General features: G+C 47.5%; 2 protein-coding genes across 3 annotated transcripts in view; one reads left to right on the top strand and one right to left on the bottom strand.

Moving 5' to 3' along the window:
- Positions 1-3,312: 3,312 nt before the first annotated feature.
- On the bottom strand, positions 3,313-9,265 carry LOC111159428 (ribosomal protein S3). Its single transcript, XM_022521884.1, has 7 exons — positions 9,207-9,265; positions 7,889-8,019; positions 7,349-7,442; positions 6,856-6,950; positions 4,526-4,713; positions 3,857-4,053; positions 3,313-3,387 (listed from the first exon to the last, which is right to left on the bottom strand). Exons 1-6 carry the CDS (start codon positions 9,234-9,236, stop codon positions 3,860-3,862), a joined length of 732 nt encoding a protein of 243 aa, XP_022377592.1. The 5' UTR covers positions 9,237-9,265; the 3' UTR covers positions 3,313-3,387; positions 3,857-3,859.
- A 36,731-nt stretch (positions 9,266-45,996) lies between these two features.
- Positions 45,997-60,948, top strand: part of LOC111159444 (arrestin beta 1) — a 71,591-nt gene continuing 56,639 nt past the window's right edge. For both annotated transcript variants that reach the window (XM_022521928.1, XM_022521927.1), the window contains exon 1: positions 45,997-46,092. In XM_022521928.1, coding sequence (XP_022377636.1) covers positions 46,073-46,092 — 20 coding nt within the window. In that variant the 5' untranslated portion in view covers positions 45,997-46,072. The remainder of the gene's footprint in view (positions 46,093-60,948) is intronic.

Genomic DNA, 60,948 nt, shown 5'->3' with positions numbered 1-60,948 from the left:
CAAGGTCATGTTGCTTATCAAGTTACACATGTAGGGGCACCTGGGTGGCTCAGTGGGTTAAGCCTCTGCCTTCAGCTCAGGTCATGATCTCAGGGTCCTGGGATCAAGTCCCACATGGGGCTCTCTGCTGGATGGGGAGACTGCTCCTCCTCTCTGCCTGCCTCTCTGCCTACTTGTGATCTGTCAAATACATAAATAAAATCTTAAAAAAAAAACATGTAGTTCCGATCAATAACAATAGGGAAATGGTTTGTTTCATAGATAAAATAACATCAAAATCTCATGTTCCTGAAGAAGAAAAAAAAAAATAGTAAGAAAAACTGTCTTTAGAGGTTGAAAATGTTGATCTTCAAAGATACCTGAATGCTTTCCTGCCCTGGTGTTGGCAAGCCCTAACATGAAGCAGCTACATTTATACATAGCCAACACTGGAGCTCAGAAACATTCACTAGGTGGAACATGGCATGGTAAAAGGCCAAATTCACCACCTGTAAAATGTGGCAGTGAGACCTGACCAGCAATGCCCACTTCACCCCAGAAGTAGAAAGCACAGTTTCTATGGTCAGAGCCCTTACAATTAGGATGGGTAGAACCCAATACCATGAAGTTAAGCTATTCATTCCCAAGAGGATATGCTTAAGTACTCAACAGTAACAACATCTCACATTTACTGAGGACCTCCGATGGGTCAGGCACTATGCTATGAAATCACAGGCAGATGAGCAGAGGCTCAGAGATGTTAACTCTCTGATGTCCCCATGCTCATACTGCTAAGTTGTGAACCTGGTTTTGAGCCCAGAGTCTGGCTGGAAGGCCTGGGCTCTTAAAACTGTCTCCAGAGATAACACACTCGATGATAAACACTACAGACAGGTATTGACGGTTAGGTCTTCTTCCAACAGCCCTGTGAGATACTGAGGACTGGAAAGATTCACCCTCAGTAGATCAGTGCTGCTGTCACATTTGAACCCAGGTCGGAATGCAAAGCCTCGCTTCTCCCCACCACCTCTGAAGTCTCCTTTTCAAAGCACTCTGTAGAGAAAGGCATCCTCCATCCTACCAAGCTTGAACATTCCCATAGCCTTTGGCTAATTTCCCAGCTAGACGGTTGGCTGACTGGAGGTGAGGAGCAGATCCCACATGATCACCCTACTGTGGGCTCCAGAAGGAAGATTCTGTCTAGAGGCAGACCCCCATGTCCAAGACACCCTCTGCCCCTTGTCCTCTGATGCCACCAGTTTCTGTACTTCTCCTGGTTCTCCATCTTAACAGTGCTAGCCATTGGCTCTGGACCCTTGCTTGCCCCGTGGGCCTATTTCCAAGTTCTCTCATTCCAGCAGCTATTCTTTGCCTGATGGACAAGTTAATCTACCAGTTTCTGCTTGAAGCCCCTGTCCTGGTGCCAGGAATCCTAATGACTAGACCTAACTCTTTAGAGCTTGACAGCAAACTTTTGGTGACAAGTCCATGAAAGGATGTCATTTGTTTCCATGTTGCCATCAGCCAGATTTCCACCAGTGGGTTCTGTGCACTGTGCAAGTCTGGGCCCCACCTCTTCTATGGAAACCAAAGGGGCTATCTTTCTCCCCACCTCAGGCAGCTGGACAGTACACAGGACTAGCCAGTCAGATATTCACACCTGGAATTTTGAACTTTAAAAGGACAGGAGGCAGTGGAAAAATTCACTTAAGTCCAAGGGGGGTGGTAACATCCTTTAAGGCAACCTGCATTTCTTCATGGGCTGTAGTTAGTGCTTACCTAAGTTATGCATTTATTTCACATGGTTTTTTGAAATGGTTAAAAAAAAAATACCCCAAAGCCTCTCCTTTCTTTACCTGAGTAATGGCTATCCGGGGGTGTTCATGTTGAAAACTCGAACTTTACATGTGTGCACTAACCAGCTTAGTATTCTGCAGGTCCATGCAATTCAGTAAGTTTTTACTTACCTTCCCCAAGCTCGTGCTTTGGAGCCTCCGTCGTGCTACAGCACCCCCTGGTGGGGACATTAACAGCACTTCTGAATCCCAACAGACCAACTTCCAGTTTTAAGTTGATTGAGTTAGGAATTTAAACAATCATATAACCTGATACACAAACACCTGTGCTAGTACCAGAAATTGAGGTCTTACATGACCAGAACTGCCTTCACCGGTTTCCAACACCCAGTATTCTGGATGCTTATACTAGCTGAACTACTTTCCCAACAGAAAATCCCCTCACAACTGAACTACAGAAGTCCAGAAATAAATTAAGCAGCCTAGTTCAAACACCTTTTCAGTAAAATTGCAAAACACCATTCATTTTACCCAGAAGGGATATATAAAACCTTATGGTAGCTGCCTGTATTGCATTAGGTTTGGGGTGGGCAGAGAATCATTTATTCAAGGCACTCGAATCTCACTTTACACATGTTCAATACTGAGGAACCAACACCAGCTTCTCTACTCAAAACCACCTCACCCTCAGCCCTTCCAAGAAAACTTTAATTAGCCTGAAACACTGTCACCTCAAGGTGAAGGGAAGCATGGGGAAATAAGGAACATTTACATTTTTGTGTACTTGGCTCTGCTTCCTAATACAGTAACTATAATACACATAGTCCACGCTTCCTAGAACACTGTAAATGGTTAACACATCAGCTATGCCAGAGGCTAGAGACTTCTAAAGGGAAGTGTCTCTACTAATGGTAGGTATGTGGTTTCAGTTCCATTACCATTGACAAAAACAGTTAAGAGGTTACGGTCCAGACAGTATAAACATCAAAGGTTCTGGTAGGAGTGGGGACACAGACACATCGGTCATTGTGCTCCCAATGGAACTTAATCCCCATATAGTCATGTAGGATTTCCATGCCACTTTGTTCCACACTAGTTTCACCTGAAGCTCAGGTCATGATCCCAGGGTCCTTGGATGGAGCCCCGCATCAGGCTCTCTGCTCAGCAGGGAGCCTGCTTCCCCCACTCTGTCTGCCTACTTGTGATCTGTCAAATAAATGGATAAGATCCTTAAAAAAAAAAAAATTATACACACACACACATCCCTCTTCTAAACCTATAATGCCAACTGAAGGTCAATTAATTGAGGTGCTGTCCTCTTAGCAATCAGCCTTCACTTTCACCAGATTTATAGGATGTTATTCTGGTTAGTCTGTTTGGGTCCTCCTGCTGCAGCTCCTGCCTCACAAGCACAGCTGAAACCAAGGATTGCAGGGAAAGTGAGCCAGACAGCCCTGAATAATCAATCAAGTAATGTTTCCTTGGGGCAAAAAAATTCTCAGACCAAAAAGAGGACATACAGTCTATTCACGCCATGTATCTTTCTCAAAGATTTTATTAAAGGTCTTCACGGATTGAAATCCAGTCTCCAGATCCAGCTGCCGGAGAGACCCTGAAACCAAATAAAGCACAACAGTAAGAACAGAATTTTCACCTGAATACTGGGTTCTTTCATTTCCCACTTAGGATGTGCGTGAAGAATACATACACACACACAGAACACCCAGAAACAAACAAAAGGTGCTAGGCTTAGAAGAGGCTTGGTGTTACTGTTTCAACTCCTTAAGGGGCTGCTGAAGAACAGGTAACTAACAAGAGTGCTTCATTTTAAGCAAATAAGAGGAAACATCTTGTTTCAAACTCAGTGGTAAACATAGGAACTTCTTAGGAGACCAGGGTATACCCCTCCCTACAGAATCCCTGGTTAAATGGACCCCTCGCTCCAGCCTGCATTGTGAAGCGTCAATAAAGTACAGTCCGACGTTTATGTATTAGTGCTTAGCGCAGTATGGGACACACTAGTAGCAGGAAGACAAGAGAAGAGGGTCCTGCTCCACCCCAAAAGGCCCCTAGAGACACACCTGTTACGCTGTGGGTACTGGCTGTGGCATAGCAGGAGGCTCTGGCTTCCCACCCTTCTGTTCGGAGATGGGGGTGGTGGGCAGTATCTCATCTTTGGGTTCCACAATGCTCACATGATCCGGCAGGGGCTTCTTAGGGCCAATCTTACCACTTGGGTCCCAGGGAAGCATGATCTTCACTTTGATGCCCAGCACACCTAGAAGATGCCATAATTAGCCTGTAGCTGTGGTTGCCCCAGTCCCACCATAGGATAGGGCAGAAGGAAGACAATAGTAGGGTCCTCAAGTACCCGAGTCTGGTCCCTTCTCAGACAAATGCCTCTAATCAATCAATGAACAGGACACTTTTGCAAAAGGAACACATGCACAGCACCACAGAACGTGGCACTGACAAGGACCAAGAGCAGGATGTGACCTTTCTGACTCGTCATCGTGTCATCACTGAAGGGTACACAGGTGGCTGAGACAAGAGCAAACCAACTCTCAGATCCGACCGATCTCAGCGATACAGTTCTGGATGTATGAGCTGTGTAAGCTCATCAATAAACCCAAGTGGAGTATAAACATGCTCCACTTCTCCAAAATGAATTTCCCAGCACTGAAGTATGCACAAAAAAACCACAAGCATATGCTGAAGGCTCTTTGCCTCCAGCACTCCCAGCTGCTCACCCTGTCTGAGCAGCACATGGCGCACAGCAGTGTCAACGTAGTAGTTAACAGGGTCCCCACTGTGAATCATCAGGCCATCCACAAACTTCATGGATTTAGCCCTCTGTCCTCGGAGTTTCCCAGATACCACGACCTCACAGCCTTTGGCCCCACTCTCCATGATGAACCGCAGCACACCATAGCAGGCCCTTTGGGAGAACAAGACAGATATCCACATGTTATCACAGAAGACAAGACTGCTCCATCCTATCCTACACCATGTTAAAAAGAGCATGAACACAAGACTCACTAGTATGCACTATTTTCCATGTTCCTTTAATATGGAATGAACTTGACCAGAGCCTGTCAATTCTCTTTCAGTCCTATCGCACCTCATCTTAAGCGGATTCCTTAGGGAATATAAGCCAGTTCCTTCTAACCAAGTGCTTCCCAGCCTTGGATCCACATTAGAGTCACCTCAACAAGATTAAAATAAAACAAAAACACCTGTGAAGTCGAGTCCTCACACCAGGCCAATTAAACGAGCAACTGTGGACTCAAGAAGTGACTTTTTTATTTGGGAGAGAAGGCAAGGATCTTAAGCAGGCCCCACACTTAGTACAGAACTGGACATGGATCTCAACCTCATTACCCTTAGATCATAACCTGAACCAAAACCAAAAGTTGGACACTTAACCGATCGAGCCACCTATGTGCCCCTAAACTGGCAATTAAATAGTGGGGGTGGTAAAACTCAGGTGTAGGATGTCCACTCCTTTGCAAGCACAACATTTCACAATCAGGATGGCAATCAGTAAGAACCCAGAAGTACTCCAGTCACTGAGTGGCTCCTTTATGGTTTACAATATATTCCTCAACCTCCAGAATTCACATTCATTAGGAACTCTACTACAGTAGGCTCCTAGCTCTCTTGACCGAGCACTGGAAAAAGATATTTCTAAGTCCTGTAAAATTGACAATAAGCCTTAAAATATCATTCCCGGGGCGCCTGGGTGGCCCAGTGGGTTAAGCCTCTGCCTTCAGCTCAGGTCATGATCCCAGAGGCCTGGGATCGAGCCCCGCATGGGGCTCTCTGCTCAGCAGGGAGCCTGCTTCCTCCTCTCTCTCTGCCTGCTTCTCTTCCTACTTGTGATCTCTGTCAAATAAATAAATAAAATCTTTAAAAAAAAAATATCATTCCCCACTCAACTCATTATTGTATACCCTAGGACATACTATACTAAGAGCTAGTGGCCACTTTCAACAGGGAAGGTAAAGGAGGACCCACCACTCTAGGCTCCAGCTCTTTTGCATCATCTTATTTAATCACCACAAAAAGAAATAGTAGATATAATGACCCCCATTTGCGAATAGGAGATCTAAGGGCCAGAAGTTCAGTAAGCGGCTCAGGTCTCAGAACTTCCAAGTTAAACTTCAATGCACACATAAATAAAACCTCAAAAAAAAAAAAAAAAAAAAGAAAAGAAAAGAAAAGAAAAAGAAAAAGGTGCCTGGGTGGCTCAGTAAGCTCAGGTCATAGGTCATGGTCCCGGGGTCCTGCAACTGAGCCCTGCTGAGCAGGGAGCCTGTTTCTCCCTCTCCTGGCCACTCTGCCTACTTGTGCTCTCTATCAAATAAATAAATAAAATCTTAAAATAAACTAAACTTCAGTGCATACAAAAACCACCTGGATCAAGTGGCTGGGCCGCACCTCCACTTTCCATTTTAGTGGGTGGAGACTGCAAATTTTTATTTCTAACAAGTCCTCTGATGATGGCAGTGATGCTGGCTCAGGAACCAAGCTTTTGAGGACCATCATTCTAAGTGGTGTAGCAGGCAATTCAAGGCAAACAGGCAGTCTTTCTTCTATGTCCCTACCTATAGCCTTTCCTGCCACCCACCTCCCCACCAGGTCAACCTTCCTAAAGCACTGCTCTCATGTCCTTCCCCTGCTGAAAAACCTCCCAGGGCTCTGCAGGAAATGCCAACTAAATTTCATACACCGAGACAAAGCATTCCAATTACTTCACAACAGTGAAATTGCACAAAGAACTCCTACTGAGATCTCAACAGTAGGCCCAGCTCCAGACCCCATCTAGCTACCTCATGCCCTTTCTAGTCCACCCCTGCTCACATCACTACCTACATACTGCTTGCAGATACTCTTCTCCTCAGGACTACGTCTTATTTCTTTATAATCCCCACACTTAAGGAAGCTAACTTCAACAGGAATTCTAACCTCCCCTCCCTGGAGTTGTTTTTGTTCTACTCCCAAAGCACCAAGGAAGTACTCCCTTTACGGCGCTGACCATTCTTTAAAACATAATCATTAAAAGTTTCAGGCCACTCACCTCCGCACAGCCAGGCCTCCTAGGAGTTTGTAACGCAGAGACTCTGCCTGGGCAATAGCACACAGGCCTCTTGTAGCCACCTTTTCAGCATAAAGCTGTAAGAAAGAAACAAGGCACACCCTTAAACCTGTTAATTTTCCCCCCAGTTTTCAATAAAAAAAACTTCATTCATCATACAAGCATATACCACTGTGGCATCCCTCAAGTACTAAAACACTTCCACTACCCACATGTAGCCTACACTTTGTGACATAGTCTGAATCTTTCCTTATTGTCCTTCCACCCCTAGCTCCTTCTACAGCAACACCAACTGATGAGGCAGCCAATGCACCATATGTACCATTACTATTCCCAAGTTGAAAGCAAAAAATCCCTTCACCACCAGAAATGTGCAGAAAAGGACTATAAAAGGAAGTCCACTGCTTATTAAGAGAACTTGAACAAAATACCAATCAATCCACAGTAATCTCTGGCACAAGGCACAATCATTCACCTCTACACTGCCCTCGGGGAAACCAAACCTCTTCTGAACCACAGCAGTTAATTCTCGGATCCGCCGGCCCTTCTCACCAAGAACATTCTGTGTCCTGAGGGAAAAAAAAAAAGACAATTTATAGCTCTTACAAAATTCCAAACATGGCTTTAAATTTTACATAAATGTAGTAAAGTGCCATTCACCTAACATACAAAATACAAATTTTGGATGACAAGAACTAGAGTTAAATTTAAAATAGTTAAGAAAATTTATATCTGCGGGCAGCCTGGTGGCTCAGGTCATGATCCCAGGGCCCTGGGATAGAGCCCAGCATCGGGCTCCCTGCTCCATGGGGCATCCGCTTCTCCCTCAGTCCCTCCACCCCCATCTGTCCCCTCACCCCCACTTATGCTCTCTCAAATAAACAAATAAAAATCTTAAAAAAGAAAACTTACATTTGCTAAGGCCAGTGCACTGATTGTCTCTGTAAGTTTACAGAATACACCATCCTAATATATACAGCAATTACAGGTGATAGCCAAGAAAATGAGTTTTCACCTGGTGGCCAAGATGATGATTTCTGTCCTGGTTGGTGTAACTCGGACCTCAACCCCGGAGTAGCCATCTTCAGCCAGCTCCCGAGTGAGGAACTCATTCAGTTCAGCTTTGAAGATGCCATCAGCGACAAACTAACCGAAAGGGAAAATTCACAATTAGAACTTGGACGCAGGGTCATTTTCCCGCCTAGTCTTTCTGCCAGTGCAACTCTCATCAACATTCAACACCTTGAAAAAACAAACCATCATCACCCTATTACCCCTGTTCCAACACTCATGTAGCAACCCTTCTCAGACAAATGCCTCTAGGTCGTCCTCTGGAAGTTACTTTAACCCACGGGCCCTTAAAACCGCCACAGAACGCAGCAAGGAGTAGGGGCCACCTGGCAAAGATAATACCTCCAGTCAGACTCGTCATCCTCTCTTCATTGAAGGGTTTTTAAGACTTGTTTGTACGTATGTACACATGCTAAACAAAAAAGCGGTCCTCAAATGGCACATCCACAACTCATTCATTCATTAAGGCAGAGATGCTGCCTTTGTAACTAACGAAAATAGACTGACTTAAGCAGTTTCAATCGTACACAACTTGGACCACCTGAAGACTGCCAGCCAGGTTATCTTGCCATGAAGTGCGCGTGTCTTACAAATCCGGCAAGTCCTAATTCGAGTAAAGGTGTGAATTTACACGTTATCACGTCCACACAAAATGACAAGTTAGTTGCCTATTTCTATAGCATATAGATTTTACCCCGTCCTCGCCCACGGAAAAGCGAAAAGTGGAAATCCGATGAAGTGCTCTTTCCAGGTCTCCTCCCTCCATTAGCCCATCAGTTTCCTTGGGGTACAGATGGAGCAAGAAACCGTCAGCAGCCTTCCCAAGCGAGCTCTCTGGGGTCAGAAAGCCGCACCCCAACTCGAAGCAAGCATGAGTACGCTGCTACCTCCCCTTCCCAAACTCAAAGTGAGACCTGAGGGGAAACGGCTCAACCTCTCAAAGGACCACATGTTTACTGAAGCCATTTGCTGACCAAGGAATGCTCACAAGCGCTTTGTCCCGGGCAGGAGGGACACCCGGTGTTCATCTCTGCTAATCGCCTAGAAGCCGCAGCAATCAATCACTCCCTTCCGCCGCCAAACTGAGCTCGCCAGGCTCGGGCCCCGCGTTCAATCCACCGCCATCCGCGGCCCGCGGGAATGCCACGCGGCCCAGGCCGCTTCTCGAAGCAGGGCGTGGAGCTGCGGGTCTCACGACGGCGTCTCCACAAACCCCGACCTGCGCGGCGCTAGTTCCCCGAACCAGGGCCCCAGGGTCTCACCTTCCTCTTCTTCGAAATCTGCACCGCCATCTTGCCGCCGCGCGCCCCGGGAAAAAAAAGGAAGTGGTTCGTGGGCGGAAGTAGGTATAAAGAGCGCGAGCGACGAGTAAGAACGGCGCGACGTCGACGCCTGTACGTGCTCCTGGGAATTGTAGTTTTTAGAAAGGCATTAAAGGGAAAAAGGAGGGTAATGGAGACACCTATAGGCAGAAACAGGAAAGGGAGACGCTCAATCGGAACTTCAGAACTGCAAGAGAGCCTAGAGTTCAGTTCTTATAAGCTTAAAAGTGAGAACGTGAGGCACAGAGATGGAAATTCCAGGTATAAGCTCACACAGTAACAGCATGGAACTCTGGTCCCTCTGCACTCAATGAAATTCGTTTAGGTCCAGCCCTTCTAATCTGTATCCATTTCCTCTGTTCCAAATGATGGCAATATTAATTATCTAATATTTATTAAATATTCTAGGGACTGTTCTATGCCTTTATATTATAAACTCATTTACCTCTACCTTTCATAAAGTAAAATATGTAACGAAAGTCACAAAGTAGTGGTTCATAGATTCGCAATTATTTTTCCATTAAAAAATTATTTTTCGGGGCGCCTGGGTGGCTCAATTGGTTAAAGCCTCTGCCTTCGGCTCAGGTCATGATCTCAGGCTCCTGGGATAGAGCCGGGCATCCGGCTCTCTGCTTAGCAGGGAGCCTGCTTCCTCCTCTCTCTTTGCCTGCCTCTCTGCCTACTTGTGATCTCTGTCAAATAAATAAATAAAATATTTTTTAAAAAATTATTTTTCCTAGGTCAATTGGAGAAAGACAACTATGACATGATCTCCCTGATATGAGGAAGTGGAGATGCAACGTGGGGGGTTTGGGGGTAGGAAAAGAATAAATGAAACAAGATGGGATCCAGAGGGAGACAAACCATAAGAGACTCTTAATCTCACAAAACAAACTGAGGGTTGCTAGGGGCTGGGGGGTCAGGAGAGGGTGGTGAGGTTAAGGACATTGGGGAAGGTTATGTGCTATGGTGAGTGCTGTGAAGTGTGTAAACCTGGTGATTCACAGACCTGTACCCCTGGGGCTAATAATACATTATATGTTTATAACAAAATTTGAAAAATTTTAAAAATTATTTTTCCTTACATTTTGAAAATTTCAAGCATACAGAAAAGTTGAAAGAGTTGTATATATGCATCACCAAGGTGCTCCAATTAACATTTTTGCCATAATTGCCTTATCATATATCTATCCATCCGTCTATTCACCCAAGGGTGAATCTTTTGATGCATTTCAAAGTAAGGTGCAGACATCAGCACACTTCACTCTGAAACATCTCAACAACAGTTTTATTGAGATATAATTGCCATACATCACTGTATAAGTTTAAGGCATACAGAATGATGGTTTGATTTACAAATATTGTGAAATGATGACCACAATAGTTTCAGCTAACACCCATCATGTCATATAGATACAATAAAAATTAAAAGAAGAAAAGAAAAAAAAAAGCTTTTCTGAACAGTTTTATTTTAAATTCGAATAGTTGGCTTACATTTAAAAATCAGGAATTTTTGTTATAAAACTATTTTAAGCTTCTCTTAAAAATGTAGAAAGACCTATCAAAATACCAAGCTCATGTTTCCTCATGGCAGCATTTTCCTTCCCTATTAGATGGCAAAGGACTTTCCAGTGTGCCAGAGTCCCTGGCGGTTTCACTCATTCATTGTCTGGCCCTAAAAGCTATTTGAGCTTTTCCCCAACAGTAAAAAGACTCTGATGCAAAGATCTGTCCTATAATCATGGAATTACCAGAGTTCTGGGGGGAGCAGAACAGAGGGACCAGGGAAGATGAAAAGACGTGGATGGACTGGGATGCCTGAGTGGTTCAGTCAGTTGAGCGTCTGCCTTTGGCTCAGGTCATGATCCCAGTCAGGCTCTCTGCTCAGCGGGGAGCATGCTTCTTCTTCTCCCTCTGCCCCTCTGCCTGCTTGTGCTTGTTCTCTCTCTCTCTCTCTCAAATAAATAAATAAAATCTTAATTAAAAAAAAGAAGTAGGTGGACCAAAGAGAGAGTAGGCTATGGACCTATGTATCTTGGTGATGGATTGAGGTTGAGGCAGAATTGACAAGGATACTCCAGTTTCTTTCTTTTTTAAAATTAATTAATTAATTAATTAATTAATTTGACACACAGAGGTGGTGCACAAAGAGGGAGAGCAGCAGAGGGAGAGGGAGAAGCAGGCTCTCCGCTGAGCAGAGAGCCTGATGCGGGGCTTGACCTGAACCAAAGGCAGATGCTTAACCGACTGAGCCACCCAGGTGCCTGAATACCCCAGTTCCTGACTCCAGCGGTGGGCACTTGGTAACAGCCCTCACTGAGATGAGGAACCCAGGATTGGGTTTTTCTTCCATGTGTTCTCTCCCTATGCTCTTCACTCCATTCCTCATCCAGCTCCATTGTCCATTAATTCAATGGTGCCAAGCTGATCAAGTATTCGCCCTAGTGAGTCTGACTTCTCTGTGCCCTCATTAGGGATGTGGGTGCTGTGGGAGAGCAGCAGCCTTGTGTGCTGGGGTCAGCATATTTCCTCATTCAGGTATGCCCCTCATTCTCCCACAGTTCCTGTTCTGATCTTTGCCAAATCAGAATCTCTTCCTCACTCTCAACAATGAACTTGCCTACTAATCTTTTGCCACCAGGTATATTTGTGTAATCTACCTAGGCACAGAACAAGGCAAGAACTGCCTCTCACCCATCCTATAATTCTGTGTGTCCTTGGCCACCCCTTCCTGCTCAGGAAAGAGACTCTCTTCTTGCCCAAGGTCAACCTCCCCCGTGCGTTTTGGTTCAAGTTCAGTTCTCTTCTTTGGAGACCTTGCTCTTGCAGTCATACCTTCTCTTTCCTGTGATACTGTTCTTTGGCTGGCTCTTTCCTTCCCAGTGCTAGATATGTCACTTCCTCTTAGTTGCTCCCATAACCATAACACCTCATCTCACTGGGTTGGAATGGCCTGCTTGTGTCCCACTAGACCACCAAGACCAAATCTGTCTCTGTTCTTTATATCTAGAGCCTAGGATATGGCCTGGCTCAAACTCAGCGTCAGTAAAAGTTTGATGAGTAAATAAATCAACACATGGATTCTGGTTTTAGATCATTTCCTAGTAGCATCGTTCATATGAATTTGCTTGCAAATGCCATTTCGGAAGCAAGCTCTGGAGACTCCAAGGTGAGCGTCAGACCATGGCAGGTAAATCCTGCTGGAGGCTCCGTGGTCGCCCATCTGCTGCCCTTCCCCAGTGACACTAGGAGGCTGCCCACCTGGGTATTGCCCTCTGGTTCCAGAAGGAAGCACACAAAGGAAGCCTTTGTCTTTATCCTGATGCCTTAAATTTTATCTAAGACTGTTGGAAGAAGATACTGTATTACTCAAAATGACATCATAAAAATAATAGTGGTCACAATACATTGAACTCTAATCGAAGCAGGGACTATGAGTGTGACTTCATCTCTCCCTAGGTATCTGAAGTGTAGACAAGGCTTACTGTGTTGAGCCCAGGGCGCCACAGAAGTGGCCTCAAAAGCAGGAAGAGCGGGGCGCCTGGGTGGCTCAGTGGGTTAAAGCCTCTGCCTTCAGCTCAGGTCATGGTCCCAGGGTCCTGGAATCGAGCCCCGCATCGGGCTCTCTGCTCAGCGGGGAGCCTGCTTCCTCCTCTCTCTCTCTGCCTTTGTAATCTCTGTCTGTCAAATAAATAAATAAAATCTTTAAAAAAAAAAAAAGGCGGGAAGAGGGAGCCGTGTGTGTGTGTGTGTGTGTGTGTGTGTGTGCACGCGCGCACGCGAAAGCAGACTCTTAATCTACTTAACCAGGCCATGCCTGGGCTCTGTGAGTGCCACACAGGTGCTGTCCTGAAATTCCTGAAAAAGGAAGGTGAGATTTGCCCTAGTTGCATGGTTTTGAAGACAGTTGAGTCACTTGAAGACCAGAACACTGAAATCTCACAGAAAGCTTTGAACTTACCTGGCTCCCACTGGAGGAGTTCGGCAAGAAAAAAGTGCAAGCGGGAGTACCTGGGTGGCTCAGCCGGTTGGGCGGCCAACTTTTGGTTTTGGCTCTGGTTGTGGGATCCAGCACGTCCTCGGGCTCCTGGCTGGGAGGCAGTCAGGACAATCGCTCTCTGCCCTGCCCGCTCACACGCATGCGCACTCTCCTCTCCCAAATGAATAAACAAAATCCTTTAAAAAACAAATAAATAAATAAAAGTGTGTGTGTGTGTGTGTGTGTGTGTGTGTGTGTGTGTGTGTGTGTAGGGGTGCCTACCCCCTGCTCCATTAGCACATCCTCCGAGTGAGATGGACTGAGGGAATCTCCACCTTCGCAGATGGTCTAGGTCTCACCCCTCAGGGGGCAAACAGCTAGGTGGGCTCCGTGTTCAAAGATTTATGGTTTTTTCTACAAGACCCCCAAATAAGCTTATAACTCCATCTAGTGTTTGACCAAAGAACTGGAGATCCGTGCAGGCCTGGAGGAAAAGCTGAATTCACAGAGAGAAGGTACACCGGTCTCCACCAGGGCACTTGCTGAGGGATCATGTAGGGGGAAGGGGGGGGGGGAGACAGTGACCATATTTAGTTATCACTCCCTTTAGATTCTAACGCCCCACAATAGGACGTGATGATGCTGTCACATTCTCGGTGATTTCATTAAAATTCAACAGTAACTCACTCTGGGCCTGGAATTGAGTCTCTGGTTATGAACAGAAGAATACTGTAGAAAAAAATCTCAGAATAGGGGCGCCTGGGTGGTTCAGTTGTTAAGCGTCGGCTCAGGTCATGATCACAGGGATCAAGCCCCATATGGGGCTCCTTGCTCCGCGGGAAGCCTGCTTTCCCTCTCCTCTCCGCTGCCCCACCCCCGACTTGTGTTCCTACTCTCACTGTCTTCCTCTGTCAAATAAATAAATAAAATCTAAAAAAAATTTTTTTAATCTCAAAAAAAATTTTTTTTGCTGCTTTGGTATGACTACTAAAATCTGATACCCCTCCTTACAATACAAATCAGATCTGGGGTATGATGGAAGGATGTAAGAAAACATCACACTGAGGGGGGGAGGGGGTATGAATTGAACTTCTTTGGGGAGGGCAGCTTGATGGTACCTGCTGTCACTTAAGATGTGGATTTCCCAGCAAATACGCTCTTTTTTATCTCCTCCAGAAAAACACCTACACCAATGTACAAGGATGAAAGGGCAGGAATGCTCATGATAGCTGTATTACTAATAATGAAAAAACACATTAGAAACAGCCAAAAGCCATTCAAAGAGAAATGGCCATGGGATATCATGCAGTCATTGAAGAGAATGAGTTGATTCAACATATGCACGTGAAAAGAGCACTGAGAAATACTGCTACGTCAGAAAACCAAGTTGCAGAACAATATGGACTGTATGATATTTTTGCACAATAAATTAAGACATACATGCATGTAAAACCATAGAAGAATCTATAGCCAAGGGATAGATAAGCCTACTTCTGGGAATGGAACAGTATTGAGGGAGGGTAAGGGGCAACTTACTTGATTGCTTCCCTTATAATAAAAATTTATTCACTACTTGTGAACTTAAAAACAAATTGAAAAGAAAAAGAAATGCAAGGGATCACTTGTGAAACAATGTGAATGTCCCAGTCTCCAGCACCAAATGCCATAACCCTTTCTTCTGAAAGCTGAAGACAAAGAAAAGTTTATTTTCTTAGATTATAAATCCATACTGTCCCATACAGTAGCCACTGACCTCACAGGGCTACCGAGCCCTTGACATGTGGCTGGTCAGAGTGGAAAGTGTTGGAAGGATACAATAAACACCAGATTTCAAAGTATTAAAAAAAAATTTTTCCTTAATCAGTTTTATATTGATTACATGCTGAGACAATAACATTTTATGTATATTGAGTTAAAACAGGCTATTAAAATAAGTTCACCTGTTTCTTTTGGTGTTTTTTTTCATGTGGCTGTTAGAAAAACTAGAATCCCATATGTGGCTTCCATTTGTGGTTCTTACATTTCCTTTGGACAGTACTGCTGGAGTCCTTTTGACTGCAGAGATCTATGGTGTCTGACTTGTTTCCTTGGGATTGGGCGCAGAGATCAGCAAAGCATGGTAATCAGTAACTGCTCATGGACTTAATGAACCGAAGATAGCTCACGTGGAGTGTTACATACTGGTCTTGTTTGTCTGGGGGCCTTGGGAAACTCAGAGCTAAATTTCATGCTCGGTTGAGATACTAGGACCCCATTCTGTCCCAGATCCACTCCAGACAGGTGGAAGAGACCCATCCAGAGGAATTCAGGATTGTTGCTGCTGTCCTCAAGCCAGGAAAGTCAGACCATCACAACCCATCTTCCACATTCACACGTCCTTCCTCTTCTATAAACTGTGGCCTGTGGCATCCAGGGAATGAATGGGGGTGAACTCAGTGAGCTCAGTGAGAGCGATCATTTTATTTCGTTCATGTTTTTCTGGACAAACTGCCTGTGTGGTCACTAGAGCCACAGGGGAGGTTGGGGTATGGAGTTAAATCCCTGTCTTTGGGGTCAGCCAAAACACTTTTCACATGGAATGACACTTTGGAGAAATTCCAGGTTTCCTAATCCAGCAAAACTTTCCCAAGCATCTTTTCAGTATAGCATAATGTTTAAGGTCATGGATTTGAGCCAGACAGCCTGGGTACACATCCCTGGTCTGGTTGTTTATTAGCTCCATGACCTCCAGCTAGTTATCTCCGCATAAATTTCCTCATCTGTAAAATGAATGAAAAATAGGGGTGCCTGGGTGGCTCAGTCATTAAGCGTCTGCCTTTGGCTCAGGTCATGATCCCAGTGTCCTGAGATCGAACCCCACGATGGGGTCCCTGCTTGGCGGGAAGCCTGCTTCTCCCTCCCCCACTCCCCTTGTTTGTGTTCCTGCTCTAGCTCTCTGCCAAATAAATAAATAAAAATATTTTAAAAAATGAATGAAAATAGTAGTAAACCTACTTCATGGGACAATTATGAGATTAAATGAATTAATAGAGGCAAAATGCTTAGCACAGAATAAAGCACCTAGAACATAGTAAGTGCTCAATTAGCTTTAGCTAGTATATGGATCTGCAGCTTTTGCCAAGTCCTGGGGAAACTGATGAATCTGACTGAACCCCTGCTCAAATCTGTAGGTGAGGTGGGGGTTACAGATAATAAGTGTGATAAGCATCATACCATATGATGGGGACCATAGAGTACTGAGCAGAGTGTTTGAGTGGACGTCAACAGAGTGTTTGAAAGGACGTCACAGAGACCCAGTCCTTGCACTAAGGCTCACAAGACACTCAGGTGTTTGCTGGACCAAGAGACACCTCAGGCAGAATGAATGGGCTGAAGCCTCTGGGGGCAGAAGAAGGACCTCCCCCATGCCAAAAATAGTTTTCTGATTCAAAAAGTAAAATACATTAATAAAAAACTTGGAAAAGAACCAAGAATATAAAAACAATGTTCTAGTTAAGCAGTATAAACATATTGGGGCACGTTTCCCCAGATCTTTCCTTAGGCAGTGGGATAGATTGTGATGGACAGATGGGCATTTGCAACGTCACACAAATGGTGTCCTCATGATGCACAGGTGCCAAGAAGGATGTTTGTGCCACACCAGGAGGGAATGGAAGCTGGATCGGAGGTCGGGGGGCACCGGGGAAATAATGAAGCCAGCCCCATCGGTTTCATATTCCAGTTCTGCCACTTACCAGCTTTGTGATCTCAGGCAAACCTCTTAACCTTCCTGAAGCTCAGATTCTTCATCTGGAAAGAGGAGAAACGATCACTGCCCTCATAGGATTTCTGCGATCCCATTAAATGGTAGCTTAAAACACTCAATATAGTTGCCAGCACATGGAAACTGTCTGTTACGTGGGGCAGAGTAGCATTGCTTTTAGCACAGATAACTTGGCATTTAGGTTTGCCTCCATCTTCCGTGTTTTTGGGTAAGGGGTATTCTCTCACCAAATGCTTCCCAGCACTCACAGGTGGGCTCACTCGGCTGATCTTTGCGGAAGACCAGAACACACTGGCACCTTTCTTTTCTATTTTTAGAGACTTATTTATTTGAGAGAGAAATAGAGAGAGAGAGAAAGAGAGTGTGTGCTTGCACAAGTTGGGGAAGAGAGGGAGGGGGCAGAGGGAAAGAATCTCAAGAGGGCTCCACGCTGTGAAGGGAGCCAGATGCCTGGCTCGATCCCAAGACCCTGAGATCATCACCTGAACTGAAACTGAGAGTTGGGAGCTCAACAAACCGGGCCACCCAGGTGCCCCCACACTGTACTTTTCTTTCTCACACAATTTGACTACTGGTAAAAGGACCGCACTACTGTAATGTATAGAGTGGAGAAAAGTCCCTTAAAGGGAAGATGTGGAAATAATTGGGCCAAAGACAAGACTGCTGAAGCATTAAATTAAAAAAAAGAAAGAAAGAAAAAGGACTGCTGAAGCAGAATGATGTGGCATGGGACAGAAAAAAGCCACAGAAGCCTCAATCCATCAGGCTTCCTCTGATGGCCTGGGATCAGTGTCAGGTCTGGGGAGGTGGGGCCCAAGGACAGCTGTAACAGGGACCAGGAAGGACGTGGCGGGCAGGTAAGGAAGGCCGGCTAGACCCTTCCTGAGAGGGTTTACCAAACCCAGCTCAAGGAGAGGAAACACGAAGTACCCAGAGACCCTCTCTAGTTTGACTTTAGAAAGTGGAAATTCCACCATTCCCCAATTGGCTCTCCCAAAGCTTTGCTTACTTTGCCCTCTGACGGCCACAGTCTGTAACTACAGCACTTTGGTAGACCTCTTTTCCAGAAAGGAGTGGGGCCGGTTGCTCTTCCCAGCGGGTTCTCCTTACCCCTTCAACTGATACGCTAACCAAATGGGCATCTTTGGTAGTCAAATTCCAGAGGCTGAGAATGTAAGAAAGCACACAGCTTTAGGTGGGCGTGCTCCACAAACAAGAGGCAGGAGGCCGGCTCCCCCGGATTTGACTAGTGAAAATTTACTGTGACTCCATTTGGGGTGACTGGAGGATAGGAATGAGACGGTAACAAGCCAGTGCTACCAACAGCCCCGTTTCCTGCCCACAGCAAGTCTGTGCGAACAGGTGGCTAGTTAGCTTGGAGACAAAGGAGGAAGGCAGGAGCCAAGAGCTGGCTTGTAGCCATCAAGGCTCAGGGGCGGGAGCCAGGCCTAAGGTATGACACGGCTGGCTGTGAGCAGAGAGGGTTCCTTCTCAGAGATGCCTGCTCTGGGCTTTTGTAGAGAGAAGTCATTAGAACCTTCTGATCTAGTTCTCCAGACCCTGATCTGACAGGCTCGGGAGCCCTGGAGTTCTGGCAGCAAGTCACCTCCGCTTAGCCTTGCACTTTCCCAGAAAGACATGGACATAGCAGCTTCCAGAATGTTGCAGACCTCCACACAGTCATGCAGCACTGGGGAGGAGTCACAGCAATAGGATTCATCTCCACTGCTAGGGGCCGGGGCGGGGAAAGGGGGAGGAGGATCGATCGGGGTGGGGGATGTCAATTAGCCCAGCTGCTTTGGAAAGTTCAGTACCCTCGAGGAACCTCGATTGTACACCCGCAAACCTCCACCATTCCACTCCTGAGTGTGCAACCTAGACCCCGTCTTCAAAATTGTGTGCTTACATCCTCCCTACAAGAATTCAAAGGATGCAGTTTTCCTTTGTACATTTCGAGTTGCGTAGAACTTTAACATAGGTAGAAGTTTTCACCAGAAGTTTAAATAAACTCACAGAGACTATAATTTCCAGCACTCTCATAATGTCAACACCTTAAAATACGGCAGTTAGTCATTCTTTTAAATGTATCCATAGGACGATAAATGCCACAGTGATTTGATACCCACAATTATCCGCTTTAAAAATACACAAACACAGGGTGCCTGGGTGGCTCACTCGTTAGGCGCCTGCCTTTGGCTCGGGTTGTGATCCCGGGGTCCTGGGATTGAGCCCTGCGTCGGGCTCTCTGCTGGGTGGGAAGCCTACTTCTCCCTCTCCCACTCCCCCGCTTGTGTTCCCTCTCTCACTGTGTCTCTCTCTGTCAAACAAATAAATAAAAAATCTTTAAAACAAAATACACAAACATGCTTTTCTCAAACAGCTGAACCTTTTATATTATTTCAGTCTCTCCTTGAACTTATGTTTTTATTGTGCATAACCTGGGGAATGCCTTCATGCACCCTGACAAATCCAGAGCTCCCTTGGATTGGATCCATGACCCTTCCCACTAACACTCCTTGCCCTCGTTGGCCAAGCTGACTCAGGTTTGATTTAGGTGGTTTTCCAGGAAGACCCCACACCAGCTGGGTGTTTTCCTGGCTTAGCGATCTGCTGAAATCCTTCCTTCCCATGACCCCTTGTTTACTCATCAAAAAGGGCCTGCAAGGGCGCCTGGGTGGCTCAGTGGGTTAAGCCGCTGCCTTCGGCTCAGGTCATGATCTCAGGGTCTTGGGATCGAGTCCCACATCGGGCTCTCTGCTCGGCAGGGAGCCCGCTTCCCTCTCTCTCTCTGCCTGCCTCTCTGTCTACTTGTGATCTCTGTCTGTCAAATAAATAAATTTAAAAAAAAAAGATTTAAAAAAAGGGCCTGCAAAAAAAAGAAGAAGAAGAAGAAGAAGAAGAAGAAGAAGAAGAAGAAAAGAAAAAAGGAAAAAAAGAAGGGTCTGAACCAAAGTCCTAGACTGCAGGGTACAAGCTTCTAGCCACAACACTTGTAAAAGATATCCGCTTATGTAAACAGCAAGCAATTTTATATACTAATAGCTGGACATATTGAGAGCTTATAATGTACCAAGCACTATACTAAGTACTTCATATACATTATACATTTTTGCCCCATAATTCCCATGATGCAGTTTAACCTGTTTACTATGATATTAACCCATTTTACCAACCAAAGGTCTTCTAAGACCAGACTGGAAATCTACCCCCTCAAGAAAATTACTTATTAACATCCAGGAATTTAAAGGGTTACACAATATCGGTAATTTTCCCCCATCCAAAAGCCACAGTTGGAGAAGAACTTACCTGAGACATCTTAATTGTATTGAGACCCATTGAAAAGATAGTAACTGGGGAACAGGACATTTCTTAAATTCTTTCTGTAAAGTGACTTTGAATTAAAATCAAGACTAAAATCAAAACAGGATAGTACATGAATGCGATAAATGGTTTGGGACCACAAAGTGTTTCAAGATACCAAGTCCAGTCTCACCTCCAACGATGAAAGGTCATTGAAGAGCAGGACAGCTTGGAAGAGCAGCCAGTAGAGGGCGGCAGAGCACAGCGGACCCAGACAGGTCAAGGGCGGCCTCAGCCTCTGACCGCTGTGTCAGATTAACAAGCTCGGTGGTGTGCACCTCCGCCTGCCTAGTCCTCACCAGACACCTCCACAGCTTCTCGTGAAGGGCAAGAGAGGCAGGTGCCTGGAGGAAGTCTATGCACCAGCCCTGTCCAGCAGAAATGTAATGTGAGCGCAGACATGATTTCAAGTTTGCTGGTAGCCACTTAAAAGAAGGGGGAAGAAAAGAACAGTTGATGTTAATTTTAATATTTTTAATTTACCCCACCTATCCAAAATGTTACCACTTCAACATGTAATTTATATGAAAATTATCGAGATGTTTTGCTTTTTTAATTAAGCCTTTGAAATCCAACATGTATTTTCTATTTGCAGCACTTGTCAATTTCAACGAGCCGCATTTCAAGGCTTCAATAGCCGCTTGTGACTATAGACATTTAATTTACATCACTGAAGTACCTCTTGCTGGATAAGGGCCTTAGGAGGATTCCAGTAGTCCTGGAGAGGCCAGTCCAAGGCCCTTTCCTGGCTCTGCCTACAGCTTTGACCTAGAGCCCCTGCCCCATCCCCATCCCTCCCCCAACACACCTGCCACAAATATTTTCCCTAGGGCACTGGTCTCTCTCCTCACCTGTCAGGGACATTCTTGCTACTTCCTAAAATGTAAGTTAATGTGTCATGCCCCAGGTTAGGAACCCTCCATGGCTCCCCGTCCCCTCTGGTCTGACATCAGAGCTGTTCAGGCTTGGGGAGGTGTGAGGGTTTCGATAGATTTCATTTCAAAAGAGCACTGCGATTGAGAGGACAACAACTTGATTCTCGATCCAGTTGCCCATTGAGAGAGGCAGATGCTCAGAGAGGAGAACAGGCTCTGGTCTCCTGGAGCCTGGCGCGCATATCAGATGGGATGGCCTTGGGCAAATGGCTTAAAGCTTTGTCAGGGTTTCCTCACCTGTCAAACGGGGATAATAAGAATACTTCCCTGCTAGGCTAGCTGTGAGGATTCCACGAGAGACTTTTAACAGTGCTTGGCACATAGTAAGAGCTAAATCAGTGTTAACTTCGAGAAAACTCCGTTGGCATGACAGCATTTCAACACTTTTAAACAATTATTTTTTGGAAAAATATGTAAACTTCTGGGAACTCTCTCAGCTGCTGTGCTGCCAGATGGGCCTGGCAATGCTCTGATCAAACCCTTACATGTGGTCCCTGCGAACCGGGCCATTATGACGTTACCTCCCATCCCCTTGGGCTAAATGGATCCCATCAATGCCAGTGGGACCCAACTAAAATTTGTAAACAACACAAAGGCAAAGATTACCAATTAAAATATCTTTAAACACAATTTAGTTCTTTGCTAATACATGGCTAATGCTTTCAAATGCCTGCAAAGTTTCGGGTGTTTTTCTTCTTTCCTTTTTTTTTTTTTAAGATTTTATTTATTTGACAGATAGAGATCAGAAGTATGCAGAGAGACAGAGAGGAGGAAGCAGGGTCCCTGCTGAGCAGAGCCCGATGTGGGGCTTGATCCTAGGACCTTGAGATCATGACCTGAGCCAAAGGTAGAGGCTTAACCCACTGAGCCACCCAGGCACCCCCCTTTCTTTTTTTTTTTTTTTAACATGCTTTAAGGCATTGAATTTTCACAACATGTATGAATCAGAGTTTATATTTTGCATATGAAAAGACAGGTCACAGAGCTAGGAAGTGACAGAAGTAAGATTCAAATCCAGAAGGTCTGACCCCAGAGTCTGAGCTTAGGCCATCCTTTTTACTTTTCACCAGCAAAATTTATTCCTTCTGCACCCCCCACCCATGATCTGTCCTGTGTTTCTGGATCTATGTTCCCAGTCGCAGGGTTCAGGCCTCCCGCTGGACACCTGTCACGTGACATTACTGTGAGCCATGCTAGAATGTAGTTCCTCATTCCAGGGCCCAGGCCTGGGGGAGGGAGCCGGACAGTCCAAGGTTTGATTTCTGGCTCTGCCCCTTACATCATGGGTGCCTTAAACAAAAGGCTTACTTCACTGTTCCTGCTAGGTCTCTAGCACTTTTAGCACTAGGTGTCAAGTTCCTGACATGCAGTAGATGTTTTCTAAATCATGGTTTCTTATCATCAGAGACAATGATTATGCTACATTTTTTTCTGTGAATTAAAAAATAAGTTTCTTTACAATCAAGAAATGACATAATCAGCAAACTGATATGGCATGCAATTTGGTTACAAACGTAAATGCTTTAAACTTGCCCTTTGACCTTACTATTCCATTTCTGGCAAATTATCTACAAATATATTCGTCTAAGTGAGAAACTGCCTATGCACAAGAACATGCATGGTAGCAAAAGACTGGATTCCCCCAAAGTGTCCAACACTAGGAAACTGTTTCAAGATTTTATTTGTTTATTTGAGAGAGAAAGAGAATAAGCACAAGCGGTGGGGGCCGGGGAGGGGCGGGTAGAGGCAGAGGGAGAAGCAGACTCCTTGCCGAGCAGGGAGCCCAACACGGGACTGGATCCCAGGACTCCAGGTTGAGGACCCAAGCCCAAAGTAGACGCTTAACCCGCTGAGCCACCCAGGCGCCCCCAGCACTAGGGGATTGTTTAAATGAGTTGTAATCTATCCATCAGAAGGGCTACTATGAAATCATGAACAAGAATGAAATGGCTCTATGTGTAGGGGAATGAATCACTTTCCAGATTAAAAAGAAAAGAGCCAAGTGCAGAACAGTATGGAAAAATGTTATGTTTTGTGTAGAAACTAGAGAAGAAGGTTATATATGTGAGCAGTTACACTTGCACTGAATATCTCTGGAAGGAAATCCCAGACACTGCCTTCTGGATGTGGTCTCCGGACAGGAGACTGCAAAGCAGGGCTTCAGACATGGAAAGGAGGTTGGCTTTTCACGGACCACCCTTTCTGAATGCCGTAAGATGTGCATGCATATGGATTAAATTTTTCATTAATTTAAACATAAAGAGGAACACCTGAAGATATCCAGTCTCAGTTGTAACATTTTTTCGAGGTGATAAACAAATGGCCAATGGACACATGAAAAGGTGCTCAGCATCACGCATCATCAGAGGAATGAAAATTGAAACCACGAGACAAAAGCATCACCTCACACCTGTGAGAATGGCTATTATCAAAAAGACAAGAAATACGTGCTGGCAAGGATGTGGAGAAAAGGGAACCACTGCTGGAAATAGATCCAAAGGAAGTAAAGTCACTATCTCAAGGAGATATCCTTAGCCCATGTTTATTGCAACTTTATTTACAATAGCCAAGCCATGGAACCAACCCAAGTGGTGGCTGATGAATGAATGGATAAGGAAATGTATATACATTTCAACCAAGGGAAGGAAATGCTACCATTTGCAACATGGATCGAACTTGCAGGCATTATACTAAGTGAAGGAGGTCAGAGGGAAAAAATACTGTGTGATCTTAGATCTTTTTTTTTTTTTTTTTTTTAAGATTTTATTTTTTGTGGCGCCTGGGTGGCTCAGTCAGTTAAGCATCCTGGAATCCCAGGGTCCTGAGATCGAGCCCTGCACTGGGTTCCCTGCTCAGTGGGAAGTCTGCTTCTCCCTCTGTCTCTCCTCTTGCTTGTGCTCTCTCTGTCCAATAAATCAATAAAATCTTTTTTAAAAATAAAGATTTTATATTTAAGGCATCTCTACACCCAATGTGGGGATCGAACTCACAACCCTGAGATCTAGAGTCATAAGCTCTACTAAATGAGCCAGCCAGGTGCCCCTAGTGTGTGATCTTATATGTAGGATCTTTAAAAAAAAGGAAAAAGAAAGCACCCCGAACTCATAGAAGTGGAGAGTAGATTGGTGGTTGTCAGAAGCTCAGGGGTGGAGGAAGTGGGTGAAGTTGGCCAAACCCTCAGTTATAAGATGATCACGTTCACCACGGTGACTGTAGCTAACGATACTGTGTGGCACACTTGCAAATTGCTCAGCACGGATCTTAGAAGTTCTCATCACACACATCCACACTCACAGGGTAGGTAGCTATGTGAGTGATGGATTGTTAACTAATCTTAGAGTGGTGATCACTTCCCAACATATGTGTGTATCAAATCATTACACTGTACACCTTAAATTTACACAGTGTTATATGTTGATTTTATCTCGATAAAGCTGAAAAAAATAGTTGTAATAAGGGAAGTACAAAGTAAAACAATGAGATTATACTTTTCACCCATCAGATTGGCCAGCACTTACTTACTTTCTTTCTTTCTTCCTTTCTTTCTTTTTCTAAGATTTTCTTAAAGATTTTTTAAATTTATTTATTCGACAGAGAGAGAGATCACAAGTAGACGGAGAGGCAGGCAGAGAGAGAGAGAGAGAGGGAAGCAGGCTCCCCGCTGAGCAGAGAGGCCAATGCGGGACTCGATCCCAGGACCCCGAGATCATGACCTGAGCCGAAGGCAGCGGCTCAACCCACTGAGCCACCCAGGCGCCCCTTTTTCTAAGATTTTCTTTACTTATGTGTCAGAGACAAAGAGCGAGTAAAACCAGGGGGAGTGGCAGGCAGGAGAAGCAGGCTCCCCGATGATCAGGGAGCCTGACATGGAACTCGATCCCAGGACCCTGGGGATCATGACCTGAGACTACGGCAGACGCTTAGACTGAGCCACCCAGGTGCCCCTGGCCAGCATTTTCAAGTCTAGGATCAAGTACTGGCTCATGCCGACTCTGTCCGATCCTGTTGGTGGCAGAGTAAAACGACACAGCTACCCCTAAAACAATCTGGCAGTACCTAGTAGGATGCATTTGCCTTGTAACTGTATAACTGCATTTTTCAATGCCAGTTCAAGGCCAGAGTCAGAATCAGGTCCCTCCTAAGGCTCCGCCTTAGCCCTGCAGGAACAGTTATCCCCATGGGCCCTGGGCCCAGACCGGAGGCGGGTCTGAGAACACTGGCCTTGCTGTATTCTTCTCCGTGTCTTCTAATACAAGGAGAAGGTTCTCATGCATTATTTAAGGAATGAAAAGTTTAAAAACTGTTACGTATTTTACAAACATGATTCTCTAGAGACGTGTGGGAAAGGAAAAAGAGAAAAGGAGAGAGGAAGAAATATTTCTATGGCCTGAGGTAACCACCTTGACATTTTACATTTTCCCTTCATTGAATTTTTTGGTGCCTAGATCCACCTGCGCAGTGCTGAGAGAAAACACGATTTCATATCCTGTTTTTCCCATTAACTTTGTAACTTGGCATTGGTTGTGAGACAGGACCATGAGTCTCTCTCTACGTCTCTTAATGGCCTGGGGATGTGGTAGGGAGGCGGGTGGTTAGGGGTAAGAGGTGGAGGTGGGGCGGGAGTTCTGTGTGCCCTGGGTATCCCTAGGGAGAGGTTCACTTTGGTCTGGATAATTCTTGGTTGTGGGGAACTCTCCTATGCACTGGAGGGTGTTTGACAGCTCCCCGACTTCTGCCCACCAAAGACCAGTAGTACCACCCCCTCAGCTGAGACAACCAAAAATGTCTTCCGACTTTGCCGAATGTCACCAGGAATACGGCTGCCAGATTTAGCTAACAGAAATAAAGGATTGCCCCACGGAAGTTGGATTTCAGATAAGCAAGAAATAATTTTCTACTATAAGTATATCCAAATGACACACAGTATAGGGGACATAGCTACACCGAAAAACTACTTGTTTATCTAGAACTCACACTAACTGGTGGCATGCACTTGATCAGGCGCCCTGGGGTGGGGAGGGAGGGATCACCCTCTGCTGAGAGCCCTTGCCTCAGCGCACCAGACAAAGCAGGGTCTCCCCCACTGCCCCGGGTTTGAAGAGGTGGGGGTCTGGGGGGTGGCCACTGAGCCTGGGAGGGGTCACTGTGAGAGGGAGCAGATTCAGAACCCAGAAACAGTGGATGAGACTGTCCGGTCATTTACTAAAGTTTATTTATGGAGAGCTCACTGTGTGCCAGGCACTGTGCTAGGTGCTAGGGAGGCAGCAGAAAACAGGAGGAGCTTGTCCTTGCTCAGGTGGGCACAAATGGAAGGTGCAGGCAGGGAGGACGGTTGGTACTGTCTGGGAGAGGAAGGGCATCCAAAGGACCAGCTCAAACTGGTCTGGGGGGCAGACGGGTGATCAGTGGGTGGTGAGCCCGGCTCTGGATGTAGGTAGAATTCAAGGTGCCTGAGACATCTGGGGTCCAGGGAGCGAGAGGACTGTGGATCTGGGCTCCAGAGAGAAATGTACTCAGAAGCCCTGGGGAAGGATGAAGAGTTGGTAGGAGAGAGAGAAGAGGGTGGGGACAGAGCCTGGGAACCTCGGTATGCAGGGGCAGTGAGGGAGACTTTGAAGAAACAGTCAGAGGCCTAGATAGGGCTTGAGTCTGGAGGGCCAGCACAGAAAAGAGGTCCCAGGAGGGAGCGGTGGGCAACCCATAGCACTGCCGAGAGGGCAGGTGGGCTGGAGGTGACAGTGGGGGCACCGAGGACACAAGCCAGCACAGTTCTGGGCCTCCATTTCAGGATGAATATTCACAGGCAGAGAAGATTCAGGGAAGGGCCAGGTGTCATTTGGGGAAATGTTTGAATGAACTGGGGAGGCCAGCATGAAAAGGGAGCCTCCCAGGCTCATGGGTGACCCATAACTGCAGCCACTCAGACTCAGAGTGCCTGGGGTGGCAACACTGGCGCCTCCTCTGCCCCCTGCTCACTCTACTCCAACCCAGCTGGCCTCCTTACTGCTCTTCAGATATGCCAAATGGGCTCTCACCCCGGGGCCTTTGCTCCTGCTCTTCCCTCTGCCTGGAACACTTCCCTAAAACATCCTCATCTCCTTCAGGTTTTTACTCAAATGTTATCTTCCTTGTTAGACCTTCCCTGACAATCAATTTAAAATAGTAGCATCCCTCCCTGCATTACCCTTCCCTTCTTTATTTTTATTTTTTATATTTTTATTTGTAATCCCCTTCCCTATTTTATCTTTCCCCATCACACATTTATTACCATCTAGTAAAACGTACATTAAAATTTAAAAGTTATTTTGTTTTGGTTTGAATGGATAATATGTTCCCACAGTTCAAGTTGTGTCCAGTCTTTCACTAGCACCACCAGTCCTGCAATGGATAACCTCATGCCTACATTTTACTGTGCGACAGAACTCTAGGCTACAGTCCCAGAAGGGGGGTTATTGGGTCAAGGGGTAAATGCATTTCTAATTTTATCTTACTTATTTTTTTTTCTGCTCTTCCAACTAGAATGTAAAGCCCAGTATCCCCAGTGCTTTAAACAAGTTCTGATGCATAATAGGTGCTCAGTTAGTACATATTGAATGGACTATTCAATATGTATGATGAGGAACCCATTCCTGGAAGCCTGAAGGTATGCTCCTGATGACCCACGTGAACGTCTGCCCCCTTCCCAACCTCTGGGCTATGAATCCTTAGAGATCCTTGAATACAGTACATGGTCTGCATGGGTCCCACACACCCTTCAGAAATGAAGAGCCTTTTCCTCAGCAGATTTCTAAGGCTGCTTGTTTACTCCCTCTATTTCCCCTACTTTATCCAGGAAGGCATTTAAAAAATATTTCTACAAAGCAACATGCATAATTTCCCCCTGTAAATTCCCTTCCCTGACTACAGTTTTCTCTTTTCTAATAATTTAAAAAATCACTGAATACTGGAAGAATGATCAGGTGGCAGAGAAAGTGGGCTCATTTTCAGAAATGGAATTCACCCATAGAGTGTTTCTGTTGTGCCTGACCTTGCACTGGCAATGAGAATGGACAAGGAGAGCATGATGAAAATCTTGCCTGCCAGCAGGGCTTCATCATTCACAGGCAGATTATGTTCAGGAAGTTTCCTTGAGGGTGGGGACTCAGTGTCTGGGTTATTCAAGATAGACAGCCCCCTACACACACACACACACACACACACACACACACACACACACACACTAGCTGGTTAATGTTTAAGCCCCCCACTCCAAGAGTGAAGAAACTGACTTGAATAATTCTCCAATTTTTCCTCACCTGTTGAAAAGACCATTTTTTGTTGGTGGTGCTGTAGGTCTGTTAGTTGACTGTTGGTCGGTTCGTTGGCTGTTGGTTTCATGTTTCTGGGCGTGTCTGTTATTTGTCTGTGTCAACTGTTTAACTTCAGGAAACTTGGCCATTCTGACTCCAGGCAATCCCCTTTGGACCCCTCAGGGAACACCCAAGTCCCATTAGGTCTTTTCCCTTTGGCTCCCAAGTGTTTTAGGATTGGGGAAGGAGAAGAAGTGGGTAAAATATGGAGCCAGACTGACCTGGGTCCAAAGCCTAGCCCAGCCTATTGGTAACTGAGAAGTCTTGGGCAACTGAGATCCAAACTCCCTTCATCTTGTGTTCCAGCCCCACCTATCCCTCCTGCCCTTCCTAGAATCAACCACCTGATAAAGGGGAGGGAAAGGGTAAAGTCCAGCACCGATGCAGGCTGGGTTGGGCTGGAGGTGTAAGGTTGCATGATGGCAATCCTCCAGGTCAAGGGAGCAACTTATGAAAAAAACTGGGATGCATGGGTTCATTCCTAGGGGCGTCTTCTGTGGTTATAGCTCCAAAAACCTTTTGGCCCCTAACCTAGACTTTCTGGATTTTCTGAGGAGTCCATATATAAATTAGGGCATTGTTTGGCTCTCTTTAATTTCCTCTGGCACTCAAGTATCCATAGCATGTTTAACCTGGGGAGCTTTTAATATTAACTTCAGTAAACAGAAAAGTCTAGAAGACTGCTAGACAGTAGACACCTGTCTCACTGTTTATGCTGGAATGAGGAATCCCAAATTTCTAGATGGACTGGGTCACCAAGAAAAGGTCCTTTAAAACCTAAAGATAAAGCACCTGGAAATTCTTCTGCCTCTAAAGAAACTGAAGATTTGAGAGAGCTTGAGGCAGCATGAACTTGAAGTTGACCCCATGGCTATTTCAGGAGATGATATTGATTAAGACAAAGGATTTGGCCTTAAAGGAAGAACAAAAGAACCCCTGCAGATTTTAGATGGTGATGGATCAGTAGAGAAGGAAATGTCATTTCAATCCCTTTACTGGTGCTGTCCAAAGCGGAGTAACCCATGCAAGGCACAGAAGACACAGCAGCTAAATACAATACACAGACCTTGTTTGGATCCTCATTCAGACAAATCAACTATAAAAGAGAAAACTGACTAGATTTTGAGATTGAGCAGACCTTGATGACCACTGAAGCTGAGTGATGGGTACATGCAACTGAATTTGCTATTCCTTCTACCTCTGCATGTGTTTGAATTTTTTCATAATATAAGTGAAAGAAAATAAGGCTCCCCAAAAAGAGTATTTCAAATGTTAAGACCAAATACTTCTCTTGCCTTACATATCAATCATTAGAATTATGCCACATTTTTGTTTACTTCATATTGAATCACAATTTTCTGGTACAGTTTTGTGTTTTTCCTGGAGTTTCTTGGCATCTTTCCCAGTTCTTCCTGAGAGAAGAAACGTGCTCCTTCTTTATCGTATGACTAAGAGCTTCTAACTTCTTAATTGTACAATCTATTAACTGGAAGTCAATTTATTCTTGAAGACATTTTTAAGACGCTGTTATCAGAGCCCACGTTTTCCTGTTTTAATTTAAATGAAATACTTCTAGGCAAACAGTTATTACCCTGGAGGTTCTTTTCAATGTGTGTGTTGGGGGTTAGTTCTACTGTTTCATGGCTATTAGGTCGTGTTAGTCTGAAGCAGAGCCTGAGGCAAGGATTCTGGGGTAAGACCACTCCCCCAGTGGATCACCACCACCAGAATAAAGCAGGGGAATTCCGGAAGCTAAGCAAGAAAGTTTTAGAGGGGTTCCATGAAGACTCTGGAGACTGTCTCCCCTTAAGACTGGGGTTGGGGGGAGAGGATGGGGGAGAGGGCAGCTGCATTTTATGCAGCAACTCACAGCAACCAAGCAGTGGGTGCATCAGACAGCTGATGGAGATTTGAGAGCATAATCCACAACTCCATGGTTTCTGCAGCTTGTTAAATGACACAGATCGCTGAGCCCACCTCCAAAGTTTCTGATTCAATAGATCAGAGTAGGGCATGAAAATTTGCATTTCTTGGGAGGTGCAGCTCCTGGAACTAAGAGAAGGAGAACACTACACCATGTCTTCCTTTTTCTGTTTTCCAGGAGCACAAGCTCAGGTTACTTTTTCCAGCAAGATTGCATGGGAAGTAAGACTTCTTTATTCTCACAAGTCTACTTGGACCCTACACTTGTTTTTTAGTTTGGCTGGTTCAAAAACATTTGCCCTGATTTTGTGGGCCATTGTTCCCTAACTTTTAGCTCCAGAAAAGCCTGATGCTAATTTGATCTTTATACCTTTATAGATCATCTGTTTATTTGTTTTTAATTTCTAGGAAAAGTTAGGTTTTCTGAGACCTCAGGAGAACTTAGGCATGGTTTTTTTGTTTGTTTGTTTTTTATTCTGCTCTGCATTCAGTGTGTACTTTTAATCTAAAGACTTGCTGTTCTTTCTCTGGGGAAATTTTCTTCTATTATTTCTAACTATTTTCCTGTCTCTATTTTCCCTTTTCTCTCTGGAAATTTCATTACACAAACATTAGGTCTCTTGAATCAATCCTTTGTGATTCAATTTCCCCCCACTCTGTAAAAAAATTTTTTGTCTCTATAATCCTGGGGAATTCCATGACTTTTGCTTCTAGATTTTATTTATTTATTTATTTATTTATTTATTTATTTATTTTTAAGGTTTTATTTATTTATTTGACAGAGAGACAGATCCCAAGTAGGCAGAGAGGCAGGTAGAGAGAGAGAGAGAGGGAAGCAGGTTCCCTGCTGAGCAGAGAGCCTGATGCGGGACTTGATCCCAGGACTCTGGGATTATGACCTGAGCCAAAGGCAGAGGCTTTAACCCACTGAGCCACCCAGGTGCCCTATTTATTTTTTAAAGTAGGCTCCATGCCCAACATGAAGCTCAACATGGGTGTTGAACTCACAATCCTGAGATCAAGGCCTCAGCTAACATCAAGAGTCATCTGACCGAGCCACCCAGGTTCCCCCTGCTTCTAGATATTTTTTTCAGTAAGTCTTTTATTTTGGAATAATTTTAGATTTATGGAGAAGCTGCCAGGATAATACAGGGGGTTTCCATATGCCCTTCACCCAATTTCCTCTAACGTTAGCATCTTACATTCCCACGGCACATCAAAACTAAGAGATGAACAGTCATATGTTACTATTACTGAAAGTCCAGATTTTTTATTCAAATCTCAACAGTTTTCCACTAACATCTTTCTTCCCTTTCAGGACCCAATCCAGTATAGTGCACTGTGTTTAGTCCTGTCTCCTGAGTCTCCCCAGGACAGTTTCTCAGTCTTTCCTTGTTTATCGCCTTTTTTTTTTTTTAATCACTTTGACAGTTTTGAAAAGTATTGGGTATTTTGTAGAACACCCCTCAAGTGGGACTTTTCCCCATGACTAGAGCGGGATGGTTTGCTTGGGGGAGAATACCACGAAGGGGAAGGGCCTCTTCCATCCCGTGGTATCAGCCGGTGACGGTCACCTTGATCACTTGATTAAAGCACTGTTTGTGTGTCAGATTAGCCCGCTGTATAGTTACCATTTTTTTCCCCTTTCCATAGTCTATTCTTTGGAGGTGAGTCACTCGGTTACAGCCACATTCAAGGGAGAAGAGACAATTAAGCTCCATCTGGAGCAGAGAGTAGCTGCATATGTTCCTTGGAACAATTCTGTAAGAAAGATTTATCTTTTTCCCCGCAATTATTTATTTATTCAGTCCTGTAGGTCAGTCTGGACTCGTGTATATTTGTTTTGTACTTTAGGCAGCTTTGGCCACTGAGGGCCCTTTCAGGTTGGCATCTGTGTCCTGCTGACCCGCCCTCTCCCGGTTTATTTAAGCCCTTCCTTACTTTCTGGCACTAGCTTTTTTTCTTTTCTTTTCTTTCTTTCTTTCTTTTTTTTTTTTTTTTAAATTTTCTACATTTATTTGACAGAGACACAGTGAGAGAAGGAACACAAGCAGGGGGAGTGGGAGAGGGAGAAGCAGGCTTCCCGCTGAGCAGGAAACCCTACATGACCCTACAAGGGGCTTGACTCCAGGACCCTGGAATTAGGACCCGAGCTGAAGGCAGACGCTTAACGCTTAACAACTGAGCCACCCAGGCACCCCATGGCACTAGCTTCTAGACTTTTAAATTATATTTTTTTTACCTTGGCAATCAGATTTTTCATTTCCCGGAACTCCTCCCTGGTTTTTTAAGACACGTATTTCTTGTTTTATGAATCCATGATGATCTTTAAATAGAATCTATTTCTAATCATAAGGTTGTAGATGCTGTTTACTGGGTTTAAATGATCAGAATTACTCTCTAGATAAAGCATGAAAGACTCAATTACGGTTACGGTTACAGGACATATATAGCTATAACTCCTGGCAATGTAAAAGTAATGGTCTGTCAGAGTCAGAATGGGGTGGGGGACAGGCAAAACGGTGTAGGGAGGCTAAGTCTCCATTTTACATAGTAGAAAGTATGAGATGTAGTTAACATGGATGGAACCGGAAATAAAGATTGTCAATGACCATGGAGCTTGAGGAAACACTCAGTAGAAAGATGAACTAATACTACAACCAGTAGTATTAGTGGAGGGGATCCGAAGATGAGCAGGAGAGTAAGGGGTCAGGTTTCTTCATTTTTTTTTCCTGAAGGGAATCACTAGCTCTTAATTAGTTCATAAATCAAGACATGAAGGTATCGGCCTATGAATCAGATTTGTGGTGAAAGTCACCACGTTTAAAAGCAGAAAAGGTTGCTGGTTTCCTTAGGGACACAGGGCAGGGTGAGGTAGGGTGGGGAAAAACCGAGTTTTTCTTTAGTAGCATTCTATATTGAAAAACTTAAAAAGCGTACTACGTTTGGGGCCCTGGGGTAGCTGAGTCGGTTAAGCGTTTGCCTTTGGCTCAGGTCGTGACCCTGGGGTCCTGGGATCGAGTCCCATGTCAGGCTTCTTGCTCTTCTCCCAGGCTCGTGCTCTCCCTCACATCACATCTCTGTCACTATCTGTCTCTCTCTTTAAAAAAGAAAAATGTATTACTTTTATTAAAATAATTTAAATGTATGTAAATGGTAGTGCAGAAACAGGCTAGTGCTTGGTGGACCACGTGGGGTGGGCAGGGATATGACGGGGTTGGATGAAGCGCCGTGTGTGTGGGATTGTGGCTGCAGGAAGGAGCCCGCCTGGGGTAGGGGTGTTCCCCAAGGCAGGGCCCCTTTGCTCCTTCAGTATGTTCCTTCATTCAGCAATTTATCCAGCGCTCGCTGAGTTCCAGACCCTGTTTTGGGGCTGAGGATAGGAGACATCTTGGCTCTTGACATTTGACCAAACTTGACAAAGCTGCTCACCCTGGAGGAGGGGCTCCCCACCGTGGCCAGGGGATAGTCCCTTTGTACTTTCCTTTCCAGGTTTAAGGTCGCTGTGGGGAGGATTCCCAGGAGGTGCAGTGACCAACCATTCAGGTTTGCCCACCACCATCCCAGTTTTCAAATGGGAAGTGCTTTGTGTCAGGAGACTCCTCTGCCTTGGGCAAACCTGGGCACTGGGTCACCCTTTCCAAAGGGATAGCTCTAGGCCTGACTCTCACTCCTCCTCCATCTTTTTCTGGAGGAGACCAGGGAAGCCCCTGGCTTGTGGGCTTGTGGGTGTCACCACTAGAGCCACTAGCATGATCTGCTTTCTGAATTTTAGAGGGTCCGCAGTGATAGAGGGTGGAACATGGATCAGAAAGCTGGTGATGTCGATTTCTGGATGTTGAAGGTGAAGGTGAAGGAAAGAGAGGACACTGAAGAAGAGAACTAGGAGACATGGGGTGAGGGAGGTTAAAGTGGGGTGCTTGCTCCACCTCCAGAAATTACATCTGGCGGGGACATAGAGTTTGACCTTAGGAGAAGGCTGGGTGGTTATGCCCTCTCCACTCCTTAAAATGCACCACGTAGTGAGGTTTATGCAGAATATTTACCTACAGTTTTTCTTTTTCTTGTAATGTTTTTCAGGTTTTGGTATCAGGATTATTCAGGTGGTTACTACAATTTGACAAGTGTTCCTTCCTTTATTTTCTGAATCTGTCTGTGTAAGATTAGTATTACTTCTTCCTTAAATATTTTTTATAATTCACCACTGAAATCCTTTAGCCCCAGAGTTTTTTGGTGACAAGACTTTTGATAATAAAACCAGATTTGATTAGAATTCAGATTTTTTTTAATTAAAAAAATTTTTTTGAGAGAGAGAGCACAATATTTACTGAGCACCTACTATGTACCATGCTGTGATAATTAAGTTGCATTATACTCATTCATTAATTCAGGCCTGTTTTAGACTCCAGGGATGCAGCAAGGAACCAGACAGATTCAGATACAGGTATAGAGTTCACAGTCCAGAAGGGAATGTTGACAACTGACCTGTGAGTTTATTTCCCTCCTGTTAATCTATCTTTAAACTAGTACCACTCTGGATTCATGATTGCAGCTTGACATTAAGTTCTGAAATCAGGTAGTGTGTGTCCTCCAACTTTGTCTTTTCCTTCCCCTCCCCCAGGCTGATTTCACTATTTCCATATACATGTCTACTAAAAAAAATTGAAAAGCTTATTGGGGTTGTATTGACTGATTTGGGAGAATAATAGACTAATATCGAGTCTCCCAAAACTATGAACTTAGTATATTTCCTTATTTATTTAGCTCTCCTTTGCTTTCTCTCAGCAATGTTTTATAATTTTTAGTGTAAGGGATAAGGTCTTGCATGTCTTTTGTTAAATTTATCCCTAAGTGAGGTGCCTGGGTAGCTCAGTCCCTTGAACATCTGCCTTTGGCTTAGGTCCCTGCTCACCGGGGAGCCTGCTTCTCCCTCTCCCTCTGCCTGCTGCTCCCTCTGCTTGTACTCTCTTTCTCTGTGTGTCAAATAAATCAATAAAGTCTTTAAAAAAAATTTATCCCTAAGTATTTTATGTTTTTTGATTCTCTTGTAATAGAATTTTTTATTTCATTTTCAGTTCTTTCCTGCTAGTATACAGAAACACAATGGATTTTATATATTGACTTCATTTATTAATTCTAGCAGTTGCACATTTCTAAGCATTTTCTGTATTAACAATCATGTCATTTGCAGATATGGACAGCTGTACTTACTTCCCAGTCTTCGTCCCTTTTATTTCTTTGTATTCCTTATTGCAATGGCTAGGATCGCTGCTATCACATTCACTGGAAGTAGAGAGAACTATCTTTGCCTTATTCCTGATCTTAAGGGGAAAATATTTAATGTTTCGAGTTTAAGTATCATGTTAGTTATAGGTTTTTCATAATTTCTCTTTATTAAGTTGAGGAAGTTCCCTTCTACAGCTAATTTACTGAGTGAGGGTTTGTATCATGAATGGATGTTGAACCTTGCCAAATGCTTTTTTCTGCATCTATCGAGATATTCATATGGCTTTTCTCCCTTAATCTATTAATGCAGGAAATTACATTGATTTTAAAATGTTAAGCCAATCTTATGTCCTGAGATAAATCCACTTGGTCATGATATATTGTATTTTTCATCTGCACCTGGATTCAATTGGGTAATACTTTGGATTTTTTTTTTTTTTTTGGCACCTACCGAGTACTACACTCTGATACTTAAGCTACATTGTACTCATGAATAGTGAGGTTTATGCAGAATATTTACCTACAGTTTTTCTTTTTCTTGTAATGTTTTTCAGGTTTTGGTATCAGGATTATTCAGGTGGTTCCTACAATTTGACAAGTGTTCCTTCCTTTATTTTCTGAATCTGTCTGTGTAAGATTAGTATTACTTCTTCCTTAAATATTTTTTATAATTCACCACTGAAATCCTTTAGCCCCAGAGTTTTTTGGTGACAAGGCTTTTGATAATAAAACCAGATTTGATTAGAATTCAGATTTTTTTTAATTAAAAAAATTTTTTTTGAGAGAGAGAGAGCACAAGCACACAGTGGAGGGGAGGGGAGCAGAGATGGTGAGGGAGAGAATCTTAAGCAGGCTCCACTCCCAGAGAGCCCAACCTGGGCCTCAGTCCTGTAACTCTGAGATCATACCTGTGCAAAAATCAAGAATTGGACACTTAGCTGAATGAGCCACACAGGTGCCCCTAATCTCGCTGATTTGTGTTCTGATATTTATTATTTCCTTTCTTCCACTTGCTTTGGCTTTAATCTGTTTTTTTTTTTTTTAATTCCTAAGGTAGAAATTTAGGTGATTGATTCTAATCGTTTCTTCCTGTATACTATAAGCATATAAAATAGACATTTCCCCAAAGCACTACTTCAGCTGCTTCCCCCAAGTGTTTATATGCTACATTTTCTTTACCATTCAGCTCCAAATAATTTCTAATTTTCCTGGTGATTTCTTCTTTGACCCATGTGCTATTTAGAAGTCTGTTATTAATTTTTAAATGTGTAAAGCCCTAGGTATCTTAATCTTATTAATTTTTTTTAAGATTTTATTTATTTATTTGATAGGCAGAGATCACAAGTAGGCAGAGAGGCAGACAGAAAGAGAGAGGAGAAAGCAGGCTCCCCACAGAGCAGAGAGCCCGATGCGGGGCTCGATCCCAGGACCCCGGGACCATGACCTGAGCCGAAGGCAGAGGCTTTAACCCACTGAGCCACCCAGGCACCCCAATCTTATTAATTTCTAATTTAATTCTGTTGTGTTCAGAGAATATAGTCTGTAAGATACCAATCTTTTGAAACTTACTGAGTTTTGTTTTGTTTTTTTCGTTTTGGGAGGTCGTTTTGTGGCCCAGCATAAAGTCAACCTTGGTGACTATTTTATGTGCATTTGAAAAAAAAAATGCGTATTCTGCAATTGTTGGCTGTATACTTCTACAAATGTCAGTTAGGTGAAGGTAGTTGACATTATTGTTAAAATCTTTTTAATTTTACTTATGCTTCTCTAGATGTTCTTACTTACTGAGAAGGGAATAGTAAGAATCACCAACACAGAAGAATGCCTTGGTGGCTCAGTCAGTTAAGCATCTGCCTTAGGCTCAGGTCATGATCCCAGGGTCCTGGGATAGAGCCCCTCCCCTTATCAATATCTCTGCTCAGTCTGTTTCTCCCTCACCCCTTACCCCCTGCCTTTCCCCTCCCCCACCCTCTGCCCCTGCTCTTGCTCTCACTTTCAAATAAATAAATAAAATTGTAAGAAGAAAAAAAAAAGGGAATCACCAACACAATTGTAGGTTTATCTATTTTTCTTTTTAGTTCTGTGAATTTTTACTTTATGTATCTTGAAGTTCTTTTATTAAGTGCATACCTATTTATGATTATGTCTTCTTGATCAGTTGAGCCTTTATTGTTATGAGATATCCCTCTTTAATCTCAGATAATAATCTTTTTTTTAAAATTTTTTTAAAGATTTTATTTATTTGACAGACAGAGATCACAAGTAGGCAGAGAGGCAGGCAGAGAGAGAGAGGGGGAAGCAGGCTCCGCACTGAGCAGAGAGCCCGATGCGGGGCTCGATCCCAGGACCCTGAGATCATGACCTGAGCCGAATGCAGAGGCTTAACCCACTGAGCCACCCAGGTGCCCCTCAGATAATAATCTTATCTTGAAGTCTCTTTTCTTTGGCATGGATATAGCTAAATTAGCTTTCTTATGTTCACAGCTTTCTTATGCTTCCGTGGTATATCTGTCCCTACCCCTTTATATTCTATCCATCTGTGTCTTTATATTTAAAGTGTAGCTCTTGAAGGCAGTGTATAGTTAGATCTTACCTTTTTTTATTCTTTTCTTTGATTCCATTTTTATTTAATGTAATTTTCTTTCTATGGTAGGATTAGGTTTACCATTTTGCCATTTGTTTTCTTCTTTCGTCCCATCTCTTTTTTGGTCTTCTGTTTCTCCCTTCCTGTCTTCTTTTGGATTAGTCAAATACTTCTAATACTTCATCTTTATTTACTTTTTAAGTTTTAAGTGGTTGCTCTAGGGATTATAAATAGGCATCCTTAACTTATCATAGTCTACTCGGAATAGAATATATGAACCTTGCAACAATATAATTCCATTTATCTCCATCCTCCACGTCCTATGGTCCTAATTTGTCATATATTTTACTTCTATATGAATTAAAAACCCCGTAGTAAAATGTTCTTATTTTGGTGTTTAACAGTCAGTTAAAAGTAAAGGGAAAAGGCACCCTTATTTGTCCATAGAGTTACCATTTCTGGTGTTCTTCATTCCTTTCAAAAGATTTACCTTTCCATCTGGTGTCATTTTCCTTCAGCCTAAAGAACTCTCTTTAGCATTTTTTACTCTACTGTGCTGCTGGTTTTGGACACGCTCTCCTGTCATCTATCTGAAAATGTCTTTATTTCACTTTCATTTCTTGAAGGATGTGTTTGCCAGATAGAGAATTTGGGTTGGCCGTTTCCCCCTCTTCCAGCACTTTAAAGATGTTACTCCATTGTCTCCCGGCCTCTGTTGTTTCTGAAGAGAAGTCAACCCTCATTTGTAGCTGCTTCACTGTGTATAATCGTGTTTGTAATGTGTCTTTTCTCCTCTGGCCACTTCCAAGATTTTCTCTTTATCTCTGGTTTTCTGCAGTTTGATTATGATGTACTTAGATGTTAGTCCTCTGTATTGATCTTACTTGGGTTTTGCCAAGCTCCTTGGATCTAGAAGCTGATTTTTTTCATCAAATTTGTGAGATTCCCAGTTATTATTTATTCAGATGGTTTTTCTGTCCCATTCTCACTTCCTTTAAAAAATTATCAGTCTTTAAGTTTGTTTGGAACAATTTTAGGTTCCCAGCAAAACTGAAAAGGTACAGATTTTCCATATACCTCCCACCCCCACACATGCATCTCCTCCCCCACTATCAACATCCCCCACCAGAGTAGTACATTTGTTACAATTAATGAGCCAACATTGACACCTTATAATCACAAGTCCACAGTTTACATTAGGATTCACTTGGAGGGTCTTACATTCTAAGAGTCTGGACAAATAAGTAATAACGTGTATCCACCATTATAGTATCATACAGATTACTTCCTTTTTTTTAAAAAAAGATTTTATTTATTTATTTGAGAGAGAGAGGGAGAGAGAGCACCGGCAGGGGGAGGGGGAGGGGCAGAAGGAGTGGGGAGAAGGGAGCCTGACGAGGGGCTCCACCCCAGGACCCTGGGATCATGACCTGAGCTGAAGGCAGAGGCTTAACCCATTCAGCCACCCAGGTGCCCCAGGAATATTTTCATTGCCCTAAAAATCATCTGTGCTCACCTCTTCTTTCTTCCCTTCCCCCTCAATGCCTGGCAACCACTGATCTTTTTATTGTCTCCACACTTTTGCCTTTTTCACAAGGTCATATAGTTGGAATCATGTAGCATGGAGCCTTTTCAGATTGGCTTCTTTCACTTAGTAATACGCATTTAAGGTTTCTCCAGGCCTTTTCATGGCTTGGTAGCTCATTTGTCTTTAGCACTGAATAATATTTTATTATACCCCAGTTTATTTATCCATCCATCCATCTACTGAAAGACATTTTGGTTGTTTCCAAATTTTGGCAATTATGAATAAAGCCACTGTAAACACCTATTCAGTTCTCGTGCAGACCTAAGTTTTCAGCTAATCTGGGTAAATCCCAAGAAGCCTGATTACTGGATTGTATGGTAAAGGTATGTTTAGTTTTGTAAGAAACCATCAAACTTGTCTTCCAAAGTCGCATTCCTATTAGCAATGGGTGAGAGTTCCCGTTTCCCTGCATCCTTGCCAGCATTTGACGTCTGTATTTCAAATTGTCCATCCTAAGGGGTGCCTAGGAGTATCTCATTGCTGTTTCAATTTACATTTCCCTAATCACAGAAGACATAGATCCTTTTTTCATTTGCTTATTTGTCACCCGCGTATTTGCCTTGGTGACATGTTACTTCTTTTTCTGGGGCTGAAACTACATGATTTTGTCCATGCCTCAGAGAGGACTTGAGGATAATCTATACGAAGATTTGGAGTCTTAGCCCCTCTGTAGCTACCCCCCTCCCAGGACTTCCCCTGTCAATTTCTAGTCATTCTAGCATTCTCAAATTCCTTCTTCTGATACCTCAAACAGCTTTCATCTCCCTCAAGCTTTCGGCTTGAGTTCCAGCTTCCCTAGAGGGAAGGGCCCTCAGTAGAAGAGCATATAAAGGCAGATTTCCCCCAGTGAGGTTCCCATCTTTCAAGAGCAAAATCCCCTCCAGTTTTGGACTGTTTCTGTTTGTTCTCCAGTGCCTTCAAATTCTTGTTTTTATATTTTTTTTTAAAGATTTTTTTATTTATTCATTTGACAGATAGAGATCACAAGTAGGTAGAGAGACAGGCAGAGAGAGAGGAGGAAGCAGGCTCCCCGCTGAGCAGAGAGCCCGATGCGGGGCTCGATCCCAGGACCCTGGGATCATGACCTGAGCCGAAGGCAGAGGCTTTAACCCACTGAGCCACCCAGGCGCCCCAGTCTTGTTTTTATATTTTGTTCAAAGTTTATATTGCTATCTACAGGGATTAGTCTGCTAGAAGGTACTTCACCATTACTAGAATCCTATCTGCTGCCTCTCTTCTTTAGAAAGCTAACAATATCACTCCGACCCAGCAAAGACCTCTCAGTTAGCAAGGGTAGCTGTCCCTTCCTGTCATCTTCTGGCTCTGAGTGGTTACCATAACTCACTCAGCTGCATTTCGTAGTAGAGTGGGTATTTGTACTTTTTGGCAGCTCAGCCTCTAAATTCCCGTCTTACATTTGGGGAATCCTTTGCCCTACAAGTCTTGGAGTAAGTCAAAGGCTGCCTCCCAGTATGGAAATCACAAATGCCAACAAGGCAGTTTCTCAGGGTCCTTGCCTGGAAACGTAGGATCACGTGACCAGGCTCAGCCAATCATGGGGTGCTTTGAAGAGTGGAGGGCTTTGCCTCAGGGCATGTAGAGCCAGGGAAGAATCCTTTCCCGGGACAAAGATGTGGCAGTGGCCATACCTACTTTCTGGGTCTAGGCTTGAGGCTGGCAATAGCTGGGGGTATGAGTTGTGGCGTTCCTTCCTCAGCAGCAGCAGCTATCTGAATATCCTGCCAATAAGTTCTTTGGATATTCAAGTCAGTCAGAATTGGTTTTGTCAATTACAAATGAGAACCTTGAATCGTCCACTGAGTGATAGTTAGATACCAACAATCCCACCAACAGCAATCTTGTTAAACAAGCTGGAGGTCCTGTTACACCCTGCCAAACTGGGGAGCTGACCCAGCTATGAGCCTGCTTCCTCAAGATAACGGCCCCATCCTCCTTTCCAGTCCTGCTCCTCCCCTTTCTGTGTTCTGGCCGCAGATCCATCTGAATTCTTTTAAAGTGCTGTACCCTTTTCCTTCCTGCCTGGCTTTGCAGCTATTGAATGTCCTTTCCCTGGAATGTGGTTATCGTCCTTCCCCTGAACTGCCAACAAGGTCCCTCCCCTCTGCATCCCCTCCGGCCCACATCCAATCCATCCTTTATGCAACAGCCAGAGCCATTGTCTCAAAATACGGGTCAGAGCAAGTCACCGCTCTGCTTAAAATCTTTCAAAGCTCAAAAATCTTCATTGATCTTTGGATAAAGACCAAATTCCTTAACATGACCCTCCAGGCCCAGCATGGTCCAGTTCCTGCCTACGTCTTCAGCTTTACTGGGAGACACTTAGGAAGTAGATGTCCAGGACGGCCCGATAGGGATCAAGCGAGGCAAAGGAGAAGTCAAAGATGACACCTAGATTTCTGGTTGGGGCAAAAGTAGAGAATCCCCCTAGTTTATCAATCTTTAACATCTCAAAGGCATGCATCAGTCAACCTCACATCCTTTGTTGAACAAGGAGCTAGAAACAATCCCCCCTCCCTGCCCCCACTCACTCCTTCTTCAATCTGACATTCAACTACCTGACCAGCTAAGCACAAGCTTTAGGTTTCAACTACAGGTTTGAACGACCTTTTATTTGCTATGTCCTTGACTTAGGCACGTTCCCTCTTAGAGGTTTTGTTTTCTCATCTATAAAGCAAGAATAATACTTCCTATCTCTCTTTCTCTTTTGGTAAGGGGTTATTATCGTGAGTGGTGAACTTCAGGGCTACGACTGGCCCAGGCTGGGTCAGAGCTGGACATGACCATCCCCTACGAACCTCAGTAGTAGAATCTATTTGCCTTTTAGAAAGACCAATCTGGTTTGCAGATGGAGGCTGTATAACAAATGGGTCAAGACCAGAAGGAGGGAGCCTCCAGGACTCTCAACCCTCAGTGCCCTTGAAGAAATGTGTGGGGGAGGTGGCCTGCATGAGGGGTGGAACAAACAGACCTGCCCCAAACCTCAGAGCAACCTTGGATCTCCCACTGTCCACAGCTGGTCCCTGAGCAGGTGCTCTACCTCCAAATATACATGAACCCCTTTATTTCTCATTTCTGCTGCCACCACCATTGTCCAAACCACGATCCGCTCTCTCTTGCCTACTGTCCCTGCTCGTCTGGTCCAACACCTCTCCAGCCAACAGCCAGAGTGACCTTTCAAAATATAAGCATGTACTGTTTCTCATCTCTTGTGTCCTCCACTGGCTCTCCAAACTCTTCAGCCTAACAACAAATGTTGTAGGATCTGTATTCTGCTTCCCTGGTTCACCCAAACCCAGGCACCCTGACCTTATTCTTGGGCTTCAGAAGGGTCCACCTCTGTATTTGCTCCTCCCTCTGCCTGGGCAGCTCTCCCCGCAGGCTTTCACTGCACACCACCCATCACTGGGTCCTTACCTGCAGGTTTTACCCAGAGGTCAAGAGCCCATTTCTGAGTATACCTGCTCCGTCACTCTTTGTTTCTTCACTGTTTTATTTCCTTCCTAATACTTGGTATTGCTTGAAATTAGATCATTTATACTTACAGAGTTCTCCTCAACATACCACATTTACATCTTTGTTAATTTTAATGATACTAAGAATATTTTATACTGTCTGAAGGTCCTGATAGGTAAAGCAAAAATACCTCTTAACTCCTCTTCCCCCACCCTAGATCCCTCACTGGAATGACAGCCCTGTTTGTCCTACAGATCACTGATTTGTAAGTTCCCAGAACAGCGCATGGTATATTTGACGAACAGTTATTGAATGAAGAGTAAATCAAAGACCAGTTTCTGGCTCTTCCATATACTAGCTTCCCTTGGTGGTGGGGGTGGTGGTGGGGGGAGCTGGAGAAGGGGAGGTCAGAGGCCAAGGTCCCCGGGGGGCTATGGATTTGGGCAAACTACATAGCTTCTCCAAGCATCAGCTTGCTTATTTATAAAACAGGGAGAAGAGAATTTATCTCATAGAATTCTGAACATCAAGTAGTGTCAGGGACACCATTAACTCCCTCATGAAGTTTATGGGCTCATGGGGATGTACTTGACGTCATGCCTGTTAACTGCACAGCCTACCAATCTGTTCACTGTCCCCAGAGCATTAGAGCCATGCTTCACCAAATGGGCTGGGAAGAGCTGTGTGGGGGCAAGAGTTACTTGAAACAATCTGATGCATCTTCCTGGACCATTCGTTTTCCTTGGAAGTAATGCACATTATGTCTTGTAGCAAACTAAACATAAGCATTTATTGAGTCAAAGGGAGAATTAAGATGTAAAATCCAGGTGCTTTGGGCATCACCATGAGGAGAGCCATTGTAGATCATGTGGCTGGGTTGACCCTGTTCTCCCAGGGGAAACTGATGCGGAGAGTGGCAGAAGCTGGTCTCTCCATCCCAGTTAGGGTCCTCTCAGGCTCACACAGTGAGCCTTCCGTCATCACACAGGACTCTGGTATGCTCCTCTGAAGTCCCTGGGCTCAGCAGAAACAGCAGGTGGCTTCTCTCCTTTCCCTGAGGGAGTAAGGGTGAAGCCCAGAGGCCAAGGCCAAGATGAAAGTCCTGGGCTCTAATCCACACTCCCTTAATTCCCAACATTGCCCAGACCCTGGACCACCCTGTCTGCCTATCAGCACACCCCTCCTTAACCACCTGCCTATCTGGACATAATTACAGTAATTTTATTGGGATATCCTTACCCAGCTATATATAACCAGCATAGGTAACTGCTTCTGAACATAATTACAGGAGATGTTTACAGACCCACAATCACATAAGAGTAAATGATAGCTTCCTTTCCTCCCATTAATATGCCAATATTAGGGATCTGTCTGGTCCAATTAGTCAAATCCCAGCAGTGAAGGGGTAGGAAGGACCTCATATTGTTCCACTACCTGGACAGCAGGAAGGGGCAGCAGGGTCCCAGCCAGGGTTTTACAGCACGCCAAGATGTCTGCAGAGGGATGGGCTAACATCTACTGGGCTCCTACCCCCTGCCAGGCACTCGGGGAGGCCAGCAAATACCTGTGAACAATTCTACAAGCCATATTAAGTATCTCACTTTGTGTGTTTGGAGCCCTTTGGAGAGGGCTGGTGTCCAATGTCACCCATAAAAAGCCATGAAGCTCGGTAGGGGCCTTTCCACGGTGCTACCCCACCAGCTCAGACTCCCAGGCCACAGGAGACCAGCTCTAAGCTTCTTCCTTACCTCCTGTGCTCACTGCTTCCTCTTCCTAGGCAGCCACCTCCACCCGCCCCCTGCTGGTCTCCGGCCCACGCACCCCCCCATCAGTTCCCCAGGGTTGATGGTTGCCTTCTCCAACCCCGCCCCCCACCGCCCCTTCTTCCTTTCCCTGTAGGGTTGTTGGGTGTTATCTTTCCAGAAGGGCGGGGAGTTGGGGTGGGGGAGGGTGAGGCATAGGACACGGCGGTGCCAGGCACCCGGGGTCTCCTACAGGCCCCCACCCCGCCCTACCAGGGGCGCCGCTGGGAGGGAGCTAGGCCTTGTGGTGGGCCGACCTTGGGCTTCCACCCTCCCGCATACACAAAAGGCTGCCTCGCTAGCACCGGGGAACCCTCCTGCACACACGCACAACTGCACAAAGACGTGCATACCGTTCCACCGCACGAACACACTCCCGACTCGGCCGGAGCACACGGCCGTGCACACGCACCGGCACACTCGCGTGCACACACGCGCACGTATAGACACCCCAGCGTGCGCCCTCACGTACACCAGACACACAGCGGGGTGCACGGCGGTGTGGACCCCCAAATGCCGGCCTTGAAGCCCTGACGCGCCCGCCGCCCTGCCCTGGCGCGCACACGCAGGCACACGCGCAGGCACACGCACCCTCCCGCACTGCTCCACGCCCCTGGCCGCGGCCCCGGCGGGCGCTGTGCTGCGCTGCGGGCGGGCCCGGGGCGGGGGCGGCGGCGGCGGCGGCGGCGGCGGCGGCGGCGGCCGGGAGAGCGGAGGAGGCGGAGCAGGGAGCCGGGAGCCGGCTGGCCCGCGCTCCTCCTGCCGGCCGGGGATTTTCCAGCCTGGGCGCTGTCGCCTCGGACCTCCTGCGGCCGCGGCGGACATGGGCGACAAAGGGACGCGGTGAGTGTCGGCGGCGGCCCGGCCGGGTGCCCGTGGGGGCGACCTGGGCGAGGGCTCGGGCGGGGGTTCCAGTCGGTCACCCCGGGAGCGCCGACGCCTGGCTTCGCGGCACGCAGCTCTCCTGTGCCAGAGGTCTACTGTGTGCGGTCGCTGGCGGGGCCGGGGAGACCCGGGGGGTCCTGGGTGGGGGTACCTAGAGCGAGGACCTGGACGCCCCATCTGGCTCGCAGCTCCTCGCCGCCGCCGCCAAACACACACACACACACACACACACACACACACACACACACACACACTCGCTGCTGACACCCAGCACCGACCGGCCAGCAGACACAGAGACGCAAGGGGGCAGGTTAACACACAATGGCACACACGCTCCTGGAGACACACGGGCACACTCATCTATGGGCACACTCCTGCTGGCATACACACGGACGTTCACTGCCACAAGCTTATCGCGTACAATGACACACCGTCACACACTCACTGGTACACACTCATGAACACATTTCTTGCTGACAGTCATGTTGTCATACACATGTCACACTCTAACACACATCAGTTCTACCACACCTTCATGCTGGCACACTCATGGTGGCCTACACAGATACACACAGACACTGTCACTTGCACTCACTGTAACAAACACTCTGGGATGTACCCTCATACACTCATGCTGGCACCTATCTCCCCAACACCATGTTTGTGAGACCCCACCAGCACTGACCCCCACAGACAGACTAAAGCCCATACACTCTGGCGCCCCATGGTCACAAGCCAGCAGACCCTGGGGCCGCTGACACACTCCAGTCCCTACATGGCACGAAGTGGAAAGACATACATCACACAGGGTGGCAGGCCCCCCCAGAGCCTGGGAAAAATGCATCCCATCCACTCTGTTTCCCTCCCTCTGACATCCAGAGGCCTGGGGTGGCTGGCCACCATCTGTCTGAAGCTGGTGTGGGGAGAGGGGTTCTTATCTTCTTAGGAGCTTCAGCTCAGAAAGGGAGATGCTTTGCCTCTGAGATGGAAAACTGGTACAAAATAGGGGGGGAAGCTGGGGCAGGGCAGCCCCTGGGGATAACCTCTCTAGACAAGACAAGCCCAGATCAGGCACTCTGGTTTGTCACCCCGGTTGTACTCCTTCCTTCTGCCTGCTCCTTCTTCCCTCTTCCCTCTCTCCTCCCCCTACCACTTCTACAAGCCCTTCATTTTCATTTTTTTTCCCTTTACCTTCTTCTATCCTTGTGCCCCACTTCTCTCTCCTCTCTTCCCTCTCTCCACACTCCCTCTCTTCCTGCTGCCAATAATTATTTATTGCGTGCCTGCTGTGTACTAGGCATGGCATGGGGATCAAAGTCATGTAAGACCTATTCCTTCCCCAAAGGAGCAGCTAGACTAGGAAGACATGACCCCAGTGGTCATTACGTTTCGTGACCACGACAAAGCAATTTCACACAGCCTGCTGTCTGACACTCTTCCTCAACAGCGTTAGAGAGATCCTCTAGAGACTATTTTCCATTTCTCAGAAGAAGAAACTGAGGCTTGAAGATAATTTAGAAACTGCTTCCCAACCATTCTCCTGATATCTTCAAGGAGGCTAATTTTCCTCTTCTGCTTTCCAGAAGAGGAACCAGAGTATTAGAGGTTACCTGATTTTCCTAAGGTCAGGGGACATCAGAAGCCGGGCAGAGGCTCGACCCCACTTAGTCCATTTCTCTGGGGCTTCCCCTTGGGCAGTGCCAAACCCTTCATGGGCCCTGAGGGTGCCCTGCTCTGTGTGTGGAGGCCCCGGGCTCGGAGGCGAGGCTGCAGAAGATCCTGGAGCTTCTGCATTCACCTTGATGACTAGTCCTCATTGCAGCTGGCTGGCCGGCCCTGCGACCATGTCTTTGTCCTCACTAGGATGTGCGACTCTCTCTTCTGCTATGGCCAATGTCCCCCAAAGCCAAGATCCTCCTGACCATTGAGATGAGACTTTTCTCCCCGTGAGCATTAGGAGCCCTTGCCCTTCTCATTTATTCCTCCTGTGCTGCTCCGCCATCAGGGTGACTCAGCCCCTCTTGGGCCTTGGTTTGCCTCTCTGACTTGAAGAGGTGGGTCATTGCTCCCCATGCTGGCATAGAGTGCCAGCAGAATGGAGACCTTGTGAGCAGCCCAGTACCTGTTGGAGACCCTGTCTTTGGGGTCAAGATCTTTCCCATGACCCCTCCCCCACACACACTTGCCTCTAACTCACAGGGCCTTGGACATTTGTCCTTACCCTTCTGGACCTTAGTTTTCCTGTCTGTAAATTGGAGCTGTCAGTACTTAAGCATTTCAAGGCTCTGTTGTGTTTATTGAATTTGCTGAGCAGGGGAAGAGGTGCTGCCCGAAGCCTGGAGCCCAGGCTTGGCTAAAGTCCATTCGATGGATGGTGGCCCTGCTTTTCCCCCCTCTCTCTCTCGTAGCCCCAGGAGGCCAGGTTTCCTAAGGAATTTGGAAGAGAAGGGCGAAATCAATAATGGGCTGTACCGTGCCTCATTTCGGAGGCCATGGGTTTCTTTCTCTGACCTGGAAGAGGAAACTGCAAATACCTCATACTGTAAGGCTCAGGAGTCATGGCATCCGTCTCTGCACTTGGACTCAGTCCCATGTGAAAGTGATAGTGAGAATTAGTCAGAAACTGTCACTGTCCTCTAGGAAATCTTGGGGTCCAGGAAGGCCGGGGAGACAAATGTCTGGATGGGATTAATTACGGGGCAGGTGTTATGATGACTGTTCTAGCAAGGTGCTCTGGGAGCAATCGTACACCCATTCAGCAAATGTTGACGGATGGGGCTGGGGCTTCTGAGAGGAAGGGCCCCACTCTGTCACCGAAGGATTTAGAGCCGAGCAGGTGACTACACTGCAGGGTGACAGGTGCCATGGAAGGCCTAGGGAGGAGTCCCCACCCCAGTCCCAGTGGGGGACATGGTGAGGGACACTTTCCTGGGACAGAGGTGGTTCTGGAGCCCCTGAGCTTCATCTGGAAAGACGAGGAGGCCAAGGCGGCAGCCCTGGGGATGGCATTCCTGGAGGAGGGCGCAGAATGTGAAAAGGTCTGGGAGGCTCGAAGCACCCCGTGTGTGCGGCCTGCGGGTGGGGCTGGTGATGATGGGTGAGCCTCAAGAGAGAAACGCAGGCTAGTCGCAACAGCCTGGAACGTCACTAAGGAGAGAGTCTGTGGTGGTTCAGGGGGGAGTGTGAGAGGAGGGACGAGAGCAGATTTCCCTTGTAGAGGGATGCCTTTGGCAGTGGCGGGGGGGGGGGTGGCAGAGGGCAGAAGCAGGGAGAATGGGTGAGGAGGCCGAGGAGGAGCCTGGGAGAAAGCAGGATCCAAGCTAGGCTTGGGGAGAGGACGCAACTGAGAAATATGAATGAGGAGGTGGTGTCCATTAGTCTGACTGCTCGGTGTCTGGTATGTGTCAGGGAACTTACATGCTTGATCTCATTTGGTTCTCCCAGTGATCCTGTTAATGGAGGGATTGTTATTCCCTTTTACAGCTGAAGAAACAGACTAAGAGAGATTAAGTAATTTGTCCGCTGCCATTCAGCCAAGAAGCCAACCTGTGTGTTCGCAAAGCCCTCTGCCGCGCTTCTACCCGGAGGGAGAGGGCTGAATGGCCCACACAGCCTCCCCCACCTCCCTGGCTAGTCCACTTTCTCTCGGGCTGTGCATCCCTTCTGGTTCTTGCTGTTCTTCCTAATTCAGCTGCCAACACTAACGATCAGAGTAAGATAACAGGAGGGACTTCCCGAGAGGCAATGGGATGGAATGGAATTCTTGTTCCTACAGATGGTTATGAAGTTTTCTTTGTTGGAAGGGGAGGAAGGCGGGTGTGATAGACACATGTCATCACTAGCTCTTCGAACCTTGGCTGTCATCTCTCTCTTGGCAGTCAAGCCCTCTGTGACTTATCTTGGGTGGAATATGGGGAAGTCTTGTGGCTTTGTCCAAGGATGCATCTGGGGTTGCTGGGAGTGGCAGTGTTGAACCTGACTTACCATCTCTGGTCCCCAGTCTAGGCTGGCTTCTGGGCTTCAGACTTGGCCACAGCTCTTTCCCTTCCAAGTTTGGGCATCCTTGCCTGAGGCTGAAGTTTTCCGTTGGCATGGGTTCAGGGGGCTTGTCACACCTCGGAGCTGTGACAATGGAAAAACAACAGAGAGTCGACACCACCCAAGTGGCCTCCTGGCTTCAGCCAGGCCACCCTCCACTGCTTCCAGAGTGACCATTCTGGCCATCTGTCTGTCTGAGGCCGGCAGGGAGGGGGCAGCTTGGCAGGGAGCCAGACTGGAAGTTGAGGAAGATGTAGGGAGACTTCTGTCTGCATAAATGGGTCAGGATCCTAGGGGTAGGTATGGTGGAGGGAGGTGGGGATTGGAAAGTCCTGGGTTTGGAAGTGGCAGTTGCCTCGGGGAGCGTGGGTACTGTGGCGTAGGGAAGAGTTATGGTGTGTGCAGAGAGGAGAGTTAGGGGCAGCTGGGGCCTTGGAGAGCCCAGGTGCCTGAGGGGGAAGAGGGGACCAGCTTGGGCTACGCACCTGGGAGTTGGCCAGAAGACAGCGGCTGGTGACTGGGTGAGAGGGCTTTTGATGGGGTGGTGAGGGCAAAGCTGGGTCACAGCGGAGAGGGGAGGATCTGCTTTTCCCCGTGCTTGGAGCTGAGGTGGGTTTCATGGAGGAAGGGTGTGAGGCCCTGGGCTCAGGTGGTGGGGACTGGGGGTGTGGGAACCTGGGGGGTCAGGCTCAGCTAGGGGTGGGAGGGACACTGTAGAAATGCGAGCTGGTCACAGGAGAGGGTGTCTCCTGAAAGAGGGGCCTCTGATTGTGGCTGGGGGTCTTGGGAAGCCTTTCATAAGGAAGTGCCTTCTGAGCTGGGTTCTGGGGCAAGGGGAAGGCCAAGTCGTCTATACAGAAATTGCGGACAGCGGCTGCAGGCCCAGGAGTGTGGCTGCTGAGGGACGAGGCCGCCCTGGGAAGTAGGCCTTGGGTACTGGGTGGGTGAATTTCCTGGCAGTTTCTCACACATTTATCCATACCCCAGGTGTTTTTATTTCTCAGTTGGTGAGCTTCTTGTGGTTTGGGGGCTATTTCTGTTTTCTGTTTGCTGGTCCGTTATCCACCTCTGGGTCTGATTCATTGGAGGTGCCTGGGAAGGGTAGTTGAGTGCACTGAATCCTTCCTCCCCTCTTGCCTCTGCTGTCAGCCCAGGGGCATCCTAAGGGCTAATATTAGGTCCTTCCCATTAGGGAATTCTAAGGATGAAAGCCATGTTTCCCACATTAGACTAGGTTTGGTGGGTGGAGAGCGGAGAGTCCGTTTCCTCCATCAGATTGTGAAGTCTTGAAGGAGAGGGAGGTCCCATCCCTATCAGAATGGGGTTCCTCAGAGTGAAGCCGGTTTCTCCCCCCATCAGACAGGCATCCGAAAGAGGAAGGTCTGTCTGCCCCATCAGACTGAAAGCTGCTGAGGGTGGGGTATGTCTCGGTATGAGTAGGTATTATCTGGGATGGTTTCAGGCTCCCTGTCTTCTGTGTGCAGGATGGGTCCTGCCCCAGGAGTGGCTGGAGTCCTAATAGGGGGGTATCCAACCAACATTGGGGGTGGGGCAGGACAGGGTGGCTGCTTTTGAGAGGGGAACAAAGGCGTCTGTTGTCCCAGCCCCAGCCCTCCCTCCCCAAGGGGCCCTGGCAGGGTCATCTCTCTGGAGACGCCTCCTCCTTCCTGGGACGGGCCCCATCTTTAGTCCACTTGAGAGGAACTGCCTGTTCCTTCCCAGGAGACCTGGTGCCAGATGAGGCCGGGCTTCAGGGACTGGACCAGACAGGTCCTGGAGTTCTGTATGGCTGAAGTCACCACAGCCACTGAGTGGTTTTCCCTCTGCCGAGGACAGGGCTGGGCCTGGCTGGGACCACAGCTGAATCCGTGGGGCCCCTTGTACTTGGAGAGGAATCCATCTATTGGTGCAAAGAGCCTGGAACAAGAGGGACACTCTGGCTAATGTCAGGCCGGCTGGAGACTTACTCCTCGCTCAAGGTCTGAGCGTTCAGTGGCAGCACGGCAGGCACCCACAGGTCCAGAAACGGAATGGGTATGGGCCTGGGTGAAGCCGAAGGGCCCTCCCATAGTGGTTGTGGGCCTCTGGCCCCACAGCTGGTCCTCCTGGTTCTTTTGCGGCTCTATCCTCCTGCCTTCTCCCATGCCATTAGTGGGCATGGGTGTGTTTTGACTAAGGGCAGGGGTGGGGCGGAGGGTGGGGAGCGGATAGCTGGGATGTATCATCACTGGAGGGTCCCAGAGGTATGCTCTAAAGCTTAATCATTGCTGTGTGATCCAGGCACCACATTCACCCTCTCTGGGTCTTGGTGTCCCTGTGGAAGTCAAATCCTCCATGCTGTGCAAGGAGGTAACTCTCCTTGAGTTATCCCCTTTCCTGTGTTCTGCTAGTGGGCGTCTTTCTTCCAGAGGGTGCCAGAAGTGGGGGATAGGGCAAAGTTCAGGCCTCTGTCACAGACCAGTGGGACCGAGATTGCAGGGGAGCTGAGCCTGGGTGACTGTGGATTGTGCCCTCAGCCCACTCTGATCTGATTAGCATAGACTGATTAGTATAGTGGGTAGGCTTTAGGAAGAACCAGATTTCCTGGTTTCATATGCCAGCTCTGCCACTTACCAGCTCTGTGACTTCTATTATTTAACCCTTCCTCTGCTGTAGCACTCTCATCCGCGAAATGGGGCAGCAACTGTGCCTGTAGAGTAGGTTGCCTCGAGGAGTAATTGAGTTGAAATAGGTAAAGCTCAGGGACAAGTCCCTGGCCAAAGGGCAGTATTTACTTGAGGTCAGCTCCCTCAGCAGGCTGTGAGCTCCCACACAGAGTAACCCTCTCTGATTCACTCCTGAGGCCTCAAAGTTCTTGGCACAAGCCTGTTTCATCATTGGCCCTTAGTACCCAGGTGGTGACCTGACCCAACACAGTGCCCTTCCTGTCTGTCCTTCAAGGCCTGCATCATATATGGCCTCCTCCTTCAGGAAGCCCTCGCTGATCACCCTGATCACCAAGTACCTTGTGGGGTTTTTGTTTTGTTTTGTTTTGTTTTTTGCTTTCTTTCTGTCTCTCTCTCTCTCTCTGTCAGTCTTGGCACTGATCCACTCCCCCACACCCCCAATGTGTCCTGGTTATTTACATAGTTGCAATGTCCCCTGGGTGAGACCAAGGACACCTGTCCTGAGTCTTTTGTCCCTGTACCTGTGCAGACCTGGCATGGAGCACTGAACTACGTAAATATTTGTTCAGTGAAGGAGGCTGAATGTAGGTGTTTCACTGGGAGAATATTTACTTGGCGGGGGAGGGGGATGGGCAGTATGGTTGGTGAGAACAATGGGATATCTTTGCCGGCTTTGAAACACCTACAAGTGATTTTGTGTGTGTGTGTCACCCAAAGGGTGGAGGTCATTGGATGAGCAGCTTTACTTGGCTAGGAGCATGTGTTTTCTGATAACCAGAGCTAGCCAGCATGGGGTTTGGTGGCTCATTCCAGCCTTCTTGCTTTTGCGTCTCCTGCTCCTCCCATTTAGGGTGCCATCCTCGCTTCTTACTGCTTGTCCAAATCCTTCTCCCTAAGTAAGTGTCCCAGCCGTGGAGCCATCCCTTGCTGGCCCCAAGAGTGTGGGTTCCATTCCTCATCCCCATCCTCAGACATTTCCTGAGCCTTCCTGGGTCTGGACTGTGGCGTAGGTGAGCGTGGAGTCTTTAGAATGGACATCTGGATCTGGCCCCAGTACACCCAGTGTGGTTTGACCTGGCCTGAGGAGGGGACCATGGCTTCCAATGACCCACCGGTGATCAAGGAGCTCTTTATGCAGCTGGAGAGATCTCCTCCTTGGCTTCCCACTGGGCAAGTACTCAGAACCCACCTAATTACTGGGGACAGCGTTCTGGGCACTGGATCCAGCAGGCTGCGGTCATGATCAGCTAATTAAACTACCCAAGAATTGCTCATTGGCCCTGAGGAGGGGAAGGAAGAACGTGGGGGGTGGTGGGGCTCAGAAGAGTATGAGAAGGCGAGCGAGGCTATGAAGGAGGCTTCAGACATGGGGCCTGCAGGCAGAGCTAGGAAAAGGAAGCAGGAGGTGGGGAGAGAGGGTGGGGGAGCTGGGAGAGAGGCAGACAGACAGACGGATGAGTGAGAGTGCTATCTGGGGACAACAGCCAAGTGAGATAAGTCAAGGAGAGGGGTGCTGACCTGGGAAACAGGGACCCCACTTCTTTGCTATCCCTCTGATACCCTGGATGAGCTGCTTTTCCTCTTTGGGCCTCAGTTTTTCCGTGCGTCAAGAAGGAAGGAGAAAGGGCTTTGGCCTAGGAGGGCCTTAGTACTCTTTCCTTCTCAGTTCTACAGCTGGAAGGGGAGAGGGCAGAGACAGCAGGCTGTCAGGCTGTGCTCTGTGCTGGATAGCTTGGCCGCCAGCAGCCCTGTGTCTGGAAGGGGCAGGCAGTGGGGGGGTGTGATCCTGCCTGAGATGGAATGCCTCGAGTTGAATCAGAAGGGAAGAGTCTGGGTGGCAGGCAGCAGGCAAGCCCTCGGTCTCTGTTGTGCTCTGTCCCTGTCTTCATGGCCATCCTCTGGCTCCCAAACTAGCCTCCTCAGTGGGGACCAGTGAGGGCTGTGTGGTGTCTCCCAATAGTAGCACCCCCGGATGTATGGGGCTCCCCAAAGCTAGAGCCACGAAGTCTGGAACAGGGATGGTAGAGTCCCGCAGACTTGGGCAGTTCTGCTGTCCAGCATATTGTACACCAGCTCCATGACTTCAGGGGAAGGCTCTCTGGGCGTCAGTTTTCTCGTTTGTGCGGTAGGCGTGATAACATCACCTAGCGCATATGGTTGCTGTGGCCCAGAGGGTAAGGATTTGCTGAAGCCCTCGCTGTCATTCAAGACCAGGAGTGGGTCTCAGCTCTTCTCTCTGTTTCCCTGTCTCCCGCATCCCCTCCCTCCCGCCCTGTCTGGTGCTGTGCACACAGATGAATATGCGGGGGTGGGGGTTGCACCAGGCTAGAGAAGAAGTTCAGCTGGAGGCAGGAAAGGGAAGTGAGATTGCCCAGAGGCCAGGGAGGGGCAGATCTGGGTGCTGCGGGGCAGCCTGAGCCCCCAGCCCTATGGCCCCTCACCCATGACAGATTGTCTAGGAGGCAGTGGGGAGAATCTGGGGGCCAGAAGCCGGGGCAGGGCTGGACACTGTGGAGGGCCCCAGGCTTCTCTCCCGTAGCCCATGCCCCCAGGTGCTGCGGTGGGGACTAGAGCCAGGTTTTCTGCCCGGGAAGCCAGCAGGCCACTGTTTCACACACTCCGATGACAACAGCCCTTCTGGTTCCTACCCCTAGCAGGGGGGTGCCTGCTTGGAGCTGAGAGTCTTGGAGAGCAGCGCCAGCCTCCGAGGTCTGCTGAGGTCTGGAGGAGAGGCAGCAAGGGAGGGAAGCAAGCCGCCTCGCCCTCCCCCAGCCTCTCCCTGCAGTGCTGGGCTCTGACATGCCAGGGCCTCTGACTCCAAGGAAGCTCGTTACATAACTCGGCCCAACTCCCTGGTTCCTTCTTCTCTTCCTCCCCAGAGGGGCCCAGCAGGAGGACGGAGCTGCTTCGCTGGGGATTTCTGGGCCTGAGATGTCAATATGAGCAGCCCCCTGCCTTGGGCTGGTGGTATGTGCCGCTCACACCATTTCCGGGGGAGAGCTGTAGGGCCACTGAGGTTGGCTCCCGGCACTGCCCCCCTCCCACACTCCTGGGAGTAGAGCTGCAAGGGGGAGAAGCCCTCATTAGAGGAAACAGGCTGTGTCCTGAGATAATTTGCCCACGAAGTACCCCAGCAGGGACCTGGCCTCTTTGCAGCCAGAGGAACAAATAGCCAGCATTTTTCAGTTTGTTCCACTAGGTTCCACAAACATTTCTCAAGTACTCGCTGGGTGCCAGGCCCAGACCTCCACTCAACTCGTGTCTCCACGCTGCCTGGCTGACTTGTGGAGCAGCTCTGCTCCTGTCCCCCACCTGAGACCCCTTCTCAGAGGCCTAGCCCTCCGGGGCTGGGGTGGCGGGGACCTCCATGATAGAGAACACCATGGGGGTTCCTCCGGGCTGGGCCTTTACAGGGTTGGCTTATCCCTTTCTCTTCCGCCACCCCGGTCCTCCGAAGAAGGGACCTGTGGATGAACACTTCAGGGCTGGGCATCTGAAGCACGAAGAGGAGGAAACATGCAAGTCTCATGTTGGGGCTGCTCCTGTCTTTTGGGGGAGAGGAAATAGATCATCACAACACAATAGAAGAAGGGGGTAAGGTGGATTCGTTTATACAGGGTGGGGGGGCAAAGCCCGCCGAGTGGCTCAGGGTCAGAGGCAGCTCCTCAGAAGTGGGGGACCCTGAAGCAGGCTTTGTCTGGTGAGTCTGTACCAGGCACAGTGTCAGTCCCCTCAGCTGCTGTTAATTAGGGGTAGGCGGAGGCTGCAGATTGTTTTTAAACAAAAAAAAAATTTTTTTAAGATATTATTCATTTGAGAAAGAGACAGAGGGTGCATGGGGGGTGGCACAGAGGGAGAGGGACAGAAGGCTCCCCCTTGAGCAGGGAGCCCAATGAGGCTGGGCTTGATCCCAGGACCCTGACATCATGATCTGAGCGGAAAGTAGACGTTTAACCTACTGAGCCACCCAGGTGGGGCTGCAAAGTGTTGGGGGGCACAAAATCTAGGGTGAAATTCAAGGTTCTGCCTCATGGCCTCACAGTGAATGTTGGGGCCTGGACGGAAGAAATGGGACGGATATAGGAGGAGACACCAGGTCCTGCAAACCCACCGTCGGAAATGAGGGGGTTTGGGGGGATCTGTCCTGTTCTCTTCTGGTGGAGGGCCATCAGAGCAAAGACTTTCCCCCAGTGGAGGAGACCTGCAGAAGGTCTGAAAACTTCTAGATGAGCGATGGACATGAAATAGGAAACAATGTCTTTTGAGAAACAGTACTAAGCTTTGGAGCTGTGGGGTGGCAGTGGAGGTGGGGGACACGTGGCTTTGAGGTCCGTCTCTGGAGGCCAGGGGCTGGGTGGCCCAGACAAGCAATGGGTTGGGGTTCTCACCTTCCTTCTAGCAGGATCTCCAGTATCCCTGGTAGCTTCCCGGGGTTTTTCAGCCTCTGGGCATAAAGCTTCCATTCTCTCTCTGTTGTATCTGTGCTAATGAAAGTGCCCAGCACATTAGCAGGATGATTTTATTATGGCACTTTATAGTCCCAGGGCAGTGGAAGAAACCAGGAAGCATTTTTTAAACTCAGTAAGGAGAACTTTGTCTTTGCAAGAGATTTTTTTTTTTTTAATATCCTAAAAATGACAAAGATGATCACATGGGATAATGGAATGGTTAATATGCTCGTATTCATTTCTCATTTAGAGGGCTGACTTTAGCAGCAAGGTCTCAGTGCGCAGACTTGAGACAATCTGATCAGCTCTGACGTTCGCTTTTTTATAGTCAATTTTGCTAAAAAAAAAAAAAAAAAGGTAAAAGTTTTTTTGGTAAGTAGAACTTTCAGCCAAAGAACCATGACCCAGTCCCAGATCGAGTCCTGTCCCGGGCCACGCACACAGCAACTTGGCTTCCTCCAGCCTCAGCTTCTGTTGGAGTGTTTGGGGGCAGGGATGTGCCAAGCTCCTGATCCTAACCTTTGGGGCACCCAGCCTCATGGTGATATATACATGTCCTTATCACCAAAGTGCTTTTCTTCTCCCCATTCTCCTGCGGCTGGCTCAGGCTAAGCACTGCTTCTGGCCTGGACTGTTACCAGAATCTTCTGGCTCCGTCCTGGTCCCGCTGCTCAGTCTAGATGCCCCCCACACCGTCCTCTTATTCTGAAATTCACACCTGTCTCCATTTTTCTCCTCTGTCTTAGAAACTGGCCGGTTGCTCCCCATTTCCTGTAGGACAGTCCACATTCTCCAGGGGGCATTGGAGGCCCTCCACCGTCTGCGCCAAACTTCCTTCCCGTGCTCCTTTCCCAGCTCTCCCCACCACCCGGCCCACACCCCAGCTGCGCTGATTTTTTTGGATATTCCTCTACAGTCTTCATATTTTCTCCGCACTGTGCCTTTGTTCAAGCCGGCCTCTCCGTCTGGAACGCCTTCTTTCTCTGACTGGGCACAGCTCCCTTCTATTTGAAGGTTGAACTTCACCTCCGTGTGGTATAGTTGATCTGTTGCACTGAGCACCTCAGGTTTGACACCTTCCCTTGACTGGGCGCCCTGCGCCAAGTCCGTCAGTGTCCTCCTGCGCGCTCCCTTGCACCTCGAAGTCTTGCGGGTGGGATGGCGCGTTCCGTCAAAGCTGGCTGCTGACACGTCAGTTTCCTGTGCTTGTGGGCAGACCTGTGTCTGGTACCTCTTGGCCCCCCAGCTCCTGATAGGGCTGGCCTAGCCGCGTGAGGTTTAGGTTTGCAGAAGTGAACTGAAGCAAGAGTACAAGCCCCACACACCCATGGGCGTGTGTGCAAACTCACACACTTCTGACACCCATGGCTGTTGTACTCATATACGTAGGGGCCAGAACTGGGTGGAGGTGTGAGTCAGGGAAGATTCCCTGGAGGAAGCGAGCCCTGAGCTGCTGACCCAAAGGAGAGGCACTCTTTCCCTCTTCTCACTTCCTTCCTGGCCCTAGCGCTTTAAGAAAACAGCTGACACCGGCTGTGGAAAGGGAAATGTCAGTATTGTGAGTTGGGGGTTGGGATCTCTGAGTCTGGAGGTGATTAAATCAGGCACGTGCCTCCCTCCCTTCCTTCCCTGCCCTCCCTCCTTTCCATCCCCTCCCTCCCCCCTCCCTCCCAGTAGTCCCTCCCCTTCCCTTCCTTCCTCCCTCCTTTCCCAGTCTCCTTTATCTTCTCCCTTCTCCCTCTTCCCTCCCCTCCCTGCCTCCTGCCCCCCTCCTTCCCTCCCTCCTCCCTCCCCTCCCTGCCTCCCTCCTCCCTCCCCTCCCTGCCTCCCTTTCACATACATTTCTGAACCTCTAGCACATGCCAAATACCGGGGGCTACAAAACTGATCAGATAAAACATATCTTTAAATTTTTCTGCCTTCCTAATGTTCATGTTGGAACCTGCCCTTTCCTTTATCTGTCTCAGGGGATCTGAGTTCAAGTGTTGGCATGTCACTGATAGCTCTGTGCCTCTGGGCCGGTCAAGTCACTTCTCTGAGCTTTAGTTTCCTGTGTATACCATGGAGATGATAATACCCTCCTCCTGAGACTACAGTGGATCATATGTGTGAGGTGCCCAGCAGGCGCCTTTGATGGTAGTTCCTCACTGAGTGAGAGCCACTCTCCAGCTGGAAGCCGAATCCGGCTTGTCCTCCTTGACCAGCACAGGGCCAGGCACACAGTACAGCGGCGTGCTCAATCATCCCAGTTTTCCTGGGACTGTCTTGGTCCATCTCGGGACACTCCTTTGTCTTGGGTGACTGGGGACAGGTGGTCACCCTACACTACATTCTCTGTAAGGGTTTGTAGAACGGACGTATGAGTGGATAAATCATAAGGCAAGGACAGAGCTGGGACTTGGGCAAGCAAAAGCAAGCACGGGGCAGCTGGCTTGTTGGGGGAGAGGTGGTCTCGTGAAGGGTCTGGGTGGCGGAGCAGGTGGGAGGTGGGCTCGGGACCTTCTGCTGCTTGGAAGCATGGGGAAAGGTACAGGCCCTGAGTCTGCGAGGCTATTGCTTTTAAGCAAGCTTCAGGCTTCCAAAGCATATGCACTCGTTGTCTGATCCCCTTTTTCTAGGAAGGCCTGTAATAAGCTACTGGCTGCTCCTCTGCCTCAGAAGCTGGAGGCCTCTTGTTCCTCATGGGACACACGGTGTTCCTCAGGACACACGATGTTCCTCAGGAGCTGTGTACTCCAGACTGTGAAGAGACTAGGCCGAGGTCCAGGCTGGGACATGGGACAGTAGGGCTCTAGCCCCATCCCCTGGTCCTGGCCCAAAGACCTAGCAAGGCCTCAGTTCTCCACCTGTTCCCTGAGGATCCAGCCCTTCCTGCCAGGGTGTCTGTGAGATGTCACCTGCAAAGGTCCCTTGGCATGTCTTGCCCAGAGAAGGCATACAACACGTGTCCTCTGTTGTTCCTTTCTGTAAATGGGGACAATACAATCAGCTCTGCCTACCTTCCAGGGCCGATGTGTAGACCAGATGGGATGTGGGATGTGGGAACAGTGGGTAAACAGTGTCATAGCCTTCAAATATTTGGGGCTGGGGTTCTTGGTAGGGCTGTTTCTGCTGGCCCAGGGGTCCAGGCACAGGTGGGGGCAACCCTGCCCACCCAGGCATGGAGGACCCTCCTGGAGGCATGCTCCAGGATCACAGAGAAGTCCAGCGCTGCCGTCCACGGGAGCACGCACACTCCGTGGGCCGGTCCTGCGCTCAGACGAGCTCTGCTGCTTCTGAAACCGTGGCGAGAGGGAGACAGACAGCCAGCCAGACTTGGTCCTGTGGCAGGGAGAGTTTAGTTGCTGCAGGACGCGTGACCAGAAGAAGGAATGTCCTCCGGAGCCTCCTCTGTCGGTTGGGCTGGAGGCAGGGCCTTTGTGAAGGCGGGTGGTGTTCGGATCGCCTCTGGGCCCTTCCTCCAGCCCAGGGGCGGACTCACCGTGAGGCTGGCGCGGCTTCAGCTTCAGACCCTCTGTGCTCCAGGGCCCCTTCCGAGACCTAGCACTGTGTCCACGGACTCAGAGGTTCTGTGAAAGGTGCAAAAAGAAGATATTTTTGTACTCTTCTTTTTTCTTTTTTCTTTTTTTAAAGAGGGCTTCCAAACTCTATGAACTCATTCA

The sequence above is a fragment of the Enhydra lutris genome, unplaced genomic scaffold (genome assembly GCF_002288905.1).
Source record: "Enhydra lutris kenyoni isolate GAN:26980312 unplaced genomic scaffold, ASM228890v2 scaffoldscaffold68, whole genome shotgun sequence".
NCBI lineage: Eukaryota > Metazoa > Chordata > Mammalia > Carnivora > Mustelidae > Enhydra > Enhydra lutris.
This window is presented reverse-complemented; position numbering and strand designations above follow the sequence as displayed.

What these genes read in the sequence shown, in the direction of transcription:
- LOC111159428 (XM_022521884.1), bottom strand. Translation starts at nt 9,236, where the DNA reads ATGGCGGTGCAGATTTCGAAGAAGAGGAAG. An exon ending in GGAGGCCTGGCTGTGCGGAG is followed by an intron (nt 4,714 to 6,855) that starts GTGAGTGGCCTG and finishes GTTCTCCCAAAG; the next exon opens with GGCCTGCTATGGTGTGCTGC. An exon ending in CCATGTGCTGCTCAGACAGG is followed by an intron (nt 4,054 to 4,525) that starts GTGAGCAGCTGG and finishes GGCATCTTCTAG; the next exon opens with GTGTGCTGGGCATCAAAGTG.